Source organism: Quercus lobata, chromosome 1 (genome assembly GCF_001633185.2).
Source record: "Quercus lobata isolate SW786 chromosome 1, ValleyOak3.0 Primary Assembly, whole genome shotgun sequence".
Classification (NCBI taxonomy): Eukaryota; Viridiplantae; Streptophyta; class Magnoliopsida; order Fagales; family Fagaceae; genus Quercus; species Quercus lobata.
In genome coordinates this window covers 13,679,567-13,751,066 of record NC_044904.1, presented here as the reverse complement: position 1 = coordinate 13,751,066, position 71,500 = coordinate 13,679,567, and the positions used below count along the sequence as shown (strand labels likewise).

Genomic DNA, 71,500 nt, shown 5'->3' with positions numbered 1-71,500 from the left:
TTTGTTTCCTTTCTGGTCATTTTTTGTTGGGTCTTGATCAGCAGTAACAGACCCAAAACTTGAAGGTGCAACATCATCATCATCTTCCTCTTCTTCTTCTTCTTCCTCATCATCCTCCTCTTCCTTCTTTTCTTCCTCTTCTACTGTAGATGTCTCAAATTGGTTGGGCAATGCAGAAGTATCTTCTTCCTCCTGCAAGCCCATTTCCACCTTCTTTTCCTCTTCTTTCTCGCTTCTCTTCAACTCCTCATCCATGTCCTCAAGGGCCTCTTCTAGACACAATTCAGCCTCTACCAGTTCAAGTTCTTTTTCAATCAGCTTCATCTTCATCTCACTAGCTTTCTTCTTCTCTTCAGTCCATTTCTCCAGTTTATCAAACAATGGCTTGCATGCATTTTCCACCGCCAGCACAAGACGCATCCATATGTTTTCTTTCTTCACAGCCACCTCTCTTCCAAAAAACTCATCAAAGCCCAAGGGTAGGAATTGGGCCTTCTCTGGGTCAACTTCTTCCCCATCTTTCAGTGGTGGCTGCCAAAATAATCGAATACCATATTTCTCATCCTCGACATAATTGATTATCCTTCCAGTTGGAGTGTGTAGTATGACAGGATCTTCAGTATATATAAGCTTTGATGGATCTTCAGGATCAGGCTCAGGTTCCTTATTGAGGAGAACAAATTCTGGATCCTCCTCTGATCAAACAAATCTAACATTAATCAAGATAAATCATGCAATTTCCATTTAAAAAGGGGGAAAGAAGAAATAAATAAATATTGCTGAAACATTAGACAAAAGCAGCAGCTAAGCCATCACAGAAGAACCAGGAAACTAGACCAAACGAGATAAGTACCAAAAGATGGAACAAAGAGAATAGTGGGTTCACAATCAATATGGTTTTTATGAGATTAAAAATAAAAAAGCACCAAATATCTTTTTTCATCTTAACTTTGTCAAGAAGCCACCGTCCACATGGTACCCTCACACACTCTAGAGGTTGGATATCTAGGGTTCAGCCTACGAGAGAAGTTACAATATCTTCTCTTCAATTCTCCCTCTCTTGGAGAGAAAAAGATAAAAGAAACGAGGTACTCTAAAGTAGGGCAAAAAAATAAAAGTGTCTAGAATGTTCTCTCTCCTACCTTACTAGACATTGCCAGTTTTCTACCTTTACCATACCATGGAGAACTTTTTTTATTTTTTGTATTCTTTTAAATTACAGATTGTCTCAAAAGTTTAAACTATTAGGATATGGTAAATTTAATATTTTAACTGCACAATTCTAACACTTCCCCTCACATTTGGGCCCAAACTCCTCTTAATAAGTAAGGCCCAATATGTGAGATTTTAAATGGGAGATAAAGTGCAGGAGACAAGGTTCAAACTCAGAACCTCTTGCTTTAATACCATGTTAAATTAGCGATTGTACCAAAAGCTTAAGATATTGGGATATGGTAAATTTAATCATTTAAGTGGTTTTAAAAACCAAACCGGGCATCAAACCGTTTTTTAAAAAATTTCCGGTTCAACCCCAATTTTTGACTGGTTGTTGACCGGTTTTGGGGTTTTTAACCAGACCAGACTGGCTCCCGTTCCCGGTTGAACCGGCCAGTGTGGTCCAGTTTTTAAAACTATGCATTTAACTGCACAAGTCTAACATATGGTAATTTTCCATCTAGTCAAGATGAGGATCAAGCATCCTTTCGATGATTTTATGGTAAGTGGTCTATAGCCTATAGGTGCAGAATTCCTTTAAAGAAAGCATATTATAAGGTGGTGCTAGTGACTTGAAAGGTTGCCTTTTTTTTTCACTTAAACAACTATGGGAAAAGTTTCAATTGTCAAATAATCTCCAAAATAGAACAATGGGATTATTTATTGGATTTGTATGTGCAAGAAAGAATAGAGGGAGGAAGTTGATTGAGCACCTCTTACTTCATGTTTAATGACAAGAGATGTTTGGTTATTTGTGTTTTCATTACTTGGTGTTTCCTGACTTATGCCAAATACTGATTCAGTTGCTTGATTGTTAGCAAGGAAGATTTCACTGCCACTGGAGTTCAAAAATCTGGAAGGTTGTTTCTTTGTGTGTATTGTGAAAATTTTGGCAAGAGAAATAGTACAAACTACAAATTTTTAAGGTGCCAAACTTCTTCAGCACATTATTAAATTTTGTTTTTTGAAATCTTTTGTATTACTAGATGATTGCCTAACGCAGCATCCTTTTTCCATTTTTTCTTTGTGGATGGGGGGCTTCCAAGGGCATATCCACATATTTTTCTTGTGCTTAATGTTTTCTGATTCAACTAGAAATCGTATAATATTCTTACATGTTATAATTGAGAGTTTACCTTGACAGTGAAATATCAATAGTCTGTTGAACCCTGTGAATTGCGTGAAAGTAAAATGCTCCAAATTCAGGAGTCCAAGAGTTACTCATATATCATGTTTACACATGCAAATAGTTTCTTTATGTTCAGGGGAGCCACATCACATATTTTATTCTAATAAATAGATATCTGTGTTATGGTCTAATAAGTATTGGGAAGAAAAAAAACAAAAACAAAACAAAACCAAAAACATAGATGGGATTTAGACCCATCATATCTATATCTAAAGAAAATTTTGATACCTTTGGACCACCAGTATTCAAGCTCAGAAGGCATGGGTAGTCTTAGTGGCGCTTTATAGAAGGAGTTTAACCACATTTCCCTCTCCTGATCCACCTCTTGTACATACGTTTTCCAAAAATCAGGGACCTGCCACCAGTATATATTCATTTATCATTTCCTTTCATGATCAAAAAATTAGTTAAATAAAGAATTTGACTTACCTCATAAAACTGGTTAATGAAGCCTGGTGCCATCCACACATCTTCTTCTTCATAGAAATAGGGATGTTGAGGATCGCTATACGGACCTCTCTGTTCCCTAACCACTGTGCGGGCAAAACGAAACGTATGTCAAAAACAAAAGAGAGATGATACAACAAGAAATTGCCAGACTAGATTGCATAAAGCAGAAAATAATAGTTGTAATTCTGAAACATGTGCCTATATGTTTAACATAAACTTAATCCCGCATAGAGTGCAAGGGCCAGAAACAGATGGAGCCAGCCAGGCCAGTAGCAGGACTGAAATTCAACAGAATATACCACATTCAGACCTATGGTCAGTGTGATGTCCAAGTGGTCAATTAGTATGTCTCAGGAGAACAATTACTTTGTCTCCAAACATGGGATAAGTGAGTCTTTATAGGATTGATTAATATCCAATCTTACATGACAAGTGAGTCTATAGGAATGCTTAACAAAAAATCTTACACATGACTTGATCCATCACATATATGCACCCAAATATATGACTAAGATAAAACTAATCTAAAAACACACACACACTCACAAGTAAGACAACATTTAAAAAAATATGGAGATAATAAACCAAGTAACATTTTTCCTGTTCCAAATTTCATAATTAATTTCTTAACCATCCAATTTCAACAAACAAATTGATGGTTACAGCATTGAACATGCCGGTGGTTTATAGACAATAATGTACTTTTCAGTATAAAGAGTGTTAAAAAGACATACTTCCATCAGGCTTGTTAATAAACATCCGAGCCTTAGCAGCAGCTACTTCTGCTATACCCATATGCAACTGCAAAGTACATAATGTAAGAGAAATATCTTCTTTAACAGCCGGGTAGTTATTTTTTAATAATTAAAATACATCTAACAATGTCAAATTATATGATACCGCACAAATATCTTCATCACAACCAGTAGAATCCTGCAATAGCTCCCCAAAGTAGAACCTACCCTGCATGCATTCAAAACACACGTCTGCTAAATTCACTTACTACACAGAAATTTCAGTTTGTACATATTGAGGAGAATTGGAACATATAACTCATGCAGAAATTTTACAAAATTTAAGCACTAGGAGTTGACCCTTCGGTTGATAAGATGTCTTGCATTTTTTCACCTCTTTACTTACAATATGTTCAACACAATTCATTTTGCATCATCACTGGATTAAAGTTGAACCCTCCGAGTTTATAAATTTCGTAAACAAAAGAAGTGAAATTAAGTAAGCTGAACCCTACGTAGATGGTACGCTCGTTGACTTCATAAACACCACATCCATGCATTCTGCCATGCTTCCACTGACCAGCATAGCGATATCTACCCTTCTCCCTGCAATAGGAAGACAATCATTAATAAACCCATAACATGCCTTCAGCTAAAAGTCACACTTGTGTGGCTTCCATGTCAATGAAGTGCTAAATGTATAACAGGAAAACACGGAATATCATACTAATCAATGACCATATCTTCAGAAAAGAGAAATGTTGACCTAAGATTCAATCAAATTCGCACCTACACTCTGAATAATCAATTTTCTTGATCTAGACTCTATCATGCACCTAAGGTTTGGAACCTACATGTTACAAATCACCACCTTTATAAGTCATCATCAAATTGAAGTATATGCTTAAACATAAACAGAACCATTTTTGCACATCAAAGATGTCTTTAAAATTCAGACAAACCACTTTGTTTTATTTGATAATGAATGATCAAGCTAAAATATGAAGGTAGAAAGTAGAAACAAACTTCCTATTATTAAACTAACAAACCTTTTCAGCATGTCTTCCAAATATCAATTAGGAGTTTAGTCTTTGAATGACAACTTCTTTGGAACTTTGCATTTCCTTTACTTCAAACGTTTCCTTCTCATCAAATGTATCCTTTTGTTTCAAGCACTAAGCCCATTTGATGTATATATGTCAAGTTACTATGATAATTAGCTGGTAAATTCTTAAAATTGAACATAAGGAAAGGGTCTCACTAATAGCACCAAATCTCACACACACAAAGAGTCAGGAACATAAATGCAGTAGCTCTCAACTTAAGCAAAAGTCAATAGTCAAAATATCAGTATAGAAATGATTAATGAGTGAGAACATCCAAACAAAGTACATTACATTGGACAAAAACTAAAATATAGAGGAAGGATAGGACTACAAAAGTTAATATTAACAAAGAAACAGACAGCTCAACAGTAAAACTTACGGCTTCCTCCCAAATTGTCTAATCCACTCATCATTTTCAAAAAATGGTACTTCCCACTTGCCATCAGCAAGATGTATGCTGTCTTCAATATCCATCTCCAGCCATTCTCTGTCCTCTGGAGTCATATAATCCCTATTTATTATTTTCCCTTCAGCACGCATCTTTGCTTCAAGCCTAGAAAGATGCAAAATGAGTAACTCGATATAATTATTTTTATAGAACAATTATTCATCTTCTAAACGCTGAGATATGTATGACCTTATTGATACATGAATAGGAGTCATAAACATACTTGGAACCTGGCACAGGTTCTGCATCGGGTATGTCAACTTCAACAACCCCGTGACCTTCCATGTTGTTTTGAAGCCATTCACCTTCATACCTATCAAAAGAAAATGTATCTATGAAATTTATATAACATAAAAATCAGAGTCAAAAGTAAATTGTAAGCTGACAAAATAATAGTCACACCCAATAGAGAGGGGGAAAAGGTAATATTCATATAGAATCACAAGTTTAAACCATAGTTTTAAGTAGCCACGAAGAACTTTGTATAGCCTAATCAGTATAAGTATTACACAGTCAGGTCTCGAGATAAAAAGCCCTTGAATGTTACGAATTTTCAGCATATACATTAATTCGTGAGTGGTTGATAACAATTCATTAGTTCCCCCTCCCCCCCCCCCCCCCAAAAAAAAAAAACCAAAAAATAAAAAAGAACAGTGATTACAGAACATGATACAACTATGTTTTTGTGTCTTCCAACAACTGGATAAATTTGAGCAAACAGTTTCAAATTCAAAAATGCTATCTTGTAATATTGTTTTTATTTGCATTGCTAAATAAAAAAGAAGACTGTTGATATATAGTAAAACCATGCCTCTAGAAATTTGTTGCAAAAATAAGTGATGCGTATGGTGCTTTGAATTTCTTCAAGTCCAGTTCTCCCATTAAATAAAACATATGTACTCTCAGGTTCATCGGGAAATTTAATATGGACATGTCAAGTAGCCATGTAGAACACTCAACGTTGACCTCTTTAATGGCATAATAAATCTTATGAACATCACATTGAGTGCTAATTAATTCTACTACGTACAACATTTCTTTCATATATTATTCCCTATTCTTCTCAAGCTTCATCACATAATTTGATAACCTTTTTTTTGGGTAGATTGTTGCACTGAATTGTCTACTCAGTGTCATGTCAAATACAGAACCAATATAGACACTTGATAGAAAGCATGTTTCAATGTTCAAACTGCTATTATGAAAAGGGTAAAACTTAAATACAATTTCTTAGGTACCATACCTTAGGGTTCCCAATTAAATGCAAGCACATGACTGTATTTACCAGTGCAACATAAACAGAGTTATCATTTTCCATCAACAAAAAATTCAACCATGTGGTTCATTGATCAATGCAATTGAATTTAATCGGCGAACCTAACTTACAGCACTTAAGAAACTATACCTAAGTTTTTCCCTAATGATGTAGCAATGAATATGATTGGTGGGCTTCAGCTGCCTAATAAATGAATGTCTGAATTGTTTTGGGTGATTAGGGACACATCAATTTGTAAGTTCAATGTAGTAAAATTTGTACTATCACTAGCATAACTCTAATTAAAAAAGGAAGAAACAAACCTGACAAGCCCTTGTTCAGCAACATATACACCTTTTCCATGAGCCAAATCATCCCAAACTGTGCCTTCATACCTTCAAAAAAACAAATAGAATTACCATAAACCATAAAAACCAAACAAACATCCAAAACAAGCAAACAATTTACAAGACATATAATAAAAAACATACGAGCTGCCATCAGCAAAAATATAGCTAACCCAAGTGAGAAACTCCTCAATCCTATCCAATTCCTCAATCACAGCCTTTGGGTTGGAAATGTCATGATGATTATCAGGTATAGGTGGGTAAGGCTTCCTATAAGGAATATAAAATGGCGCATAGGGTGGGTCCCTCCCAGCCTCAATCTCATCTCTCACAATGTCCCAGTCTTCCTCATCAGCCCAAACCGGGTCCCACCCGGGCTTCGTGGACTCGAGAGGCGCATCAGCCCATAGCTCCTGCAAGTCCTCTTCTCTCCAGTTCTCTGGGTCTTTTGGGAAATCGAAGAGGTCTTCGTGGTACACGTAGTTGCGGTCCTCTTCTTCTTGCTGCTTCTTCATTCTCTTGCTATCGAGGACCCGAGCGAACCGCTTTATGTTCATCTCCGGGGTGTTGTTTGAGTCGAGTGGCTCGTCACCGGGTCGGGTGTAGGTTAGCGTTTCTCCTTCGTCGGAATCCGAGTAGTCGGAGTAGTCGGAGTCGGAGTCTGAGGAGGGGTTTTCGGCATCTGGGTCTTCCTCATTTTGTCGTTGCTCCTCATCTTGCTCGTATTGTTGTTCTGAGTCAGTGGGGCTGGCTGAGTCTTCGTCTGCCATTGAAGAAGAAGAAGCAGATAAGGTGGGAAGAGGTGAGGTTAGTGTAAGAACTAAGAAGTGAGTTTGTGATAGACTGATAGTTTCAAAGCAAATGGTAGCTGCTACTGTACAAGGATACAACCAGATGGAGCTTTTGTTGTTTTTTGTTTTTTCTGTTTTTTGGGGTTTGTAGTACTTTGAACCCAAAATGAAAATATAAAACAGATCTAAACAGAACTACTGACCTGCAAAGGTATATATGGGCTGATTGGGCCTGCTAAGGCCCTTTAGCCTAAGGGCTGTAACTAAACCAATTCTTAAAAAGTTTATGCTTTCAGATTAGTTCAAAAATAAAACTTCACCTTTATTTGTGATGCTCCATAATTTTAGTTTCAAGCTCACCTTTTCCCTCTCTCACATGAGTTGCACGATTATGGTCATGATTAGTGATAGCAATGGAGCAGAACAGGGTGTTTTCATCTCCATCTCGATAGTTTTGTCTTACCTTGTTCTGGCCCCCGCCTCAGATGGCTAAGTGGGTAAGATAATGTAACTTGTTCTATCTTCGCCCCGTAAAACTTTATTTCGTGTTAATCTATCACACCCTTCTCCACACTTATTACAATTATATATATAACTTATTTTATTAATATAAATATACTTGAAATTACAATTAAATTTATTAATTCAAATCAAATTATTTTTTAGTAAGCACTAAATAATATTATCAAAAATGTTTAATAAAACAATATCACAATAAAACAAAAATTATTAATATTCATGCGTTTAAATACTTAGTAATATAAATTAAGTCTTTAACACTAGTAGAACGGAATGAGGTAGGGTGGGGATGGGTGGGAAAAATCTTGCCCAACCACCTTTTTAAGGTAGGAAAACCAGCACAAAGTGAGCATGGTGGGATAGAGAAAATTGTCATCTCTACTTATGATCTTATATAATATACAAGTTATTTGTGAAACTATAACTAAATAAATGAGTATTATATATTCTACTAGTTGCAATATAATGAGTTTTGTAAGTGACTTGCGGTTTTGTTAGAAATAATAATAATGAAAAAAATATATATTGAAAGTAGTTTAGTGTATCCTTGTTTATCTTTGTCATTGTGCTTTATCAAATATTCAAGACATTCATGAGTATTACTTGAGACAAAGCAACATACAATATAGAGAAAGATCCCAACGTAATCCAAATAAGATCAAAGAAACAGCCCATAGTGAACTAACTTATGACCCAACTCGCGGCCCATAATGGCCAGCTCACAACCCAACCCCCTGGTTTGTACTGTCGCCACTAGCCCAAGTTGAAACCTCTTCACCTCCTGAAAAAATGAATTTGTTTGATTGGATCAGTTTTGGGGTTAGCGAAGAAATAGTAATACACATCATTCATTATTTTTTATTGGGTTTTGGGGTGTCAAGGAAAGCTTCTTTTCGTGTGTGTGTGTTTGTGTTTGTGTTTTTTTTTTTTTTTTTTTTTTTTTTTTTTTTTTTGTGTGTTATTCACAATTATGAAAAAAGATAGAATTGTATATTTTTATTAGTTATTTAGATAGTTTGATTTTAAAGAATTTTTAAAATAAAATAAAAACAAAATTATATCGTTTTTGTATAGTTAAAGGAACCATCTTAATAAATTTGGATGAACTAATTTTAATTTTGGATAAGGTTAAAAGTTGTAATTCGTAATTTAATATTTTTTTGTTGTCATTTTATTCTAGAAATTGTTAAAACTTAAAATTATCATTGTAAAAACAAGGAGTTTTTTTTTTTTTTTTTTGAGAAACTAAAAACAAGGAGTGTTGGAAAATAGCTATGAAAGAACAAGTTTTGATTCAACAATATAACCCTAAAATTAGTAATAACAGAAAATTAAAGAGAGAGTTTATAAAGATCTTACAAACTATAGAATCACGTAAATAACATTGTCCTTAAAGGTTAATTCGTGTCACTCAAAGTAGAACTTGGTGCAAATAGCTGTCTTAGCCGAACAACCCCTCATGATTAGACTATAACAATTTCTTCAAGTTGGATGAACACCCAAGCAAGAAGAATAATGAACAACCTTATTTTGTCTTTCCTTAAACTAGGAATTAAGAGCTTAAATTTTTGTGGAGAAAAGCATAATAGAGGGAGAGAGATGCAAATATGAGAGACAGAAAATCTTAAGAGAAAAGAAAGGGACTTGGGTGTGTCCCTCCAAAATAAAGACTAGTGGGCTGTCTAATGAGCTAGACCTCCAACAATCATTGTGCAGATTTAATGCCCAACGAGCAAATCCAAATGGGCTAGAAAGAGAAAAAAAAAAAATATACAAGGACTTAGGTGTCTCCAATAGAGACTAGTAGGCTGTCTAATGTGCTAAACCTCCAATAGTCACTGTGCAGATTTAATGCCCAACGAGCAAATCCAAATAGGTTGGAAAGAGAATAATGAAAAACCTTATTTTGTCTTTCCTTAAACCAAGAATTAAGAGCTTAAATTTTTGTGGAGAAAAGCATAATAGAGGGAGAGAGATGCAGCTGTGAGAGACTGAAAATCTAAAGAGAAAAGAGAGGACTTGGGTGTATCCCTCCAAAATAAAGACTAGTGGGCTATTTAATGGGTTATACCTCCAACAGTCACTGTGTAGATTTAATGCCTAACGAGCAAATCCAAATGGGATGGAAAGAGAAAAAAAATACACAAAGGCTTCAAAAAGAGACAAAAAAAAAATAGACTAGTGGGCTGGAAAGAGGGAAAAAAAAATACAAGGACTTAAGTGCGTCCCTTTCAAATAAAAACTAGCAAGTTGTCTAATGGGCTAGACCTCCAACAGTCACTGTGTGGATTTAATGCCCAACGGGCGAATTCAAATAGGCTAGAAAGAGAATATTGAACAACCTTATTTTGTCTTTCCTTAAACCAAGAATTAAGAGCTTAAATTTTTGTGGAGAAGAGCATAATAGAGGGAGACAGATGCAGCTATGAGAGACTGAAAATTTGAAGAGAAAAGGGAGGGACTTGGATGTATCCCTCCAAAATAAAGATCAGTGGGTTATCTAATGGGCTAGACCTCCAATAGTCATTGTGCAGTTTTTATGCCCACCTGGTAAATCCAAATGGGTTGGAAAGAGTGAAAAAAAATACACAAAGGCTTGAAAGAGAAAAAAAAAATACTAGTTGGCTGGAAAGAGAAAAAAAAAATACAAGAACTTGGGTGTGTCCCTCTAAAATAAAGACTAGTGGGCTATCTAATGGGCTAGACCTCTAACAGTCATTGTGTAGATTTAATGCCCGGGCAAATCCAAATAGACTGTAAAGAGAAAAATATATATATACAAAGGCTTGAAGCAAAACGGTTAGTGTATGCCCATGTCCAACACTAGCCCACTATCTGAAGATATCATTGGAGTACTGCAAAGAGTTATAAACATAAAATCCAATTCACTCTTAACCAACGTGGAACACAAACAAAAAACTACTAATAACGGCTAGGCAGTAGGTATTAAGTTTCAACTTCCAAATTAATCCAAAAAAAAAAAACTACTCTTTTATTTGTTACTTAAATACATAACAAAAGAGTACCCTCTATCTCCTTAATAATTTGATAGTTACATCAGGGATATAGGATTTGAATTTGCATGTCTCTATTGGAAACTATCATCTTTTAAGATAGTGTAGATAATTATAATGGTATTATCTAATTCAATCTTTACCATTGAGGTTGAGCGATGGAGTTTTCTTTTGCTGACAAAGCAACTCTAAATACTACTACGAAACTACCCCTACGATAACACAAGAGAGCCAACACACAAATTATAAATGTTCATCATCACTGAGCTATGGACCATTCTACCATAGTTTGGGTCATTAGTTGCCCCATGTACATGCCTAGTCATGATATTTGGAGAGACTGAAAGGTGTGTGCGTGTGAGAGATATATATATATATATATATATATATATATAGCAAAAGATTGATTAATGCTTGATTCCCCTATTTATCTGACCTGCACAACAGTCAAAAATGCTACAATGTTTACTGTAAGGACACGATTCATGCGCGGCCCAGTGACATTTTTGGGTTCACGCGGGAGAGATCCCTCACAATACGATTTGTAGAGAGTGGGTTTGAAAAGCTTGGGCTTGGTCACGGGGGGATGGTCCGGTCTGGATTTCAGAAAGATCCCTGTGGAAAATGGACTGGGCCTAAACGTTTAAAGCCCCGCCATGCTGCCACTTCTGAGAATGGGCTCCTCGGACTTGATCCGAGGACCCTTGTGGTCCTTTCCGGCTGTCCAACGGAGGACTTTCTCTGTTCTGTGCATGGATCGTTCCGGCGATCTTCTTCATGAAGTCTCCTTTTTTCCACCCCCCTCCCGCTAGATTCACTTACTTCTCCTTTTATACTAGTGTGCGTTCGATGTCCTTCGTCCACGTGTAGGGTCAGTCTTTACAAATACTGACATTGGTCCCATCAGTCTAATCCCGGAATTGTTGGGGATGACTTGATAAAGCTGTAGAGTACGGTTCTGTCAGGCATTGGGCCTTATCCAGAAGGGTATTTAGGGTAATCGCCCCAAGGTATTTTGGATTTCCTTACGAATTTATCCCTTTATTCTGGGCGGATTATGGGCCTGCCGAGGACTAGACTGTCCTCGGCTGCCTCCCAAAAATTGGTCCGTGCTCTGCGTCATGGAGCTTGGGCCACAGTTCTCCTCGGATTGGGCCCTCGGACTCTCTAAGGGCAAATGGGCCTGGTCCACGAATTGCTGGGCCCCACAATAGCCCCTCAAAACCCTTCTATCCGAATTCCGGATTGGAAAGGAGGGTTTTGGCAAACCCGGGCCCTTAATATGGCCCATTTAGCTTGATCCCGCATTTATGTGAGCGGTTTCCCAGGAAGTTAGGCGGTTTTTGAGGGATTCCTTTTAATCCGCTTGGAATCTGCTCCTGCCGCTTGGATGTCCCAGACGCGCCCTTAATGAATTCCCTTAACGAGGCTCATTTATATCCGGCGGCTCATTTGATAAGGTGGAGAAGTGGAACGGACGCCTCTTTTTTCTTCAGATTCTTTGGGAAGGTTGAATGCATTTAATGCCATCCGTTCTGCTCTTCCTATAAGAAGGCAAGCAGGAGGCCATCACTTTCGTACTAACTCCCTTCTATTCTTCTGAGATCGCAACAAATGATGAAGAAATCATGCCCCTCCTCTAGACACCATATTCTGATAAAGCTTGAAATGGCTCGATCAGGGCAAGAGTGGCGCAAACTTAAGATCTGTCTCGCCTCTCTTTCATCCAAAATCCGAAGCAGGGACTCGTCGTGTCGAACTCTCGGCGTGACTGAGTCGAGAACAACCAAGACCAGCACCACCCGGCTCCTCATGAGCATACCTAATATGGCACCAACGTGTTAGGAGTCAGGGCTGAGGCAGGGGCTAAGTGCTTCTGCTTCTCCCTCTTTTGCTCCTTGGTGCCCTCCTCCGCTTTCCTCTTATAGTCTTCCCAGCACCAGTTCCGTCTTGGTGCCTTCCCTTTTCCCTCTTTTGCTCCTTTTCTTTCTTTTCATCCCTTCTCTCTTCTTCTCCTCCTTCTTTACTCATGTCCTCCATCTTCCTCCTTCATTTCCTCCATCTTCTTCATTGATTTCTTCCTTACTATTTCCTTCTCCTTCAATTCTTCTTCCTTCTCCTTCAATTCTTCTTCCTTGTTCTTCATCCTTTTCCGAAGAAGGTTCTTGTCATGATATGAGCAATGTTGAGGCAGAGACTGAAGAGACCTTGAAGATGAGTTTTAGAAGAAGCCTGACTGTTTACTTCTCTGTACTGCGAGTGTTATCGTTGCTTCAGCAGTTCTCCTTTTGTATAGGCTTGTTTGAGCCCTTTTTCGTACATTGTAATAATCTCTTATATTAATAAAAGTGTTTATTATTTCATTTTGCATATTCCGTTTATGTTTTTGTATATTGGTAAATGCTGCTCGGCTCAATGAGAAAGTATCTAAACCGATGACAACTAAGACCAAAATACTTGATAAAAAGATGTTGCCATAACTCTAATATAAGTGTTTGGCCCAATAAGGCCGACCAGTGAAAAGTAATGATTACCCATGCTGGCCGAGGAGAGAACTGGAGGCTTGATGCCGTGTTTGGGTCCGAGGACCATACAAGGCCTTGATTCTATCCAAAACTCGTGATGTTTATCTCTTGTACTTGGTTTCCCCATAGGTTTGAGTCCGTGGACCATGCAAGACCTTGGTTCTGTCCAAAACTTTTGATTTTCATCTCTTATACTTGGTTTCCCCATAGGTTTGAGTCCGAGGACCATGCAAGACCTTGGTTCTGTCCAAAGCTTGTGAGATTTGTTTTTTTTGTGCTTGGTTTCCCCACAGGCTTGAGTCCGTGGACCATGCAAGACCTTGGTTCTGTCCAAAGCTTTTGATTTTCATCTCTTATACTCGGTTTCCCCATAGGTTTGAGTCCGAGGACCATGCAAGACCTTGGTTCTGTCCAAAGCTTACGAGATTTACTTTTTTGTGTCTGGTTTCCCCACAGGCTTGAGTCCGTGGACCATGCAAGGCCTTGGTTCTGTCCAAAACTTTTGGTTTTCATCTCTTGTACTTGGTTTCCCCATAGGTTTGAGTCCGAGGACCATGCAAGACCTTGGTTCTGTCCAAAACTTACGAGATTTATTTTTTTTGTGTTTGGTTTCCCCATAGGCTTGAGTCCGTGGACCATGCAAGGCCTTGGTTCTGTCCAAAACTTTTGGTTTTCATCTCTTGTACTTGGTTTCCCCATAGGTTTGAGTCCGAGGACCATGCAAGACCTTGGTTCTGTCCAAAACTTACGAGATTTATTTTTTTGTGTTTGGTTTCCCCATAGGCTTGAGTCCGTGGACCATGCAAGGCCTTGGTTCTGTCCAAAACTTTTGGTTTTCATCTCTTGTACTTGGTTTCCCCATAGGTTTGAGTCCGAGGACCATGCAAGACCTTGGTCTTGTCCAAAACTTACGAGATTTATTTTTTTTGTGTTTGGTTTCCCCATAGGCTTGAGTCCGTGGACCATGCAAGGCCTTGGTTCTGTCCAAAACTTTTGGTTTTCATCTCTTGTACTTGGTTTCCCCATAGGTTTGAGTCCGAGGACCATGCAAGACCTTGGTTCTGTCCAAAACTTACGAGATTTATTTTTTTTGTGTTTGGTTTCCCCATAGGCTTGAGTCCGTGGACCATGCAAGGCCTTGGTTCTGTCCAAAACTTTTGATTTCCATCTCCTGTACTTGGTTTCCCCATAGGTTTGAGTCCGAGGACCATGCAAGACCTTGGTTCTGTCCAAAACTTACGAGATTTATTTTTTTGTGTTTGGTTTCCCCACAGGCTTGAGTCCGTGGACCATGCAAGGCCTTGGTTCTGTCCAAAACTTTTGATTTCCATCTCCTGTACTTGGTTTCCCCATAGGTTTGAGTCCGAGGACCATGCAAGACCTTGGTTCTGTCCAAAACTTACGAGATTTATTTTTTGTGTTTGGTTTCCCCACAGGCTTGAGTCCGTGGACCATGCAAGGCCTTGGTTCTGTCCAAAACTTTTGGTTTTCATCTCTTGTACTTGGTTTCCCCATAGGTTTGAGTCCGAGGACCATGCAAGACCTTGGTTCTGTCCAAAACTTACGAGATTTATTTTTGGTATTTGTTTGTTTTTCGGATGTAAGCCCCTAGATCAGGGCGGGGAGAGCCGGCTTGAGGCCAAGAGCCCCTAGGGCTGCCTACGCCATGGGCGCTGCAAGGAGTAGCCCCTAGCAGAAGTTTATGTCGGAACAACAGCTGCACGTCAAAGGAGACGGAGGAAGCTCCGTGAATTTTTGCTTAGTAGAGAGTTGACTCCACCGCCACCTGCGCCAAGCGCGCATGCTTCCCACAGACGGCGCCAATTGTAAGGACACGATTCCTGCGCGGCCCAGTGACATTTTTGGGTTCACGCGGGAGAGATCCCTCACAATACGATTTGTAGAGAGTGGGTTTGAAAAGCTTGGGCTTGGTCACGGGGGGATGGTCCGGTCTGGATTTCAGAAAGATCCCTGTGGAAAATGGACTGGGCCTAAACGTTTAAAGCCCCGCCATGCTGCCACTTCTGAGAATGGGCTCCTCGGACTTGATCCGAGGACCCTTGTGGTCCTTTCCGGCTGTCCAACGGAGGACTTTCTCTGTTCTGTGCATGGATCGTTCCGGCGATCTTCTTCATGAAGTCTCCTTTTTTCCACCCCCCCCGCTAGATTCACTTACTTCTCCTTTTATACTAGTGTGCGTTCGATGTCCTTCGTCCACGTGTAGGGTCAGTCTTTACAAATACTGACATTGGTCCCATCAGTCTAATCCCGGAATTGTTGGGGATGACTTGATAAAGCTGTAGAGTACGGTTCTGTCAGGCATTGGGCCTTATCCAGAAGGGTATTTAGGGTAATCGCCCCAAGGTATTTTGGATTTCCTTACGAATTTATCCCTTTATTCTGGGCGGATTATGGGCCTGCCGAGGACTAGACTGTCCTCGGCTGCCTCCCAAAAATTGGTCCGTGCTCGGCGTCATGGAGCTTGGGCCACAGTTCTCCTCGGATTGGGCCCTCGGACTCTCTAAGGGCAAATGGGCCTGGTCCACGAATTGCTGGGCCCCACATTTACGTACTAGTGAAATTCCACTATTGTTTTCCACCTCTGATAATGATGTTCTGAAAAGAAGATTCTCCATATTTCCTAAGACTTTTAGTCACACCAAGATTACTTTCAGCAAACTTTTACTGTTTATTGTTCACTTTTACCATTCATAATACTGTTCACTCAGAATTTTGCCTATTTAAGGGGGGTTGTCCCTTAAGTTTGGAATAGGTTTTTCTTTCCCATCTTAGAGAACTTCCTCTTAGAACTATTGAGAGCCTTTCTTTGAGAGTGTTCCTTGTTTCACCTAAGCATTTCCTACTACCTTACAATCTTGTAACTAGAACTAGTACAAGCTTTGTAACTGTTAACCTGTTCTCTTGAGATCTTGTAATCACTACTACTACTGTAAGTGTTTTATTCTATTTTTAATAACAAGTATTTTTAGATTTCAGTTCATTATACTATTTGTTGCTACTGCCGTCTATATATATATATATATATATATATAAGTATATGACCCAATCAGAGGTACTTAGCTAGGGAGTACCTGATTGACCATTTTCATCATTTATACCACATACTCTTGCATTATTGCTTAACTGCTTTCACAGTATATCAGTTTGCCAAAATAATTAGTTATGATCTTTTTTTTCTTTTCTTTTTTGCTGAGAAAGAAAATTAGTTATGATCTTCCATGTTAAGAACTGTATAATCAAATTTACTACACGAAATACTACATTACCTCTATAAAATGGTATGTAGTAAAAAAGTTTAATTATGATGTTCATTTATCACGTTGTTAGTATATATCAATCATATTTATTATCAAATTCAATGTTAAGAACTTATAATTAATACATGAGATACTGCATAACCTTTATAAAATGATGTATCATAAACCAAAAAAAAAAATGTATAATGTTCATTTATTACGTTGTTAGCATCTACTAATCACATTCATTACCATATTTAATAAATGACAAAATTTAGGTACAATACCTTAAGTACTGTTCCTTAGATTCTCCACTTAAGATTAAGCCATATGACTACTTAACTAAAAAATACACTTCAATTCCATGAGGAAAAATTCACATGGCATAGTCTTATGAGAGAAACCTTAGGAACAGCACCTAATTAAGTACTGTACCCAAGTCTTTCCCTTTAATAAAAATTACTCCTTAAATATCATTAACATTTTCCTTAATACATTTTTTTTTTAGTAAACAGTAATACTTATTAGAACACACACGAAAATAGTAAGAGCATCCACACCAGCTCGTGGATACTCATCTAAAATACAAAAAGTGCTCCAATTTACACATTTTACCTCAAAATCCTTCCACATCAATTCATGTAAAAATGTCTAAATATACAAGATATCTTGCAAAATGAACAGTAACCGTGCATATATACACGGTTACTGTTCACCGTGTAAACAATTTTTTTATATTATTTTCTCTCCTCTGTCAAACCACTTCTCTTCCCCAACCATTACAACAACCCAGCGCGCCAAAATAACCACCCAACCACCAAACCCAAAGCCACCACCAAACACCGCAATCTAGCACAGAGTATTAACCAAAGTCAACTGAAAATTAACCCAAAATCAACTGAAAATCCAAAATCAACTGAAAATTAACCCAAACACATCCACAGACAAATTAACATAGAGATACACTTGCTCAAAAGTGAAAAAAAAAAAAAAAAAAAAAAAAAAAAAAAAAAAAAAAAAAAGAAGAAGAAAAAAAAGAAAAGAAAAGAAGATACACTTGACTGGAACGATCGGAGCTCGTGGGTATGGGTCTTGCCTGATCGGAGCTAGGAAGATACAATAACTGATCGGTGCTTGTGGATCGGAGCTAGGGAGATCTCGGTCAAATCTGATCTGGTCGGATCTGATCAGTGCTTGTGGATCGGAGCTGTGGATCAGAGCTAGGGAGATTGGTATAGAGATGATTCAGAAAATTGATTCAGAAAGGGAGATCGGTATAGAGATGATCGGAGCTAAGGAGCTGTGGATCGGTATAGACCGAGAGGGAGAGTTGACTCAGATTTGGGTATAGAGATGGGTTATGGGTGTAGAGAGTTGTATAAAAAAAAATGGGTTCAGAGAGAGTCTCTGCATCAGAAAAAATGGGTTCACAGAGAGAGAGAGAGAGAGCTGAGAATGAAAAATGGGTTCACAGAGAGAGAGAGAGAGCTTTATCAGAATAAATGAGAATGAAAAATGGGTTCAGAGAGAGAGAGCTGTATCAGAAAAAATGAGAGAACGCACGTATAATAAAGGGGTTGGTTGAGGAAATAATAAAAAAAAATTGAGAAAATTGATTATTTAAATAAAAGAGGTGATAAAATAGATGAACTGATATGGGTATTTTGTAAAAGTGAATGTGTAAAATAGAAAAAGTAGGTTTTTAGTGTAAAAATGGATGTGTAAAATACATGGACTGATGTGGTTGCTCATAGTATTTTAAACGGATCATTTTCCTTAATACATTTATGATAGTATGACATAATGGAATGGATTTATTACCCAATGCCAATGGTGTTCATGTTTGTCTTGGCACATGTCAATTATTGGTTTAATAAAATTGTCTTTGGCGGGGCCTAATAGGTATGGTGTCTCAGCCATTTGCAGCTAAAGTATTCATCTTTCTCCTTCATCATTTTACTTGGGGTTTGAGAACTGCCAAAAGTCTCTTATATATTCCTAGTTCTTCCCCAACCATTATTAATGATAAATGGTCCACAATTGACAATTCCACATAAAATGTTTATCTAATAATTTGCTTATAATCTTTTGTTTTAAACGGTGCACAAACATATTTGACTCGAAAGGTACTTTGACTTCAAGAGACATCTGCTTGTTCATATAATCAACAATTGAGACCCACTCCGTTCTATCATCAAGTCTCAGGCAAAAAAAGACAAACAAACAAACAAAAAATCTTGAGAGAAATTCTTCAAAGAAGAAAATGTGCTGATGTGGTCCTCTAGGAGAAGAAAATAATTTCTCCCCATACTTGCTATAGTTAGGATGTGTTTAGATATTGTTTATTTTGCTAAAACTGAAAAATTATTGCTGAAAGTACTGTAGATAAAGGTAAAAGTTAGCTGAAATAGTGCAGTAAGTCCCATAAATAGTGCCAAAAAGTGTAGTGGAGTCCATGAATAGTAGCAAAAATAAGCTAAATAGTGAAATAATTTTCATTTTTCATCCTAACCCAAACGTACACTTAATAGATCGACTTAGTTTCAAAAAATACACACATTTTCACATATTTTAGATAATATATTTAATATTAAAATTCTTTTTTTTTCACATTTTCTTATGTTGTGCACTTGTTAAATTTATGGTTAGATGATTAAATTTACTATTCCTAACAACTTAATTTTTTGGAACAATCAATAATTTATTATAGTAAGCATGCAATTCTTATAAATTTGATCCATATCGATACTCTACCTCCCATGCATTTAAAATGTTAAAAAATCCCACTTATTAAGAAGGAATGTACGTAGGTCCACATATAAAAGGGGCGTTAGAATTGATAATTGGCAATTTATCATTGTGAAATTGTCATATCATTCCTAGTTTTAACATAATAAGTGATGATGAAGGTATTATAAATTTATAAGTTTTATTACATAAATTATGTATCAACACCAATCACATTTGAGAAAAAATAATTAATTAATTTAAAAAACAAAACAAACAAACCATTACATTTAGTTTTGGTCATAATATTTACGAAAGTAATCCATACAGTTTCGAACTTATATATTAAATCCTTGATTATGACTAACACTCATAGCATTAACTATGGGGTTCTCTAGAATTGTGTCGAGTGGGCTCGAAGTGATATAAAAAAATCCTTGATGCTGGTGGGTTAGGAAAGAAAACTGCACTAACAATAAGTTTCCAGTTCTTTTTTTTCTTTTTTTAAAGACTTTACGAAAGCTGTATCATAGTTTTCCCTTGAAAAGCCCATTTGGATAATTCTAAAAAATAAAGTATACACTATAATAAGAAGACAAAGAAAAAAGGATTATACTAAATTATATCAATATTAAATCGGTTCAATGATGCTAAGAAGTTGTAAACTTGTAAAGGGACGGTTCAATTTGATGCAACATGAAATAGTATTATAGAATAAGATGGGAACCAAATTGTGTACCCAATACCAATACAAATTGCAACACAAGCACTAAATAATTCCTACAAAAGAGTCTTTCATATATATATATATATATATATATTTTAAATCCTACTTTATTGGTTAGGAAACACCAAAGGAGATGCTGAATTGGTATTACTGAAATATAGTATACTTTGTCCTACAAAAGAGTCACAAACACATGACAGCCTACAACATCTACTTCCTTCCAACACAAATCGTGGCCAGGACAACCTTGTAATCCATAGTTCAAAAAGTGAGAGAATCTCACTCTACGCCCAATGCAATATAATCTTACAAGTCATGTTAATGGATGTTCTTAGAACAATTGTTAATAAACCACTCTAAGAAAAAAAATTTAAACCACTTTTATAGGAAATATAAAAAACTGTCAAATTTTTTTTTTCTTTTACCATAAAAGGTTTCTAAAAATGTATCATAAACCCACCCTTAGAAGTTAGAGCATTAGTTATTAACTTTCCCCTAAATTTATAACCAAAGATATTTCACTCATCTAGTGGTGTGCATGGGTTGAAAAAATTCTTACCCAACTCAACTCATTACAATGGTCAAACTTAATCCAACCTAACCCACGTGAATCGGGTTGAACCCATGGGTTGGACATTTTTTTTTTAATTACTATTATTATTACTAAATTGAACATTAGAACAATATCACTACAAATAAGAGCAAATTTATAACCAAATAATCATGAGCATAACACAAATTATTTAATGAGAACTTAGGATTTGGGCTTTATTTAGGAAGAGGGGCAAAAAATTAAATAATAAACTTGTATAATATATGTTTTTTAACATATATATATATATATATATATTAAAATTTAGGTGGGTTGGGTTGGGTTAACTGGATTTATGAATTTTATGACTCGAACCTAACTCGACCAATTGTTAAAAAAAAATTCATAACCCAACCCAACCCAGTCGATTTTGACAAGTTCGTTGTACACTCCTACCACTAATTCTCTTCTATTATTTATCATTAACAACTTTCCGCATTTTATTTTTATATGTATACTTATTATTTTCACAAACTCCGGGCAAGCAAGCCAATCAAAGTGTCAAAGACTCAAAATTCTTTTCTTCGTGTGTCTGTACAGCTTTCTTCAAGCACAACTGGAAAAGCCACTTTTGTGAGAGTGGTTAGACTACCACATTTTTTTTTTTTTCACAATTTTACCACAATTTTAATGTGATAAATTTTGAGTGGTTGCCTACTACTTTCATATAGACCCACTATGTTTTCTCCATCATTCGCATACACAGTATGTTACATCAAAGTTGTGACAAAAAAAAATTGTGGTTATAGATTTTCTCCTTTTGTTACAATCTTTTTCATAATTTGTTATCTTCCTAAATTGTGAACCTAATTTATTTTACCACCAATCATACCATTATTGATAAGATAATAAAAATGATATTAATAGTGAAATTTTTTTTTCTTTTTTTAATAATTCAATAGTCAAAATAGAGAGAAATTTAAACCATATATTTTTCATTAAAATTGTTATAATTAAATTATCTAAGACTATTTCTCGTCTTAATTGTGGATTCACAAAAAAGTTACGTCCTTATCATTATTATGAAGATTTTACCTAAAGAAATCAGAGTCTGCGAAGCCATAGTCATAGATGCCTTTTTAGCTTTGACCATCCAAAATGCCAACTAGGCAAAGAATTTTATCTTTTTTCTTTCTGTGGTCCTGTTGGCAATTACCTATGCGGCTACGCCTTTTTTTTTTTTCTTTTCTTTTTTCTTTTTTCCTGATTTCACCCATGCCAAATTATAGTATTCTAATAAGTGTGATACTGTGACGTTCATTTGCACGTCTTTTTTGTAACCAGAGAAAACTCACTTTTAGAAAATATAAAACTAAAGAAAAAGCAAAAAGTTCACCGAAAATTGGTTTTAGAAAATATTTTTAAAATATTTTTGTGAAAAAGAAAAAAATTATTAATTTTTTATTGCTTTTATATTTTTTGCAAAACTTTTGAAAATTATTTATCAACAATTACTCTAGAGAACCCGTTAACAGAACCCAAACAAAAAATACGGTTCCCCGTTGGGATCAAATTATTGGCTTCTGGGTTTTCGATGGTAATACTATAGTATACTGGTGGCATTAGATTGAGTAATACAATAAACCAATTATGTCACATGAAGTTAGGGAGAGAAAAATGAAAAATCACATCAAACTTTTTCGTTTTTCTTTTCTTTCAGGACACATCAAACCCTTTTTGTAAGAAACAACAATTAACTATAAAACTAAGTAACAACATGTCACTCACACACCAAAATGCCAATAATTACGGGACTTGATAACATTCTTTTAGTAATGTTATTTAAAAGTTGAAAAATACGTATGAATGAAAAAGTATTGTGAAAATATATGTTGTATTATTTAAATAAAACAGACAAGCTCTAACAGTTTCGCTATCATCAACAATGGCAGTCGAAGCATCAACCATAGGATATATATATATATATATATATTTTTTTTTTTTTTGATAGGAATAGGATATATTAATTAAATATAAATTGCTCATTCTCTTTCTTCTACTCATATAGTTGTACCCTACAGGCTACATCTCCATATTAATTTATTATTTACTACTCTAATAATATACATAGTTAAATGAAAAGGACAAAAAAAGACAAAAAAAAAAAAAAAAAACATGTCCAGGTTAAGTACCTAAACTGCATGAACCTTTAACTGAGAAGCAATGATGTTGGAATAGGAATCTCAGCTTCAGTAACTAGTTCTAGACTTCTAGTTCTAGTAGTAGTAGTAGTAGTACTGCTCTAACATGTGTGTTCTGTTCTATTTAATTATGGTACTTCTTCTACTTTGAACACGTAAAAAACTCACATGTGTGCGGTACTAAAATTAAGTACTTCCCAACATTTCTTTCTCATTAAATTAAAAAAAGTACTTTTCAATATTTTTTATTTTCACCTCGACCTTGGTTTCCTAGAAGAAACCGCGGTGGTTGTCGACGATTTCAGAGGTCGTGGCAACGGTTTCCAAGGTTCGAGCACCGAATCCCTGTACCTTGTAGGCAGCACCTGGTTCCTCCCACGTTTCGACTTCACCACTGGTGACGTGTCCTCCATCCAATCCTCCACAGTACCGCCACTGCTGTTTTTCCTTGAATTCCTTTTCCTTTTCCTTTTCCTCTTCGATTTCTCCAACCCCAAACCCAACTCGCTGCTGAGTTTCTTTCCTCGATGATGATGATGACTCGGTGACTCGTCGTCTTCTTCTTCTTCTTCTTCTTCTTCTTCGAAATTCCCAGAAATCAGCCTTGCCGCTTCGACCAGTAAACCCAGACAATCAGTGCTCTTGTTCTCGTTTTCTTCTCTCTTAAACGCCACAGTTTTGACCACCACCACCTCCTCGTCGTCGTCGTCAATTTCGCTGCTTTCTTCGACTCGTTGCTGGGTTGTGATCTCTGAAACTTCCACAGCTTTCTCCGCCGCGAGTTTCTCTTTTGGATCGCATTCACTTTCCGAGCTCTTCTCCGCCGCCACCGCCACTACGTGATCAACATGTACAGCAGGCGCAGACTCGGCCACCGAATCGGTGCTCTCAGCAGAGACTTTACCCACAACAACGCTACACGCACTGAGGTTGTTTCCATTCTCAGCCAGAGACTCTTCCTCTTCAGACTCCACGAGAGGACCCAATCTCAGGTTCAAATCGATACCGACCCCTCGATTATTGTTGTTCTCACTCCCTTTTGTTTCAAAATCGGGACTTTCTTTTGGGGTTTCTTGAGATGGGATAGAAGAAATTATGCCCAGAATCTTGTTCAAGCACATTTGAGCTTTGGAATATCCATGACGTACTCGAGTAGAGCAAGAATCGCGTACCTGATGATGGGAATGGTTTAGGACTTGATGCGAAGCCATTTTTGTGTTTTTTTGAAGCTTTTCTCAGCTTCCCATTCCAAAGCTCTGCAACCAGGAGCTTTAATTTTCTGCAGATCACGAGGAATCCAAGCTCAAGAGAGAAAGAGAGAGAGAGAGAGAGAGATTTTTGAGAAAATGAAAATATTAAAAAAGAGAAAAATAAAAACGATTAGCAAAGTGAGGATGAGAATGACCAAAGGGAAGGCCAAGCATGCCCGATTAGTATAGTTTTTCTTACATTTATTATTATTCATTTATTATTCTATTCTCAGTTCAGACAGGGTTGTTGAGTACTGATTGGTGCTTTTCTGACGTGGCATAAAACATGCCAAATGGTTGTGCACGTGGCAGATAATTACTAGATATTTTGTATAGTTTTATAGAAAAGTGTAAATTTCTTATCAAAATTACGACGTTATAGAGCCTGATTGGTTGAAAAAAGGTAATATTTTAATAAAATATTATATAAAATAGATAATATAATATTAGATGTTTTGAAAAATTATTGTGTAAAATAAAAATAAAAATAAAAGCAAGTTTTTATGATAAAATAAATAATTTTTTGTACAAAGTGATGCAGACGTTTTCACAATGATAAAAATTAACAAGTTGTAAAATTAGATATATTCTTAATTTATTGTATATATATATATATATATATTTTTGTACAGAGTAATGCGAATGAAAAATGAATATTTTCTCAATGATAGAGTATGATTGGTAATAGAAAAAATTATGGTACATGTATAAGTGATAATTAACCCGCACAATATACAACATTAGGTTACCACATGGAGGTGTGGCTTGATGGTAAGAGTCCTCGTTATGCATTTAGAGAGAGGAACAGTGTCAGCTCAATGGTTGAGCCAAAGAGGCAACTGCCTAAGGCCCCCAATGAAAAAAGACCCCTAAATTTTTATAAATAGAGATGTTTTGTACCAATAGAAGTACTAATTAAGCCCTAAATATTCACCAATAAACAAAAAGTAATTATTTTTTTATCAAAGAAAAACCAGTTAAAGAAAAATATTTTCATCGGATGAGTCAATTCTTTAATCTCTTACACATAAATGTTAAAAGAACTCATTAATCTTACACTAGTAAATAAATTTATACTCAAATTCTATTTAAAAATATCGAGTATATAGCTTTATTAAACTTTTCAATCATAATTTTTTAGTATTTGGTTACTTCATTTATTAAATAGTGTTTATTTTAGTTGTATGGTCATTGAGTAATGCGATGGGTTCATTTTAATTTGTAATTTTTTTCTAAAAAAAATAGATTTTAAATGAAAAAAAAAAAACAAAAGTTAAATAAATATTCTATTAATATTCAAAGTATAAGAATAGACCTCATTTAAAGTTGTCGCCTTAGGCCCAACAGTACCTTGAACTGGCTTTGCAGAGGAACGGTTCAAGCGATAACCCCAACAAGCCCACACCGAAAACTTCCTTTTTCATTCAGGAAAAAAAAAAAAATAAATATATATATGTAAGGACATGATTCGTAACGAACCACAACAGTGTTGGGTTTGCTCATAAAAAGGCCCAAACAATATCATTTGTAGAGCATGGGTTTGAAAGGTTAGGCCTTGGTCACCAGGCGGTGGGTTTTTCGTGATATCCATACATGGTTAAGTCGTCTTCGCCCCTGGAGTCTTTCCCCTGGAGGCGGACTGGGAGGCTCTAGTTTTTGGCCATTTTTCCCAGCCTCTTTTCCGGATTGCTTATTTTTCCTTTTATACTAGCCTGTCTTCCTTATCCAACGTCCACGTGTGGGATTCGATTTTCCAAGATTGATACTTGTCCCATCAGCCCATACCCAGAGTGGTTGGAGGTGGTTGTAAAAGCTGGAGAATATGGCTCTGTCAGGTGCGGAGTATTGAATAACAGTAAGGGCAGCTTTCCCTAATCGTTATATTTCCCAACGTACCCTTTTCTAGTGACATAGATATTTTAGATATTTTCCCAAGCTGTTTCTATGCCGTTTTTGTCCTTTTTTCCTGTGAGATCTCGGACCTGCCGATGACCGAATTGTCCTCGATTGTGTTACAAGGATATTTTGTACTTGTACTACCAATCCTGGGCTACTGCCCTTCTCGGCTCGGGCCTTAGGCCCCCAATGAGTAAATGGGCCAGGGCCACAAACTATTGAGCCCCACAATATATATATATATATATATATATATATATATAACATCAGATTTATGCCACGTCATAGTTATATGGCTTGTTGGCAATTATGTAACCAAGACTTGCCATAAAGCAAAGCAATCCATATGTTAAAAAGCCCCTCGGGCTCAGCTCCAAAACATTTCATTTGTGCAAAAAAATGCGAATATAATGAAATGATCATTTGTCCTTTCCCTCTCCTTGACACTTTCCCTTTCCGACAATAATAGAAACGGAGCACATATATTTGCACAACTAATTTTACAATTTGTTAAATTATAGAAAGTGTCCACCATTTACTACTTGCAATGACAATATTTATATCGAACAATGCAAAAAAAAAAAAAAAATGACACAATTTTACGCATTCAAGCTCCAAAGTCACCCATATCAATCAAATTAAATATGTGTAAATTGCAAAGTTTTTATAGTAACCTCTCTCTCTCTCTTGATTGATAACAAAAATAATATTTGAATCAAATATTGTATAAAATAGATAATTTGATATTAGGTGTTTTGAAAGATTATTATGTAAAATATTAAAAACTAGGTTTTTATGTTAAAATAAATATAAATTTTTGCAGCAAATGCTCTCACAACGACAAAAATCAATAAACTGTAAAATTTGATGTATCCCTAATTTTTTTTTTTGTATACACATATCTTTTCTAATGATATGATCACTGGAGGGGATGTTTATAATGATTCAATTAATGAATTTTCAACATTTTGTCGTCACTAATGTGTCACTAACCTGGTCTTGGTTTTGTCCAAATGGCACCGTCCTGAATGATGGAGCTGAGAATATATATCTAAATCAGACCCTTATCTTAATCTGCACTTTCATGATCATATATATCCTTTTTAATCGGCGGCGTCCAAGCAGAAAAAGTTACAGTTCAAGCTTCAAGGTGTCGATAAGTGTTTGCGAAATTGTCTCGTAATATTAGTATGACTTCTAAATAGTAAATTGTACATTGTATGTGAACAACGTAATTGCCGCTGTAACCCTTTTTCTTTTTTTCGTTTGATTGGTGCAGTTGTCTCTAAAAAATAAAAATGAAAATAATGGTAAAGAAAAAAAAAAGCATACTTGTTAGAATGTGGTAAATGTGAGCCATTAATCATTCATGCCAAAGAGAGAACTCGTGAATACCATGAAAATTAATTCATGATGATGATTTTCCACAGGCCCTGAAAGCTGCCTCTGAGAGAGAGAGAGAGAGAGAGAGAGAGAGAGAGAGAGAGAGAGAGAGAGAGAGAGAGAGAGAGAGAGAGAGAGAGAGAGAGAGAGAGAGAGAGAGAGAGAGAATCACTATGATGTTTCACTGCAAAAGGTCCCATACAATTTTTTTTTTTTTTTTAAGTCTCATACAATTTTTTTTTTTTTTAAGTAGTCATGCCATGTATGTTATATTGTACATGAGATTTATGCAATGACCTAATTGATAATATTGTTGTAACAATGTTATTTAAGTGTTTTAGAAATACGCGTGAATGAAAAAAGTATTGGAGAAATATGTATTGTGTTATTTGTTAAATAATGAAAACTGTTGTTTAAACAACACAACCAAATATCCCCTCAAACAGCATAAAACTAACAACTATATATTGAATTACCCAAAAATGTCAAGAGTTGAGTATTTTAATTCTTTAAATGTTACTTTTTGATATTTTTATTTAATGAAAACATTAATGATTTAAGTTCTTTTTTTTTTTTCATTATTATAGTTATTTAATTATTAAAAATTTTGAATTACAAATTTTTTAATGAATATCTAATGAACATTTGAACTATTTAATTGATTTGATTATTTTTCAATGATTATGTTTAATGATTTAAAATGAGCAATGCAAAAAGTGTTGCTGCGGGGTCTAGGACTTGACAATTGGAGAAAAGATGGCAGACATCTGGACGCCATAAAGGCACAGACAGCACCGCATCGGTGAATGGTGATACATATGAAATTGCCAGTTACTTCAGATGGTGATTAATACATGCACCTAAAAATTAAAAATAGGTGTGAATATAAAATTATGTAAAATTAGGTATAATATATTGATTAAAAATTAAAAATATATATTTAAATAGGTGTACTAAACAGGGCCTCAATAATTAATGGCGCTTAATAATCACCACACGCACAGCTCCAAAGGTTTTCTTCAAAATAAAAAAAATAAAAAAATCAAAGGTTTTCTATTTGGGTCATACTCGCAAGTGTCATTAGGGCATTAGTTAACAATTCAGTTAAATAAAGTTTTTATAGGAAAAAAATTAATATTTTGACAGTTTTTTTTTTTCATTTTGCTATCAAAATTTTCCTAAAATGAATTGTTAATCAATGCCTTAAGGACATTTGTTAACATTTCCCTTTCTATTTTAGTGAAACTCATAATTAAGGGGGCTAATTATAACAAAAAATGTTAAAAAGTACTATAAGTATTAGGCTACCACTAACACGTGTCTTTAGAATATTTGTTAATTTATCAAAGTTTTAATACAAATTTTATGGAAAATATAAAAATTTGTAAAAAAAAAACTTTTTTTTTTCATTTTCTCATAAAAAGTTTCTAAAAATATTTTTATAAACTAAGTTAACTTTTTCCTAAGTTTTATTTCGTAAATTTTATGAACTGATGTGATAATATATGTGATTAAACTATGACGTCCACTCTTGATAATAACTCTTTATCATCAAACTAAGACATCGATAAGTTTTTGGTATAGGCGGGGATTGAACCACATATTTCTTATACAACTATTATAAATTTTACCAATTTAGCTAATTAGAATCCACATCAATTTGTAAGCTCTATATAATAAAGGTTGTAGTACCATTAACATTACTCTTCTTTTGTATCTTTTAATATAAGACCTAAATTGATGATAAAGTTGTATATATATCTATATATTATAGTCCCTTATCAATTTGTAAATTTATTACAGTTAGTGAGTATGAGTTTTGGCATGTTACTTTCGCTTATGTGTAAACTACTTCTTTTTGTCATTAAAAAAATGGTCAAGTGTTTAGAGTCTAATGCTCAATTAATTAGCATCTTTTGGTATTTCCAACAAATATATAAAGGTTTAAAATCTCTCTCCCAATTATTAACTTATCCACAAACAAAGGTCAAATAGCTCCCTTGAGACGATAAGAAATATCATATCACTTTACTCATTATTCTTCTTCGTCTATGCACATATGTTTTGTTCATGCATCTGAAACAAAGTACAAATAATCTCTCTCTCTCTCTCTCTCTCTCTCTCTCTCTCTCTCTCTCTACACATATGTTTTGTTCATGCATCTAAAACAAAGTACAAATCTCTCTCTCTCTCTCTCTCTCTCTCTCCCCCCGCAAGGAAATGTCGTGTAAAAGGTTGTTCTTGATTTTTTATTTTATAGAAACTATTTCTCCTGAATCTTGATGGTCATAAGTGCATTCAACAAGGAGGTAGACATTTTAGTCTAATCATGGAAGGTGTGATTGTCAAGGAATCATTCACATTGAGTTAATCACTTTGAGTGGCATTAGTCAACTTTTAAGGTAACACTTCCACATGAACAACACTCTCATGTTATTCTATAGTTTTATGAGATTGTTTTTTACGTAGTTTTATTTTATAATCTTTAGTATTCTTGTTTTTAATTTTTCAAATTAATTATTGTTTCTCTGGAAAAGAATCTGTATATTATCATAGAATTTCCCCAATGTGAAACTCATAAAAAATGACTCGTGAAAAATGTCTACATATTTTATAAAGAGAGGTTCTATTAGTTTTACTGCATAAAACTTATAAACAGATGTAGTAATAAATGTGATTGACGAGTTTCAATCACCTCATAAATGAATATTGGTTATACCCAAGGGCTATAACTCCTACTAAAAAAAAATTAACATAGCTACATATTTAAAAAATCTAACAGTTGAATTGCATTTTTTTTATATTCTTAACACGCATAGCAAATTTCATACAAATCAGATGTTATTTACTATTTAATACATAAACTTATTTTTGATGCATGATTTTAGATTACAAAAATTTGAAATTTAAACATTTGATTAAGGACATGACTATTGATCTTTGATTTTTTTAAAATTTTGCAAGTATGGAGGATATAAAAAAAAATGATATCCAATAATAAATTTGTTAAAATTCACATCTAATAAAAAAGAATTAAACTACAACCAAGTTTGTAACAAAATTTTATCAATATTGAATTACCTTTGCAAACTCAATGTAGCTAGAAAATCTTATAGTATTCATTGCACTACTCAATTATCATTTTACATGTAATACATATACATAGTGAATTCATATGTTATACTTTAATGATGGATAATTAATAATAATTATGAAAGGACAAACTTAAATACAGTAATTAGGTGTTATTCCTTAGGTTATTCTCTTAAAATTCTGTCATTTTAATTTTTTCACATAGGATGAAAGTGTATTTTTTAGTTAAGTAGATACGTGACTAAATCTTAAAAAGAGAACCTAAAGAACAGTATTTAAGGTACTGTACCTAACTTTTATTCATTATGAAAAATGGTGAAAATAGTATACGAAATGATAATTCAAATAGTTTTGATATGGACATAACTCTATTTCACACAAAATTAAGGTGGACAAAATAACACTTTTCAAATTACGGATAAACAACTTGAATTTATACTAAGTTTACTATAATTACCCGTTTTTATATTCATTTTAAAGGAACCATCAAACATAGGTGTAAGGACACGATTTGGTGACGAACCTAATAGTATTGGGTTCACACGTAAAAGGCCCAGACAATACAATTTTTAGAGCGTGGGTGTAAAGAACTAGGTTAACTATAGTACTTCCCTCCAAGATTTCCCTTAAACCTGTTTCAGGTACAAGGTCGGTCTCACAAATATTTTTCTTCTGTGAATCCTACCACTTTCCTTTCTTACTTTCTTCTCTCCTCTTTTTCTCTGTTTCTTCGTCCTTCTCTTTTTCTCCTTTCTTTCCCGATCCGATCCCCTGTTTCAGGTTCTTCTTTTAGTTTATATACTTCCCTTTGCGCTTCATCCTTGCCGCACACGTGTAGGTTGGGTTCGGAGGATTTCTTTCTGTCCCATCTGGCACCTCCTGGAACTTCCTATGGGCAGCTGTAAGGCTGCCTTCCCACTGTGCAGGTATCACCTCCACATTAATGCGGCCAGAGAGTTGGTTGAGAGGTCATTAATGCGGAGGTATCTGTAGCTTCAGATATTTGTTTGCCTTATCTCTTTCACTTTTAGTCGGCTACTCTACCCTTTGAGATGACCGAATTCGGAGCTCTGATCGTAATGAGCCCACGTCTTGATCGTCCTCGGAAACGATCGTCCTCGGACGAGTTATGCCGAGGACCAGGGTATCCTTGGACGGATATACGATCTCTGATGGGCCGCTGGCCCAACAGTCCTGACCCCATTCTGAACCCTAGGGGCCCATCAATCGAACGGTCCCCACAATAGGAAATTAAAATAATTTAATATAAAATAATTTTTCCTAAGTAAATTATTTTTCATAAAATATTAATGTTGAAAAGTTTTTCTTTTTGGAATCAATAAACTTTTAGGGGGTGTTTGGTAGTTTAGTTTGAACATATTTTTGAGTATTTTAAACAATATTACATATTTTTTTCATTCATATATATATATATATATCAAAAATACCCAAATAACATTACTCAAATTTTTATTAAAAAAAATAAAAGAAAAGAGAGGTTTATGTTTGAATATTCTTCTTAAAAAAAATTTGTGTGATTAACATTTATCTTCCGACATTCATAAGGACACTTGGCTTATATTTGTACGAAACCTCCAGGATTCAGGAATCATCAGAGCACAGATCTTGTCACTTTGTCACCTCATCCATATTCCAATTTTGGTGTGTCAAAATCAGGGCCCACAGTTGCACAGTAGAAAGGTCGAAGTACCCTACGAAATAATAACAAATCCTTTTCTTGGAGCTCCCTTTATAGCCATTGGATTGAACAAAAGTTTTTCTCATAATTTATTTGAAATGAAACTTTTTAAACTTTTTATATAACTTTATTAGAATGATTTTATTATATCTTTTATATTCATAAAATTACAAGAAGATCAAAGATCAATTACTATATTATTAAAGAAATATTAAAATTTAAAATTTTTATGATCTAAAATTGTGTACAAAAAATAATTTTATTAATTGAATAGTAAATAACATCCCGATAAGCAATATAAAATTCAATGATTATCAGCCTGTTAGATAGAGTTGTTAAACAACTTATTTTTAGTTTTTAAACAACATTACACATTTTTTTTACCTACATGTATTTAAAAAAATACAAACAATATTACTCAAACACCTCTACCAAACGGACCCTATATATATATAATTTTTTTTTTTTTTTGAGAATCAAGTTGATGAATTTTTATCAATCAGATGCACAAAGTCTATCAGACATAACATAAGGACTAATGTCCGAAGGAACAGACTTCATCCAGATAGTTAAAGATGAGCCAAACTTAGCTTTCTTGGCTAAAGCATCAGCCACAGAATTTCCTTGTTTAAGTACATGGGAAAAAGTGCAGCTCTCAAGAGCTTCTACGAATGCTAATGTATCATGAATAAGGTGCCCAAAAGCAGATTGAAACATGTCCCCTCTCTTAAGGGAGTTTATGACTGTTTTCAAGTCTCCTTCTAAGGTGGTATGACGAAGACCTACTTCCTGGACAAACAGGGCAGCTAGCTTGGCTGCTAAGCATTCTAGCTGAGTAACAAAAGGTGGCAAGGGGATTTTTTCAGACATTGCCGCCATGATCTCTCCTTCATGGCGCCATCAAAGTTTGTCTTGTACTCCCCCGTGCTAGGAGCAACCCAGTTTGCTCGAGTGGTTCGGCGTTGAGTCACTCTGTTTTGTGGGGCATGAGTATAGAGAGATAAATATCTCTTGGCTTCTGGCACAACCTGATTCAGGGGAAGCACTTCGCTGTTCAGCCTAAGTTTATTGCGCCGATTCTAGAGAAACTAGGCAGTCACAACAAAGAGCTCGAGCTTACTGAGCTGGGCAAGGACCAGTTCTACAAGGTTTTTAAAGGAGCCGATAAAAGCTCTGTGTCTGTCGACCCAATGGACATCAACGGACCATATGTGATGGATAGAGTCGTAGCTCCAGAGTGCATGTAGAATGGATTTCGGATGTAAGGAGCATTGCTGGCAAGTGTCCTTGGTTAGAACTCTCCTTTTTTGTAGGTTCACTTTCGTAGGTAGGGCATTTGAGCATGCTTTCCACAAAAAATGCTTGATCTTCCCTGGCAAGTGAGCCTTCCATATTTTCTTCCAAAATCCATTTGTATTCTCGGTCTACACCACAGTGGGTTGTTCGGCGGATTCATTTTCGCATGGCCATTGATAACCCGATTTCACTTCATAGGACCTGTCCCTACTGTTGGGCCAATAAAGGTAGTCGGGCTATGTTGAGGTGCACAGTGGAATGGTTTTGATTTTTTAGGCTTCAGTGGGCAGAAAGAGTTCATCAATGACATGTACATCCCAACACTTTGTTAGAGGATCAATCAAGGTAGATACGGTAGCATCTCTGTAGGATAGGATTGGTGGAGATTGTATTGTCCCTTTGGCTTTACTAGGCAGCCAGTTTGAGTCATAAATCTTGATCTGTGATCTATCTCCTACTCTCCATTTTGCTCCTTGTTTGATGATATTTCTAGCATGTAGGATGCTTTTCCAAGCAAAGGAGCCAGAGGATGTTTTTGCTTCAAACACCGACCCCGTTGAAAAATATTTTGCTTTGAAAACCTTGTAGAAAAGGGAATTTTTATCATGTACCAGTCTCCAAACTTGCTTTGCTAGCATGGCCTCATTGAACTTGGATAGGTCTTTGAAACCCATTCCACCCTCCATTTTTGGCTTACACAAAGTTTCCCAATTTTTTCAATGGATTTTCCTCCGGTCTCCTCTTTGACCTCACCAAAATTTTATAATCATCATCTCGATCTCCTTACATAAGCCTATGGGTAGACGAAAGCAGCTCATAGCAAAAGTGGGGATTGCTTGTACTACTGCCTTAAGGAGGATTTCTTTGCCTGCTTGGGAGAGTAGTTTTTCCTTCCACCCTTGGATTTTTCCCCACACTCTTTCTTTGATGAAGTTTAGGCTAGCACTTCTATTTCTGCCCACCACAACTGGTAAACCCAAGTATTTTTCGTACTTCTTAATCTCCGGGATACCAAGGAAAGTTTTTATGTCATTTTTTACCTCCAAAGGGACTGACTTGCTGAAGAAAAGGGTGGTTTTTTCCTTGTTGATGTGCTGGCCCGAAGCATGCTCATAGAGATCCAAAATTCCTTGGATTGTTTGAATATCACTTATCTGGGCACGACAAAAGAGGAGACTATCATCACCAAAAAATAAGAGTGAGATTTTTGGACCATACTGGCATAGGGAATATCCTCTTATTTTGTCTTCCACAACTGCTTGCTTAATGAGTGCATTAAGGCCTTCAGAGCATAAAATGAAGAGGTATGGAGATAGTGGGTCGCCCTGCCGGATGCCTTTTGAAGGTATAATGTGCCCCTTTGGCTCGCCATTTACTAAAATTGAGTAGGAGACTGTACTGATGCACTCTGATATTAGCTTAATCCACTTTCTGTCAAAACCCATTTTTTCCATTAGCTTCAGCAAGAAACCCCATTCCACTCTATCAAATGCTTAGCTCATGTCTAGCTTGAGAGTCATTGCGCCTATTTTTCCGGATCTCTTGGTCTTCATGCGGTGGAGAGTCTCAAAAGCAACAAGTATGTTATTTGAAATTGCCTTATTAGATTGGAAAGCACTTTGAGTTTCAGATATAATATTAGGTAAAAACTGTTTTAATCTATTCGCCAAAACCTTGGAAATAAGTTTATACACGATATTACACAAGGCAATAGGATGAAATTCAGTTACCTTCTCTGGGCTTTTCACCTTGGGAATAATGGTTATGAAGGTGTGATTTATACCTGGTGGAATATGACCGGAGTTTAAACAAGAGAGGACTGCATCTGCTACATCACTGCCAATTTCTCCCCAATAGTGTTGGAAAAAAATAGGGGGCATACCGTTTGGTCTCAGGGCCTTTAGAGGGGCCATTTGGGAGAGAGCAATATTGACTTCTTCTCTTGTGAAGGTTCGACCAAGGACAACATTCATGTTATCAGTTACTGTACGTTGGACTAAGTTGCACACCTTATCAATTTCGCTCGGCTTTGAGGAGGTAAACAGGTCGGTGTAGAACTCCACCAATAGTTTTGAGACATTTTCATCCCCGGTACACATAACATTGTTTTGATCGCGAAGCCCATGGATATTATTGCGCCGAAATCTATGTGATGCCCTGCTGTGAAAATAACTTGTGTTTTTGTCACCTGATGCAATCCAATGGGATTTTGAACGTTGAAGCCATAATTTTTCTTCAGCTACTAAAAGTGCATTAATCTCATGTTTTAGCTGCTGAACAATATCAAAGTTTGCTCCTTGAAGAGCAAGGTTTTCGGCCTGTTTCAGTAGCTTCTTTTTCTCGCCTATCTGCCTTGTAATGTTCCCAAAATGTTGCTTACTCCACTAGCGCAAATTGTTTTGACAGTTGCGAATTTTTCCAGCAATGTTAACCATGGGAGAGGACCCACAGTTGTACCTCCATGCCGAGCTAACTGTTTCATGGCAGCCTTCGTGATCCAACCAAACCTGTTCGAACCTCCAAGGTCTCTGCTTTTGATTATTGATTCCCATTGGGTGAATGATGATCGGCTTGTGGTCTGAAGTACCACTTTCAAGCGTGCAGGCCTTTGTAGCAGGGAATAAACTCAGCCAATCATGTGATCCAACAGCCCTGTCAAGCCTCTCCCAAATCGTTGTCCCATTCGGATAAGATTTATACCAGGTAAATTTGTTCCCTACAAACCCCAGATCGACGAAACCACACTCATCAGGGACATCTCGAAACTCCTGCATCTGCTGATTCGGTCTTGGCCTACCACCTACTTTTTCATGAGACTTTGCAATCTTGTTGAAATCTCCTGCACATAGCCAAGGTAGGTTGGATTGTCGTTGCAGCCTTCTCAAAATTCTCCATGACTCAGGGTGGTTTTGTGTCTCCGGATAGCCATAGAAACCTGTAAATCTCCAACTGCCCTCCTTCCCTTTATTGATGATGGCATCAATGTAGTTTTGCGAAGCATCTTCCACCACTAAGTCTATATCCTTTTTCCAGAACAAAGCTAATCCTCCCCCTCTTGTGACTCGTGAAACTCCAAATGAATCTCCAAACTTCATTCTTTCTTTCAAACTGTTTAGCCTAGCTTTGTCTAGCCATGTTTCGGCTAAGAACATGAGGATCTTGCGCTTGGACTAGATCTCCAAGCTCTCGAATTGCTTGGAAGTTCCCAAGCCCCCGACAATTCCAGCAGAGAAGACTCATGGCTCCCGGCTGGGCTGGGAGGCAGCCATCGCCGTTCTTGACTCAATTGATTTGTCATTTGTCACTACTCTTTTTTTGCTAGGCAAACCACAACAGTCCTCTGAAGTGAAGGGGCGTTTCAAGGAGATAGCTTCATGCAACACCAGGTCGCCTTCATTGGTACCTTCATAGGTTGGACGTGTAATTCTTTTCCAGGTCCTATGAGTTAGGAGGCTAAGGTTTTGGTCTACGCAAGAAGGTGTCAGGGTACCAGTGGGTTTGGTATAGAAGGCATGCTATGGCACCTGACCTTTTGGTTGTTTGGGGGGGGGGGGAGGGCGTGGATTTCATTAAGCTCATCCAAGTCAACCGTTGAAACTGTTGCCCTAGAATCATGGCTATTTAATCCACATTTATGGGTTGCTTCACTGTCAGGATCAACTTCGAATTTCTTCTCGTTCGTGTCTCTTAACGTGCTATAAGTGTTATCTCCTTTTATGGCATGGGCCGTTATGCCATTTAATTCTAATGATTGCCCCTTTAGACCCTCATTAATTATGTCCATAGATTCCGTTTGTTTCCCTTTCTGTACTGTGCTCGTCGGAGGAGTTGTCACCGTCGTTTCTTCCTCACCTGCTGTTGAGTCACGGTTAGACCTTGACAGCCCCTTTTCCTTCTTCCTTGACTCATAGTAACCTGGAACTTTGATTACTGCTTTCCTCGGCATGGCCAATGGTAAAGCTTTAATCCATGGATCATATTCTTTATCATCTGTGGACAGAGTGCCATCGCTCTCAATCCATTTGTCGCAGTTTCTGTCTGTGTGGTCAAGACAACCACACTAGTAGCAAAGGATTGGTAATCTCTCATACTTGAAACTTACCCACCCTGTCTCTCCCTTTCCCATTGAAATCTTACGTCCATGACATAATGGAATGTTCATATCCACAATAACTCTTACCCGGAAATATGTTCCTCCTTCCATTTCTGAGATATCCGTATCCTTACACACCTCTCCAATCACAGTGCATAGTTCTTCAGCCACCCCCCCTGTTTAGGAAGTGAAGAGGAAGGTCGTGGATTTGGACCCACAATAGAACTTTGTTGAAGCTAAGTTCACTAACAAGTGTAGCGGTATCATGCCAGTAGAGGGCGACTAGATGTTTATCGAAGCTCCATGGTTGGAGCAATAAAATCTTCTCAGTCTCCTCCTCGTTGTCAAAGACAAATAGAAGAATGTGATCTCCTACAGAGCGTACTTGGAAGCCGTTTTTCGAGCACCATAGAGGGCTGAAGGTTCTAATGATGGTCTCGGTGTTCAGTGCACGCTTTGTGAAGAATTTTGCTGCTAGAATAACTTCCCCAGTCGATCTCTCCTCTGATAGGGGAAGTTTGCTGTCTTCTCTATCGTTCAATGTTAGTTTGCTCAAATGTTTTGTTAATCCTTCCATTGCCATGAAAGCAGACACTCATGTTTCCCTACACCCCAAGAAAGAAAAACCCCCACAAACCCTACGAATAACAGTGTTATCCTAGGGACAAAACAGCCTTACAAGAAGGGACAACCTGAATTCTACAGTCAAAGAGAAGTTTGGAGCTCCAAAACTTTTCTTAGCACTGAGAAACTTTTTTCCTATATTTTTAAAGTTCACATCCAAAACTAGTTTGAAAATAAACCTTATTTCATTCTATTATGAAATCACACAAGCCAATTGTACTGGTTCACATTCGTTTAACCCATTGCCTACGTTAATTTTGATAATTGAATTGTTGTATATAATCAAATGTCTTAACAAAATATAAACAATTATACTACTGATATCAATATTGAAGATTGGTTAAGTTGAATATTTTGTACAAGTATAATACGTGAATGTTAAACAAAATTTTTATTAAAAAATACGGCACAATAGTCGTACTTTATTAACTATGCTTTTTAGTCGTAAAACTTGTGGGGCAACACTCTTTTCTTTTGGGTTCAAATGATTTTTTGACATCCTTGTTAAAATAATTTTTTTTTTAAACGTCTTTCAATAAAATATTTAACGCCCTTCAACTCACAAAATGAGTGGTCTACCGAAGTTTCAGCCAAAAAAAAGAGTGATCTAGCCAACTGATAATGTGCCACTCAATTATAATAAATAAGTGATACGATAAATTTCTTATATATATATATATATATATATATATATATATTGATAAGATAAGTTAATGAATGTCCAAGATATTGGTTTAAGACATATTTTTATAAACACCTAAAAGAAGATATATTTTTATAAACATTTTATGGGAAAAAAAAATCATTTTTTAAGACTTTTTATATTTCCCATAAAAATTGTGTCAAAACTTTCTTAAAATGATTTATTAACAATTTTTCTAAGAACACTTGTTAACATGACTCATTTACAATTTGTTGAGACATGTTGTAATTAATACAACATTATTTTCACGTGAGACTATATCAATTTCTTTTTTATTATATATCAATCACATGTGAAACCTAACAATTATGAAAAATATTATGCGGTTAGATTTATTAAATAAAAAAACATTTAGGATAAGTACATCATGGAATTATGTGGCATAAAATTAAAACAAAACCAAATTTTAAGGGTCAAAGGTGTAATTTAGTCATATATAGAGATTCTTATTGACTCTTTTGGTTGCTAATTGGTATTAGTTCCCTATTGTTCGTAGAAATTGTTCATAAGGTAGGTTGGTTTTTACTTTTTGGTTGTTTTATTTTACTTAGATTCTCACTATTTATAAATGAAGATTGTAGTTAAAAAACATATGTCCTTTCAAAAAAAAAAAACATATGTATTTTTTTTTTTTTTTAAATTTAATACAAACAAGGGTATCCAGACTTGGGCTAGGAAGACTCCCATGGGGTTGGCCCCAAGATAGAGGCAAGAAGTTTCGAACTTAGGATCTCATAAATATTATGCATCATTAGGAACCACTTATTGAACTTTTTGAAGTTTATATATATATATAAAAATTGCAAGACTTAGGTACAGAATTTAGGTATTATTCCTTAGGTTCCCTTCTTAAAATCAATGATGGAGCAATCCTTGGACATGGGGGGAGGGGGGGGGGGAGTGGCCCCCCTAAATTTTTTTAGTATATATATGTATTAATTTTAGCAATTTGTTTCAATAAATTTGCACTTTGTTCCCCTCAACAACATTATTAATCTTTTTAAGGGCTATAAAATTTTTTATTGATTTAAAATATGAAATAAATTTAACAAGCTCAACAACAAAATTTATCAATAGTAAACTTAAGCCCAAACAACACCCCAAAACAAACCCACGCAAGACACAAACAAAAAATAAAATAAAATAAAAAATTCCTAAGCCGATTCTAACTAGTCTAAGTGAATGCCTACACACATCTGTTAACACGCAAGACACAAAAAAGAAGGAAAAAAAGAAGAGAGAGAGGGTTTAAGCGGCAAAAGAGCAAGACACTCAAAAAAAAAAAAACCTAACTTTATAAATGAATGCTTATTTAGAGTTTCAATTTTTTTTTTTTTTAATACTTTTGTGCCCTTAACTCCAAGTCTTGGCTCTAGGGATGTTCACCAAACCGCAAAAACCACACCAAAACTGCCCGCAAAATGGCATAACCGCATCACACCACACCACAAGTAACAGTGCACCGCATGGGGCAGTGCGGTTTGCAGTTTTATAATAAGAAAATCTCACAAACCGCACTACATCATACCCTCTCTATATATTAATATATTATTTATTTTTAATATTAAATATATTATTAATAGTTTAATAACCCTCGTTAAAAAAAAAGTTTGATAATCTTAGCAAATGTTGACTAAGAAAACTAGCCCAAAATAAAGAAAAAACTAGTTTAATAGTTTAAAACTTGGCCCAAAACAAAGGGAAAAATTAATTTTGGGCTGGGTAGGAAAAACCCAAAATTTTAAAAATATACCGACTTCAAGCTAATCAAACCGCATCTTATACACTGTACCGCACATGTGATTGCAAAAATGAGGTGCAGTGTAGTTATGGTTTTGACTAAATTCTAAACCGTATCGCACCACACTGCACCGCACATGTGACCGCAAAAATAAGGAGCAGTGCAGTTATGATTTTAGTTAAATCATACTTCAAAGTATGGTGCTAAAAATGGCCTAAAATCGCACCGCACTGCACTACGAACACCCTCACCTGGCTCCATCTTTGCTTAAGATTCAGCCATGTGGTTATATTTAACTAAAAATATACTTCTATCTCATGAGAAAAAAGTCATATAGCTGAATTTTAAGAGTGAAACCTAAAAACAATACTTAAGTACTATACATAAATTTTGTCTTAAAAAGAAAAAAAAGAAAAAGAAAAAACATACGTTAAAAGTGAATGAAAATGCCACATACATATGGCGTGGGAGAAATAAATGGATTTGATTGTTATAAAAGCAAGGTCCATTTTTAAAATTTAAAAGCACAAGGTTTTTTTTTTTTTGGTAATGAAAAAAGTAGATGGCAATATGCCGTTTTTAGAAATAGGATACTTCAAAACGGAAGAGTTAATAGATTTTAGTATTATTTAAACTTTAGAAAGTCAAATAACTCATTTGTAACATTAGAGACTTTTTTTTTTTTGGAGGAAAATTAGAGACTAAAAACGCTTAACATGTAAATTTTAAAAACCAAAAGTGTATTTTGACATAAAAAAAAAATTCTTTCATTTTAATCTATTATTTTATAAACACTTGAACTTTACTCATTAATTTATTAATTTATTTTGAGATAGAGCTTTTCCATATCTCATGGTCAATTCCATGTCTCTATACCCTTCTTTTTATAGAACTGCACAACATTGGAAGCCCAAACGTGCGTCAATAGAAAATGTCCCGCCAGTTGAGTTTGTCACTTGGGAACCCAAACCCACAAAGCCGAAAAGACACAGACTTTGGCGCTACAAAGGAGACAACTACTGGACTTGCCGACATTCTTGAGGTAATTTATTGTATGTACTATTTCCTTATTTTGTGTTGAAAATCCTATGCTAATTCCATTCCCTGTTTTGACTCTTGCTTCTTGTCTGGTTCCATGGTTATCTTTCAGTTGTAGTTCTTGAGAAAATTTCATTGCCCATTTACTTAGAACTTGTTATTTTTACTCTAATACTTGCAAAAACTCATATGGGTAGCTAACCAATTCACCAATTCATTGGAATTTTGGTCTGTAATGAAATATTCAGCAACATATAATAGTTTCTCACACTGTCACACACACTTTTTATACAAATGTGAACGATGGTTTTGAGTTAAAAGGCTAGTACATTGAATGAACAGTCACAATTGGGAAGCTGAGCCTTGTGATTTCATGAACTGCAAATAATTTGAGCTGGGGCTATAGCAATTTTCTCTGCTGAGGCTAATCGGGTTGTTTTTTGGGGGGTTGTTGTTTTGGGTTTGGATTAATATGACTCATAGATTAAGCAATTTTTGGGAACACGAGGCATGTTGAGGGAGATGCATAAGGTTTGCTGTGGGGGGTTTGAATCATGTTTTATTTATTACTTTATGGTATCACCAATGCCTTGTAAGCATTTTTAAAACTTGTAAGAAAACCAGTTGGGCCTGGGTTTTCTGGCTTTAGTCTAAAGTGGATATCTTCTCTTCTCATTGATGTTGAGGGGATTTTTACATTGACGAGTCTTGTGCATTCAGAGTGATTTCTAGGGAATTAAACTTGGTGTATCATGTACAAATTGGCGAGAATTGGTTGTCATCGTGAATTGTTAAATCTCAAATACTATGAACTGCATGTAGGTTAGACTTTAGAGTCTTGAATTTATTAATCTAGGTTGTATTTGACACTGAAACTACTCTAATAAAGTATATAGGCATGTTTGGAGTGTTGCTGGATGCCCCTTTTGAATGCTCTATACCCTTTTTATACTTGATGACTCTTCAGTTACTGTTAATTATACGTTGCATCATCCTCGACTTTAGGAGTAATTTTCCTTGGTGATGTGTTGAGCTATCCTTGCTTTATGGAGTAGTTACTTAGTAAATATCCTCATGTCAATTCTATATGTTTGGCCTTCTTTCTGTTTCAAAGTTGTTACTTTAGAAGGTTATCTTTCTAACTTTTTCAATTTCTAGCCATTGTATAGCCATTAGATCTTGACACATGCCTTCGATTCCTTGACTTTTAAATATTTGGTTAGACATTAGATTATTTGGCTTTCAGGTTGAGGGCACTAGTAATCATTGTGACCCTTATAAATCATACTCTGATTGACCAATTTAAAATGTTAATATATTATTAAGAGTGTATGATTATGACAATATAAAAGAAAATTATGTAGTATGATGTGCTATTATGCTGTTTTAGTACAATATATTCGACCCTCAAGTTTAACACTCATGAGATTGCCTAATGTGCTATTATGTAAAGGCAAGAATTTCGCCTCCATCTCTCACTTTAGGATTTAAATCATATCAAATTATATAATAGTTATCAAATGCTGAAGTTTAATTGTAACTATTGTGGATTGTTTCACTTCTGTGAAATATTATTCTCATTTCCTTGAGATTGATTGCGGATAATATTGCAGCAAGGCAATCAAAAATCTTAAGTCATTTTAATTAAAATATTTAATTTACTTATGTATGAATGGGATTGAGTTTGTTTAGCTATCAATTTTGTTGTTATTAGGAATCAGTTGTATTAAGCTCTAATTAAGCTTAGTTATTAATTGTTAGTAAATTTAATGTTGAATGTTTATAGAGTTGCTCTGATATTTTGTTCTCTTTGCAGCTCTGGGAAGGTGCCTTACTTGCTCATATGTATGAAGGATTCTTATATTTTTACCTTGTTTATTCAGTGGGGGCTAGGCTTTACTGGAGATGGTATTAAATATTTTCATCCTGTCTGTTTCTTCTTTACTATTTATCTTGTTATTCAATGGAAAAGAAACTGTGCTTTTTAAAATCCTCAATATTAGAAGTCATATCTTTAATTTGAGAGCTTAATACCTCTTTCTGCATGACTGGAAAATAATATATTGTCAGGTTTAAATTTTATATCTAGCCTTCTTAAAGTGTTTCCAACTGCTCAACTTAATTTGATTTTTTTTTTTTGGATAGATAACGAAAAATTTTATTAAGAAAAAAATAGCCAACCCGAGTACATTGGAGATGTACTGTGGGGGCAAAAATCAAGAACCAAAATTACAATGATCAACTTAATTTGATTTGTATTCCACCACAATTTGCCTCCCTGAATTTACAACATATTAGATAATATCCTCTACCTGCAAGTCAAAAATTTGCTTAAAATTGAGATAGCATAACAGATGACATGGGGTTTTACATTTGTTTTCTGCCTGACTACTTGGGACTTGGGGTTGATTATTTCTTTTAAATCAAATCTATACAGAACTGCCATGTACTTTCAAAGGGTTGATTTTGTCTGTTTTCTGACAAACACCACATATACTTTTGACATCTATGATGACATGAACTCTGGAAATTAACTTCACTATGTTGATAAAACATCTAGTTCAATAATTTGTTTAGTATGACTGCATAATTATTTATATTTTCTGCTGTATGTTTGTTGTGTCTATTGTTCTTTCTTGCTGTGTGCTTACATAGAGCAATCTGACAGTGCTAGACAGGTTGAACTTTCAGTATGCATTACATGTTCTCATAAACATATTTTAAACACAGAAAGGGATGATTATGTACAACCTTATTCAAATATCTGAGAGTTCGTTGCTTCCTATCAAGAGATCATTTTTTGGACTTAAAGCATGTAGGCTTGATTCTCATTTCAGTGCCCAAAGATTAGCAAAAGTTTGTTATTCTGATGATTATGGAATCTGTTTGATTCATGTTCCTTTACCATGGTAGTAATGCCATCAAATGTATTAGAAGTTCAGATCATGCTGATTTATTTATCCAATTTTCCTGCTACATGTTCCAAAAATATTATTGACAAATGAATTACTAAATTTAGTTTCAAGATTGAAGGATAATCTTTAAATTTGTTCAATTACTTTTGAAAAATCTGATTTTAAACCCTAACTAACCAATTAATGGATTAAGTGTTGCTTAAGCCTAGAGTTTGCAATCAAATACATAGTGCTTCCACATTGAAAATCAACCACATGTATGTAAAAGCAATAAAGGCACCCAAGACATTAATGACAAAGTGGAAAACGATTGAAGAACACTCTAGGGTAACCTACTCATGTGAAATATCACTATAGAAGAATGGGTTACAATAGTCTATACTTACAAAACCTTTGTAAGTACTCACTCTATATGAAACCTCAACAAACAAATCGTTTACCTTCCACTATCTAGAGCTCAAGAATTCTTCTACAAAACTTTCTTCATGAATGAATTCGTCTGGGACCATCCGAACTTCGGTAACTCTTCGTAGAGATATATCAATGAACCCATTGGTAAAGGGTATGGCAACTCTATGGTTTGAACGAGAAACTCTGGAAGGAACTTATGAGGTAAACACTCAAGGGAGAGGGTTTTTTGAAGTTTTGGCTCAAGAAAATTAAGCTCTCACAAGGATAGCAATATGAGAGCCTCTCTCCTAAAAAAATGTGCATTAATGGTTGGTATTATATAGAAAAAAAGATTAAAACATGGAATCAACAAGCTCAAGCTTACTTTCTAATAAAATGTGGGCTTGGGCTCAAAAGCACAAGCAAGGGATTAGCAGTGTTAAGCAAAGGTAAGCAGTTAGGGCCTAACACACTGTGCTGTAAGCTAATCTGTTCACTTTAACAGTGATGCGAAGAGAGAAAGACTTCCTAACTTGTGATCAGCTGGCATCCTGCTCTTGAGGGGGTGGAGTCCTGGGAAGTCCCCTGTGGACGACTCCCATACAATTCTTTTTACTTTTTGCTGCAAGCAATTTTCATGTTTTGAGTTCGCTCGAGCAAGTATTCTAAAACTTAATTTCTCCAAGCTACTTCTTGGTTAGGCTGTCATCAAAGGATGTTAGAAAGCTCAAAAAAACTAGAGTTTTGAAGGCTCATGTTTGTCAAGTGTATTGATTAATTTAATTCTTTGTCTAGTTCAAATGTCAATTTATCCAACATCCTTCTACATTTACGTAGTGTCTTTCTCCATGTGTAATCCTTTGACAATGTCTTTCACTTTAGAAAGGAACTTTAAACAGTTCTAGTCTCTTCCTTCCAATTGATATGAGGTTGCATCAGTGGAATAGCTCATTCTTGGGGGTGCATAATGTGGCAGGGGAATTGGTGAGTGAAATGCATAACCAAATCAAATGCTTTGTTGTTAGTAAGGTTACTTGCTTATCTCGTAGGTTGTCTTTGACTAGTCTCCTTCCACAAAATGAACTTGCCAGTGGCTCCATATGTGTGTGTATAATAGTCCTTATGCTGTTTGTATATCTGAACTGCACATTGTGCAATTTAACGTTTTTTGTACAAGTTGGTGAAACTTACTACATGTAACTAGGAATTTCGAAAATGTGTCAGGTTCTACATAAACATGGCTTCCTGTAGAATATTATTGCTGTTAGAATTATTGCTGTTAGAATGCTTGCTATCAGTGCGTGACATTATTGATCATTTTGACAAAATTCAATACGTTAACAAATAGCATCTGAGATGGTATTTTCAAAGGATCCTATTATAATCTGGAGTACCTCATATTTGGAGATTATATGTAAAATTGTAAAAAAGAAATAATAGGTCTATTCAATGTCTAAGCAGCATCTGAACATGCACTATTGTATTATCTTATATCATTATTTTGGGTCTTTTGTGGACTTAACAGAGATTGAAACTTATGTAACCTGTGCCATGGTTTCCGTTGTAGAATATTTTGATCTTCAAAACATTTAGTTATGCACCTAAGTTCCACATGTATGGAATCTCATATATTTTTATGATACTTCTTTTTTGGATTTTTCTGTTCTTATCATTACACTGAGACATTGTATTTTCAATTTAGAATATTTTGGTCTTTGTAGAATGCAAGACAAATGAAATTTTGACTGATGAGATGGTATTTATAATAAATTATATTTAAGTGGGATTTCCTATTTCTTGTTGCTGATTAGTGATAATTAGGCACCCAATAGCCGCTTGAGCTTGAGGCTTGAGGCTTGAGGCTTGAAAGCCAGACAATATTTCAGGATGCATCATTTCAGGAGGGAGAAAAGAGCACATGGAAGCTGAATAAAAAGAGGGGTCTGGGTCATGCTGATTTGGTAAGTAGTTCCTTGATAAGTATGTATTCTTTTCAAGTAAATATTTGCTTCAAAATCCTTTTGAACTACAAGAGGGTAACAAAGACACTATCCACCTCTTCATCAAGTATAAATTATTCATGTCTAAGATAAAGGTTATATAGGTTCTATTTCTAACATATTATCTAAACCCACCTAAAACTGATGAAGGAAGCAATTTTTTTTTTTTTTTAAAAACTTGTTCATATTTAATTTTTTGGATTCAATTGTATTTTTATTGGTAAATTATATTTTATTTTAGGTATCAGTATTTAATTAGTTATATTAGTATTTTTATTTAATTTCCTAGAGTCAAGAGTATGTTTGTATTTCAATAATGAGGATTTCTTAAGTTAACTAGAATTAGGTTTTGGTAGTCAATTAGAATTAAGATTTCCTATGTTTGTTAGAATTAGGGTTTAGTTGTAGCAATCTATATGAGCACAATATTGTACTCCTATGGAGACAAGTTGACAGTTTGATTGGTAATAAAATTTCTCTTAGAATTCTTCCTGTGGCCATAGGTGCTGACTCCTAGAGGTTTTCTCTTGTTTGGTGCTACTTCAATCAAGCTTAGTTGTAGACTACTAGGTTATCTATCCATTAGTTTTCTGCTTTTCAATTTTGTTGTATCGTTTTGGTTTGTCCTGCGTCAATAACACAAAACATCATATCTAAATTATGAACAGAAAATCTGTAACTGCACCCTACATTTGATTTTTCCTCAAGCAAACAGGCAATCTCTCTCTTGGAGTCTTAAACAGTTTCAGTCTTAGCCCTGTTGTTGAAGTAAAAGGAAAAATGTAACAAAGAATAAAATGCCACAAAAATGCTCACAAGTATTTTCATTTAAGAAGAAGTAGAAAGCTTTGAACAGAGTTTCACATGATATTAAATCTTTCCTCCATTTTTTAAGTACAAGGGAAAATGAAAAAAGAATAAAATGCCACAAAAAAGCTCACAAAGTATTTTCATTTAAGAATGGGTAACAAGCTTTAGAATATAAAATGATAATTATTCTTTCCTCCCAAGTGAGGTTCATTAGGGTGAATCAATGAAGTTCAGATCCTTCTGATCATTGAAACTGAATTAATCTCCATAAAGCAATGGCCATTCCTCCATCCATTCTATTTAATGTTGTTGTTGTTGTTGTTGTTGTTTTTTTTTTTTTTTTTTTTTTTTTTTTTTTTTTTTTTTTTTTTTTTTTTTTCCAAGTATTTTGCTGAAACACATCAGGAAACTATTCAGAAAAAATCGCACCTGCATTTATAATGTCTTCATTTGTTGCTGCGTCTACAGATTTAAAGAAAGGGAAACCTACCTTCTAGAAAGTTTGTATGGACTTCCTATGAATCATCATATTTAAAGATAATGTAACGAGTTCATCTCATATATGTTTCTTTCTCTAAAATGTTGCTCTCAATTTCTTTCCTGTTTCCAATAATTGGGCATCATTCTACGTTGCAATTTCTTTCTTTTAACATTTTGGGCTTATAAACTTCTTTTGAATTTTAAACTTGTTATCTCCTTGAACATCTTTTTATTAGCATTATTCTTTCTTAGACTTGTAAACTTATTTTGAATTTTAAACTCTTTGGCTACTTAAACATCGTATTATCAACTTTATTCTGTCTTACGTTTTCTTCCTTACAGTGTTCTATGATTAAATTATCCTGCCTTCCTCTGTTCTCATGGCCCGTGCAAAGAGAATGATTGAGCGCCCATCAGTTTCTTATGAGGTGGAACTCGCTGAGAGGGAATCATCACCGGAGCAATCAATTGAAGCTGAAGCTAATGATACTGCACGTCTTCTTGCTGATCAATTGAGCAAAGAGAGTGAGAAAAAGAAGGATCTTCTTCTATCAACTTTTATCCCTATCACCTTCACTAAAGAAGTTGGTGAATCTTCATTGAGCTCAGGTGACCCTTCTAAACATTATACATTAGGTCCAGCTTTCGTAGGTCCTGCACCTAACAAATTCCTGCAATATTTTCCTTCTTGTAAGAATGGATCACCATTGTATCAAACAACATATTTTGACTGGGGCGTCTGGAACAACATAATCTCGATTGCTTCATGGTATCATTGTGATCAGACCTGGTCTGCCTGGGTTTCTAGGATGCATGCCATTTTGAAAGACAAGTGGGTTGATTTGGGTATTTGTGAGGCAATTTGCAGTTCTCAATTTGAAATGCCCCTTAATCAGCCCCTAATTGCGGCTTTGTTGTTATTTTGGTCTCCCGTGACCAATACTTTTCACTTTCCAGAGGGGTTTATGACCATCACTATTGCTGACGTGGTTAGTATGCTGGGATTATCAGCAATTGGGGATGTTCCTTACCCAGGCTATTCTCCTCCAGGTGTTGAGTCATATCATTGCCCTACTAAAGGAAGTGACTTAGGATATCAAGCGTTTTTGAAGAGAGAGGTGAGATATGATGACGAGATCACTTTCCAAGAGGAGTGTTCTTTCTATCTCTATTGGATTTGCAAATTTCTCGTTTGCAATCCATCAAAACGTATTCTTCAACAATTTGTGCCACTAGCTGTTGCGCTTGCTAAAAGGAAGAAATTAGCCTTGGCCCCATATTTTGTGGCCAATCTATATCGAGCTCTTTATTCTCTAACTGGAGAAAACCTTTCAAAGTCGATTGGTGGTCCTCTTTGGTTCTTCCAGATTTGGGCTTATGCATATTTCCCTATCTTAGCTCCAATTATTACAGATTATGGGAAATCTAAACCTATTAATTATGCCCAAATGTGGATGGAGGCTAGGTATGAGAAAGGAATAACCCCAACATTCAAGAGGTGCTTTGAAGTTTTCTTTGATATCCATAGGTCAAGATTGGACTTCGATTTCATGCCATTCTTTGAGAGGAAATTTGGCTCGAAGGAATTTCTGATAATGTCCTCGACCATGGAAGAGCCCGATGATATGATTCAACAGGTCTGGGGCAGCTGTCTTTTTTCTCGAGAGTTGATCACATATGGAGTTAAAAAGGCTGGCACTGAAATCTATGCCCCATCTCTGGTTGCTCGACAATTTGGGCTGGTGCAATCAATCCCAGCTCCCCCCACATGGACAATCAACGACCCTTGGAATACTCGAATCCAAGTGCCAGGGAATATCTTGGAGACTTTAGCTGCTGATTGTGAGGGAGCAGTGACCAGGTTTAAATTCAGACATTTTCAACAACTGCCAAAAGCCACAGATACCTTCAACACTTGGTGGGCTACATATATGGCCTCAAAAAATGATCCTGGGATTATGAAGCAAGCAGTAAGAAATCATTGCCCTGCATTTGCTCTCGAGGAAAGACTTGGAGGTATGATTTATTTATATATTTTTAAATTTTTTGTTGAACTGATATTTTTTTTCATGAGACTAATAATTGCCTTAATATATTGTAGATGTCATCTCAACCTCTTACCAAGAGCCTTCAGAAGGTGACAACTTGAAGGTCTTCACTGTCCTCTCTCCTGTGCCTCTTCAACAAGTGTCTCCTCGACGGTCCCTAAGGCGAAAACAGGTAGATGCCAAGAGAAAGCTTCAAGTTGAGGAAGAAGTTGATGCTGAGAGGAGAACTAAAAAGAATAATGTCACAGAGATTGAGGCTGATCTCTTAAAGCTTGTAGAAATGCAGGCGGAGGTGGACAAACAAATTGCTGCTCTTAAAAAAGTAAAAAATGAATTTGAAGAAGAGCATAGGAGTTTGATCAAAAAGAAATTTGAGGAGGATGAGAGCAAATTTGAAAAGAAAAGGAAGGTTGATGAAGAGCGTCCTAAAAAGAAAGGGAAGAGACAGAAGGATAAAGAAGATGCGGGAGATATGGACGAAGAGGGGAGGAAGAAAAAGGAATTGATTAGCAAAATGGAAGAAGAAGAAAAAGAACGGAAAAATAAATTTTCTGAATCATTTGAGAAAAAGCAAAGAGAAGAAGAAGAGAGTAAAATAAAAGAAGCAGAAGATAAGAGGAAGAAAATTGAGAAGGAACAAAGGCAGGAAGGAAAAGAAAGAAGGAAGGAGGAAGAAACAAATACAAAGGAAAAAGAAGAGCACATGAGGAAGGTAGCAGAGGAAAATGAAGAGGAGGAAAGAAAAAGAAAAGAAAAGGGCGAAAAGAAAAAAGGAGAGGGGAGAAAGAAGAAAAAAGAGGAAGAAAGAAAAAGGCAAGAAGAAGAGAAGAAGCAGATTAAAGCAAAGAAAAGAAGGAAAGAAGGGGGAATTGATGCCACTCTTGGCAGAGAACCCTTGGCCCTCGATCAGCCAGACGTTGGGCTATCCACCCCGTTAGACTCACTGGTAAGCAATTATGGCTTTTCTTTGTTTCTTTTATGTTTGTGCTTTTGGTCTGTTATCTTAGCATTCAATTATATTATTGGCAGGGCTCTTACTCAAAAGAACCTCTACCATTCTCGACTGAGGCTGGAACACTCAATTATCTACTCAAGCAGGCCAAATTGACTTGTCTCACACTTGATGAGCCTTCAAATTCATCTTCTTCGGCCTCTGGTGCAACTTCTGAACCTTCTCAAGAGAGGCTAGAAGAGGCTTTGGTAGATTTGAATAGCTGTTTCAGACTTGGTATTGAGAAAGTGTTGCTCAACACTGAAGTTCTTAATAAGTTTAAGTCTTCATCAAAGATTCTTCTTCAGCATCGCTTTTTTCTCTCCGAAATTAGACACAGCGTGCTTAGACTTTTCTGCAATAACTTGGCTAATACCTCAAAGCATTTGAAGTTGAAGCAAAAAAAGGAGAAAGAATGTATTGAGTTGAGGAACCAACAGAGGAGGTTGATCGAGACCCGAGAAACCTATAAGCTTCAACTAAATGTCCTTGTGGAGCAAATCAGCGAGAAGGTTAAAAGAAGGGAACAAATGGAGCAGGAGCTTATGGTTCTGAATGCAGAAATCACTGAAGCTCAATCTAAGCTCCATCATCTTCAAACTCAAAAGGCCACAGTTTGTGAAGAGTTAAGCGAGCTACCAAAGACTGAAGAAACACTTGAGAGGCAACTTCGAGACATTTCAAAGTACGAGGAATATGTAGAAGATGGCTGGAGGGTGCTTCTTTCTATTTTTGATTTCTCTCCATAAGTACTTATGCTTTAAGCGAGTTTTTTGGTTCTTTTAATTGTAATTTAAAATTAGAGCAGTTTATGCTCATTTTCTTGAAGCTAGGTGTGCAGGACTTTTTAAGTATTTTCCATTTATTGATCTTATATGCTCACTGCTGTCATTCTACATCAATCGATAGTTATTCCTATTAAGTAATTTTCTAACCAAGTATGACCCTTCCCGTTTAGCATACCATTTGCCACATCTTAAGTCTTTTACTCCAATGTGTAAAATGACTCTCCTCTAAGTTTCCAACAGCAAAAGACTTAAATTTTACCCCCCCTTTTTTTAATAGGCCTTGGCCTTTTTTTGGAAGTATAATCAAATTCAAGAAATTTGCTTGCGACTCATCAATATCATCAAACTAAGAACCATGGCTGTATTGATAATCTAATTATATAGTTTTGCTCTGATATTTTATTCTCTTTGCAGCTCTGGGAAGGTGCCTTCTTACTTGCTCCTGTCTATGAATGATTCTTATACTTGTTTATTCAAAGGGGGCCAGGAATTGCTGGAGATGGAATTAAATATTTTCATCCTGTCTGTTCCTCTTTATGTTTTATGTTATTATTCATTGGAAAAAACACTGCTTTTAAAATCCTCAATACTATTAGTCATTTCTTGAGTTCAAGAGCTTAATTCCTTCGTATGCATGACTGGTACAAAATATCTTGTCATGAGTAAGTTTTATATCTGAACTACTTAAGGTGTCTCCAACTGCTCTACTCCATTTACCTTTTCCCCCACAATTTTCCCCCTTGAATTTTGATTATCATTATTAGATGATATTCTCAACCTGTGCTTCAATCATAAGAATAATTGAAAGTCAAAAACTTTGCCTTTCTGATATTGAGATAACAAAACAAATGACATGGGATTTTACAGTTAGTTATTTTCTGCTTCATTACTTGGGAGTTGGGCTTGATTATTTCTCTTAACTTAAATCAACTCAAGACAGCCACGTCCTTTTCCAATTGTTATTTTGTCTGTTTTCTGGCTATCACCTGATTCACTTGTGATGATTATGTTCGACATGAACTCTGGAAATCAACTTTTTTATGCTGATAATAACTTGTTTAGTGTGACTGCATCATTGTGTATATTTTCTGCCATGTGTTTGTTGTTTCTAACTTTCTATGTTGTTTTTTGCTGTGTGCTTACAGGGCTAGACCGTTGTAAGTACAGAAAGGGATAGTTACCCACTATTTTATTTAGATATCTTAAGACTTCCTTGCTTCCTTGCGGGTCTGATTCTCATTTGCAGTGCCCCCACTGTGTAGCAATGACTTGCCAAGTTTGTTATTCTAATGATTATGCAATCTGTTTCATTCATGTCCCTTAACCATGGCAGTAATGTCATCAAATGTATGAGAATTTCATTTCATGCTGCATTATTTACCCTGCTTGTAATTTACTTCTTCTCATGTGCTGAAAAGATTATCGACAGATACGACTCCTTGAGTTTTATCAGACACATGTATTCATGATTGTATGGTGGCCTTTTAATTTGTTCAATTACTGTGTCTGGCTGAATATAGTCTGTGGTGGCCCATGCCTCAATAACTGTTGGTAAAAGTTCTTTTAAAAAATTCAAGGTTAAGAACTTATGCTAGAAATTAGTTTGAAAATGCCACCTTTTGTGCCCAAAGTACACATTCCATAAAAGTGTTCCCTTGTGTCTTTTGACGTGACATTTCATATAATGGACTTGTCCAAGCACTTAAGGCTTAGCATGAAATCTATGATAGATATTGATACAGGACATGAATCTGGTAAGATGTTGAGATGCCAGCATGACTGACTCATAAAAATTCTGGACGCAAAACATTGGCATGTTAGTAAATGCGTCTTTGTGAAAAATGTTTAATTTCATTCTCAGAATGCGTTTCAAAACTCTCTTTTTTGTTTTTTGTTTTTTGTTTTTTTTTTTTTTTTTGTGTTTTTGTGTTTTTTTTTTTTTTTGAAAAGTTGTCATCTCATTACACTTATTTTGAAAAAAGATGGCCTAAATTTGGGATGGTTTATAAGCATGAATTTTGGATATATTGAATTGTGGCTTACATGCCTTAAGCTAATGGTAATATGCTATTCTTCCCCTCTCACTGCCCTGCTTTTCCAAAACTAGCTACCTATAAATATAATAAAAAAGCTCAAAATTAAACACACTAGTTGATGGAATGGAAGGTGGGATTCTATATTCTATAGCCCAAGTGCCTGCTTCTGAAGAGATAGAAGTAGGATCCTAGTGTGTCTTCCTTTGGTTGGCCTGTCATCAAAGGATGTTAGCACACTCGAGAACTAGAGGTTTGAAGGCTTGGGTTGGTCAAGCATATAAATTGATTTAATTCTTTGCCTGGTTTAAATATCAATTTATCCAACAATCTTCTACATGCAAGTGGTATCTTTCTCCATTACAATCCTTTGAAACTGTCTTGTACTTTGGAAAGAAGCTTTAAATGGTTCTAGTCTGATACTGACAATTGATATGTGGTCATTTAACGAATGGTTATATCAAAAAATCAAAGTATACCGCCAGCCGTCTAAGTATGGGTTGAATAGCTCATTTTGGAGGGTACAGAAGGGCAGGGGCATTGGTGAGTCAAAAGGCACCACCAAATCAAATGCCTCTTTTTAAGTGTTAGGACCAAGCGCTTACTCACTATACCAAAAGCTATGGTTGATGGTAAGAGCACAACTTTATTCTCTTAAAAGGGTGACAACCCAGAACTAAAGGGCCAAATGAGACTTGACTCAACCCGGCCTCTGCCTCTGGTAGGATGCTGAACTTGGCCCAATAGCCCTCTGCCAAACAGTAAGGTTACTTGCTTATCTCATTGGTTGTCTTTGGCTTCTGCATAACGCATTTGCTAATGGCTCCATATGCATCTGTATCATAGTTTCTCTGCTGCTTATATCTCTTAACTCTAAATCATGTAATTTTATTTCAAGTACAAGTTGGTGGAACTTACTACATGTAACTAGGAATTTTACAAAGGTGTTAGGTCTGACATAGACTTGGCTTCTATAGAATATTTTTGCTAGTTAGAATTAGTATACTTGCTATAGATGTGTGGCAGTATTGAATCTATTGATCATTTTGAAAAAATTTAATATATTAACAATTTGCCTTGATTTGAAGCGAAACATAGAATGAGCTTAGATATGTCATCTATTTCTTGGTCTAAGTTGAGCATGAAGTACACCATTTTCTGGAGTACTTGGGAAATGCTTGTGGAATAGTGGTAAATATGGGTCATAAAAGGATCATATAATTCCCTGGTGTACACCATTTTGGTAGATCTCTTTGTAAATTGGTAAAATAAGAAGATAGGGCTATGCAATGCCTAGCTGGCATCTGCACATGCACTACTGTATTATTTTATATAATTCTTGTATTTTGGATTTTTGTGGACTTATCCGAAACTCATGTAGTAATCTGTGGCATGGTTTCTGTTCTAAAAATATTTGAACTCAAAAGGTGGAGATATGCATCTAGTTCCACTTATATGAAAGTCTCAAATATTTCAATGATACTCATTTGAATTTTGTGTTTCTTATCAGACACTGAGATATTGTATTATTTATCAGTTTCAGAAAAATACTGTCTTCGAAGAATGCAGGTCTAATGAAATTTTGAATGGTGAGGTATCATTAATTATAACGAATTGTATTTACGTGGAATTTCCTATTTCTTGTTGATGATGAGTGATAATAGATACCCAATATCCATTTGATGTTTCAAAAGCCAAGCACCATTCCAGCACAGAGAGAAAAGAGCAAAAGATAGCTGAATAGAAAGTGGGGTCTGAGTCATATGCAGATTTGGTAAGTTGTTCCTTGATAAGAATGTATCCTTCTCAAGTGTGTCTCGGCTTTAAATCGTCTTCAAACTACAGCAGGGAACAAAAGACACCCTTCACGTCCTCGTCAAATGTAAATAATTCATGGCTAAGATAAAGGACATTCAGGCTCTATGCTAAGTTGCTAACGTATTGACATATAACACAAAACATCTTATCAAAATTATGAAAGCAAAAATCTGTAACTGGACCCCGCATTGATCTTTCCTCAAGCAAAACAAAGTAACCAACAATATCTATCAATGAGAAAAATGCCAGTGTCACAACAAAATACACAACCTTCGCCACTAGTGGTGGAAGGTTGTGTATTTTGTTGTGATCATAACATTTTTCATGCAGTAAATATGCTCACTAGTATATTCATTTTGAGAAGAGAGAGCAAGCTTTGGATAGAATATAAAATTAATGATATTAAAATCTTTCCTCCCATGTTAAAGAGGTTCTTTAGGAAGAATTAATCAAGTTCAGATCCTTCTTTGAGGAAAAAGCTTTACATGACTATATCTATATGTACTCCACTGATAGAATGTAAATGGTTAGGCCCATTTGGAGTTTTGGCCTCGGTAAATCTGATATTTATAAGGGAATCTTACTCAGTGCTACTGACGAAAGAAAACTCAGTAACCATGTAAATTTTGATGCTTTTTGGGTCCAATGACTGACTCGAAATTTATGATTGCAGGTTGGGAGGTACTGCTGATTCAAAGTGGACCATGATTTCGTGGCTCTGATGAAGAGATTCATGGTTTAATAAGTCATCTTTACCTTTATATCTTAATTTTGTCTTTGATACGTCTCTTTTGAAGGACCAGAGAGATACAGGCATTGTATATACTGACTGAAGATGTATTTTATTAAAATCTATTGCCATTAGCTAAGAGGGAAAATCTTATCTAGATATTGGATCCCTTATCCAATTCTTATGCATACAAATTAAAGTTTTTCATCTATCACTGAAATGTAGTTATCTATTCTTCTTTTCTAGTTGAAAGTCTGATCAGAGCTAGGAATGATATACTTTCATACTAGAGCACTGTTTGGTTCTCAAAACCGAGTGAATGTTTAGAATTGTACAGCTTTATGGGGTGGAAGTGTGTTAAAAGTGTTATAGCATTTTTCTCTATTTCTGCTTGGTAACTAAACAAAGCATAACTGCTTGTTAAGGTGTGTTTTTATTTTGTGAAGGATATCATTATCAGTTAGTAATTTATCTGTTGAACCTTTTATTTAGATCACACTTTAATTATTTCGAAGTTCAATATGGTTTATGCATAACCTCCCATAAGTTTAGATACCCCTTTTCCTTTAAACCCTTTGGTTGGCTTAGGAGTACAGAAGAGTGCAGAAATGATCATGTAAAGAAATGATATTTAAAGAGAAATTGATGTTTTCCTGTAAAACAACTAAACAAGTGAAAAAGACAAGGATAATAAATAAAAAAAGAAAGAAAGAAAAGAAAAGATATAATTCTGTGTTAAAATATTTCTTTGGACATAATTTTTAGGCTGAGAGCATTTCCATAGAGTTTTTATCCGTTTTAATATCCCTTGTTCGTTTCTCTTTTCCATCAAATAAGTGATGAGAATATATTATATCTCTATTCTTTTGATCATATCTTTTAGCGTAACTTTTGTTACAATTTGATGAGTGTTCGATTGTGAGTATTGAACAAAAGTGAAGGGTCCATGTGAGAGAGTTGGTCAATTTTGAGCAGTGATAATCACTTTCATAAGAACTCATCACTATTTTCCACCTCTCATTATTGAACATCTCAAAATTATGGTAAAAATTGTCATGTACTTTTCATTATATCTTCATTCCCAAGTTATGCTTATAGGGAGTGTTACTTTTTGTGTATGTATATCTGTTAAAAAGAACTACTGAACCACAAGAGCCCCATATGGAACTTAGAATTCTAAAACAGTAAAGTGATTTACCCCTTATTAATTACGATTTGTGCATTTAAGGAGTTCTGAAACTCTGTTATAATTGAAACTTCCATCTAGGGAAAGTAATTGCAGCTGAAATTTACTGTGCTTGACTTTCCAACTGTGTATTTAATTGCTTTAATGTCTAATCCCAAATTCACCAACCAATTTTTGAAAGTTTCTGCACGGTTTTTCTCATATAATTTATTTTGGAAGTTGGATTTTGGAACTATCTGGTAGCGGTTACATCTCTTGAGGAATCTTATGCTTTTCCTTACTCTTTAAGTAAGGAGGAGGCAAATACACTCATTCCAACAATATATATATACACAACCCATCCATCATAGGCTAGTTTAATTTTTAAGACTATAAACTCGTGATGACAAAGACAAACAGCTACATACATAGAAATAGTCATATCTTTTTTTTTTTTTTTTTTTTGATAACCTAGAAATGGTCATATCTAAATTATAGGTGAGAGTTACATCGTATCATAAAGAAAAGATAATTCAACCTTAAACACATACTAGTAACTCTCCTGAGTGTTATAGTTAAAAAACATTATGAAATAGTATTAAGAGACAGGATCTCTAAATAAATACATATGGAACTTATTTTTTGGAAGCTCCAACTTTCAAGGCTTATGGTGCTGGGTGTAGATGTAGTCCAAGTGAACCTCAGAAAGCACCCTTCTCTCTAAGCATTCTTCATCTCCCTCGTTACAATTCTCCATCCCCATGAGCTGCTGCAAAGTACATAACCAATGTGTGAGACATATATAGATTCAAACATGCAATAGAAGAAGGAGAAGAAGGAGGAGGAGGAGCATACATTCATGGATTCACTGCCTTCCAAGTCTGCAAAGGAATCCCCAGAAGCGATTTCATTGAGTTTTACTTCCACTTGTCCTGCAAAAGGGGGCCAAACTTCAGTTATTCAATGTATAGTTAACCTAAAGAAGAACAAGAAGAAAAGAAAGCAGCAACTGTGGGTAACCTTGTTTGTTTGCTATGGAACGGGAAGATATTTTTGAGCAGGAAAGAAGCAATAGTAGAAGGGCAAGGATAAGAGCACTAGAGTGAAAGCCTCGCTTCATGGTTGAAACTTGAGAGAGAGAGAGAGAGAGCAGAGAGCAGAGTACACTAAGTGTGAAGCTGATGTTGGATATAAATACATGCAATGCAACAATGGAACTCTGCAAGTCACATGGAAGGTCTTCTTCCTAAAGAAGGCAGTTTATAATAACATTAATGTGGACCCAACCCACCTTCCTCTTATTGTACTATACTCGATGGTGTTGTGACAACACCACTACTTGACATATGAATGTGAGAGAGAAAGAGAGATAGATTATGAGAGCTTTAGTCATTGTCTGCCATGGTGGTCCAAAGTAAAGACCAAAGTCCAAAAATCAATGTAATAGTGGTTGACAGTGTACATAAGTCAACCTTTTGGGCATGCTGACAGCTGTTACCCATCATAACTTGTTTTTTTACCTTTCAGATTCTTTTTTACACGTGCTAAAAGAAACCATGCTTATAACTTGACCAGTGTTTAAGTGGTCTTATTTGTGTTAGAGCATTTTTATCAAAGATGTTATAAGTGCTAAAATGCTATTTTTAGCATTTGAAACCACAAAACTCAGCTCCATCAAAGATGTTAAATCCTAAAAAATTTGACATCTTGCTACAGTGCATTCTCATTTTTTAGAGCACAGTGTTATCATTTTTTAATATTTTTAATTCTCTCTCTTCAGACAATCACTCTCACTCTCACTCTCTCATTCTCGTTCTCGTTCTCTCTCATCTCTCTTTCTCAGACTCTCCCTCTCATGGGTCTGTTGGGGTTGTTGATGACTGAAAGTGGGTCGTGGGTCTGACGGTGGTGGGTCCGACTGCAAGTGGAGGTTTGCTTGATGGGTCTTGGTGGGTTCGGTGGTGGTGGGTTGCTTGATGGGTCTCGGTGGTGCCCTGGTTGGTTGTGTCATGGGTTGAGGTTGGTGGTGGGTTTGTGGTGGTTGACTGGTTGGGGTTGGTTGAGAATGTGGGTCAAGGTTGGTTGAGGCCGTGGGTTTGTGCCATGGGTTGAGGTTAATTGTGCCGATGGGTTAAGGTCGTTGGTTGTGGGTTTGTGGTGGTTGGGTTGCTGGGGTGATGGTCATTAGAGAGGTTGTGATGGGTTGCGGTTTTGTGGTGGGTTCAGATCGGGGTGAGTTTGATTTGATTTTGGGTCTTGATTTGGTTTTGGGATTTTGGGTCTTGATTTGATTTATAGTGCGAAGGAGGAAGGGGAGAGGAAAGTCAAGTCGCCACTGTGGAAGAAGATGACAATGGGGATGAACTTTTTTTTATTTTTTTTTATTTTTTTTTTATTTTGGTGGTTGGGGGTTGAGGTTTTGGTTGGTGGTGGTGGTTGTGGCTGTGGGTGGTGGTGGTAGTGAAAGAGATGTTAATGAGAATTAAAAAAAAAAAAAAAATTTTAAGGAAGTGGGAAAAAATATAAAATCTTTGATGTTGAGTGTATTGTAAAGTGAGATGTTAAAATTGATAAAATAGGTTTTTGAGTTGGCCAATGCTAAATTTTTTGAAATCTTTGATGAGGATGCTCTTATAAGGTAATATAGGGGACAGTGACCACTTTACTACAACTTTTTTACAATTTTTTTTAAGAAATAATATTTCTACAATATTTTTACAACAAATTTTAAGTGGTAGGTTGTTACTGGTTGTTGTTGTTAGGGCAAAAAAGTAATCTTAGTGTTAGTTTTAAATTTGAACCAATAACAACTAACCACTTGTGATTTGTTGTAAAAATGTTGTAAACATAGCATCTCTCATTTTTTTTAATTGATACATAATAAAAATAGTTTCAACAGCGAATCTTTGTAAAAATGTTATTGTTCTAATCACCACTTACTACTTCATTGATTTGTGAGAAACATTTGTAAACAAAATTGAGTCTCTAACATTGTTCTTTTCAGTGATATGATCAGACCATCTGTTATCTCTTATTTATGTGTATTGTACTATTGAAACAAATTATCTCTTTGTGTCACTCACAATGACAGCCAACTATATGAATAAGCATGCCTCTTAAATGATGAGGTTTTGTCATGTTTGTTCTGGTGATAGTTAGGCAAGATTATGAAACTTTTTGCACCTGTCTATGGGCGCAAGCCTTGTATGTTGTATCTGGGTAAGGATTATATATGTACATGCAACTTAATTATCATTCAGTTTGATTATTATTATTGATAGGGAAACAATGGTGGAATGCTACTCCATTATGGAGTTCATCGATGCGCTCATCTGTACTCAACTGAATAGATCGGGATGGCTGTTTTTATATTGAAGTGGAGATTATGCTTCTCTTTTAGGGGATTTGAATCTTTGAGTTCTTGCTATAAGAATAAAGTAATATGAAAAATGCCATTGTTGAGTTTGGATTCTGTAAGACATTTATATTAATGTGGTCTAATTCCCTTAAGAATTGAATTAGAATATCGAGAAATTGTGTCTGCTAGTCCCAGACAAAATGTGATTGGGAAACATGATTATAATCTTTACTCATGACATGTCTTTGGACCATTTTTATGGGACTGGCAATTGGAACTCAATATTATTTTATAATATCTTATTCTTTTTGACAGGATGATAACATATATATACTGTGTCTGCGAGGATCCTTAATCCCATTTAAATGAACAGCCAAGATGATTTTCGAGGATGCACCTCGAACCTTGGGGAAGAGCACCAACTGACCTTGGGGACGAGCAATAACCATGATAAGCGAATAAAGTTAGAATATCACAGAAGGAAGAAAGTAGACTTGACATAAATTACGAGGAGGATGAAAGGAGAAGGGTATAGAAGCTATCCCCTCCGCATTAAATGCAAGATAACTACTCCTCTGGCCACAATAATGAGGAAATGACCATGAACAATGGTGACATAGTTCAAATTGCAAGGCAGAAACTTACTAGTATGTTCTGAATGAGATAGAAGACTTGGGAATACAATCTCAGCCCTCCAGGTGTAGGACTAGGATAATCTATGTGTAAATATAAAAGGAAAATGAAGATCCTTATGTAGGGGATCGAGAAAAAAAGAGAGAGGAAAGCTTGGTAACCAAGAATAGAAATACTTATTAAAAAGAGAACGTAATACACATATATAAAACAAACACTCCTCGGACCTGACCGAGGATCCTTTTTTCTTCATAATTTTGTGATCCTAGTCATTTCATTGGCATCTTTACTCATTGTGATTAACTTTAGCTCATTAAGTAGTCAATATCCAACATATTCTCTAACAAATCTATTGTAGTGGGCTCATTGGGCTACTGTCTGGGTCGTTCTTAGGCCATGGGTCAGCTTGTGGCCCTACATATACATATATAAACAACCATCTTTTGCTCTTTCGTGATTAGAATTAAAATAAATAAAAATTTAAAAGTGAATGTTGCACCTTTTTCCTACTATGGTATCCGGAAAAAAAAAAAAAAAAAAAAAACACTGTAGTGAGTTTGCGATTTTTTTTTTTTCTTTCACAATCGGTATTTACACAGCATGCATTTGGTGGATTTTAAACTCACGATTTCACCCTTCATTTATCATTATACTCTGTCATTGTTTTGGATTTATGTTTGTACTATAAATTCCCCTTTGCTCTCTTTGGTATTTGAGTTTAAAAATAATAATTACACCACCAAGAAGTGGTCATAGGCCAAAAATTTAGGTACATTGTTTTAGATATTATATTTTGAGTATTCTTATTGAATTCAACCATAAAATTGTACTAATCAATACAAAACTAAAATGGTGGTGTTATTTTCAAAGACAATAAATTTCAACTTTGATTCATCAATTAATGCAACTTGAATTTAATGGGAGAACTTATAAGATACAGCTTCTAAAAATTTGTAACTAAGTTTTACCTTGTTTGTATTCCGAATTATACTTTGTAATCAATTTTCCAAGCGACACAAGAGTCAAGACAGTGTTGATTTTGCGTGTATCATACTGTTCGTATGTTTTGTTGTGTTTACTACTTCTATATAAAGAGTCTACTCCTACAACAAAGTTCTTGAATTCCACATATTCAAGTGGTCAAATCAAATGGACCTCAATTTCTTCTCATTGCTATTCACAGCCTACAACATTATATCCATCTTTTTTTTTTTTTACAAGATAGAAATTATATTCTAACCTAATTTAAATATATTTGTGTGTGAATGCTCATTTTTGAAAACTTGAACCCCCGATCCTTACCTTTTACACTCCACAAGCACTTATATTTGTGGAGTGATCATCGCACTAAGGGTGTGCGGTGATTTTTTATTTTTTTATGCTTGAGCATACCTGCAATATTAATTGCTTTTACATATATCAGGAATTTTCCTTTTCAGGCATGAACTTTTTGGGGGTTGGAGAAACAAGCCATGTGTCACCAAGAAAAATGTGGGCACCATTTCAACAAAATAAAGTCGTTTTCCAAATAATTAGATTAAGATTTGCAAATGCATTTAACACCATTGAGATTTGAGATCCAGGGCCATGTTTGTTTATGTTATCTTTCTTGTTTATCTTTTTCCCTATCATCCTTGCCCTACAATTTCTTAGAAAACCATGTTTTTGTCGTGTTGCATATGCACTACATGATGAGCACACTATCTTATTTGGTTCTCGCATTGTGTTTTTAATCGATGGCACTTTCGCAGGAAAATTTTATCCTATTCTTAGAGCAACCACTATCTTATTTGGTTCTTGCATTGTGTTTTTAATCGATGACACTTTCGTAGGAAAATTTTATCCTATTCTTAGAGCAACCACATCAATGGTTGCAAAAATGTGTAAAATGCAAAAAAGTGCTCAATTTTGCACATTTTAACCCAAAAAACGCACACATCAATGTTTGTAAAAATGTGCAAATATACACCATGACTTTGCACGGTTACTGTTCATGTGTAAATGATTTTTTTATTCTTTTTTTCTTTCTCCTTTATCAAACTACTTCTCTTCCCCAACATTTACAACAACCAGCACGGCAAAATAAGAAGAAGGAAGAAGAAAATAACCACCCAATCACTAGACCCAACGCCACCACCAAACACCACAACCTAGCATAGAAAATTAACCCAAAATCAACGGAAAAGCAATTAGAAAATCCAACTCAAAATCAAGATAAATCCACTGGAAAACCCAACCCAAAATGCCCAATCTGCTGCCACTGTTGCCGCCTAATCTGCTGTCGTCGGGTCTTCCATTACTGCTGCCGAATCTTCCATTGCTGTCGTCGGTTGGGAGTGGGAGGCGGAGGGTCGTTAGTTGGGGGTGGGAGGTGAAGGGTTGGTGGTGGAGAAGAGAGGGAGGGGCGAAGGAAAGAGGGAGGGCGAAAGCGAGAGGGAGGCCAAATCGGCGGAGGGTTGAGGCGGCAGGAGCAGCAAGTTGGATCGGCGGCGGCAGTGGGCTGGGTGAGGCGGTTGTGAGGGAGAGAGTGAGGGAAAGAGAGGAACAGGTGAGAGAGCTGAAAAAGTAAAATAGATTCTGAGGGAAAGAGAGAATGGGTATTAATAAATAATAATATTTAAAAAATATATTATTTAATTAGAATAGATTTGTAAAATAGATAAACTGATATGGGTGTTTTGGAAATGTGGTAGTGTAAAATAGAAAAAGTAGGGGTTGCTCTTATGTGCTTTCTTGTTGTTTAATCTAACTATTTCTTCTTTATTCTTGCTAATTTTATAGTCAAGATTTCTATTTTTCACAAATTTTTATAATGTAGAATGGATGACAAGAATTCTTGATCCATTGTTAACTTTATTTTTTAAATATAACTGGCTCTAGTGATAAAATGGGTGGGATGGATTGGGATTGGATACTCCATTAACAAGATTCAAATCTTTTGCCATTTTTTTTAAAGAAATATTTTTTACAAGCTGAACAATTATTGGACAGAAAATGTTAGAGATTCAAACTCTATTGCATAAAAATTTACAAACGACTGATATGGTGAGTGGTTATTAGTAAATAAAAAAATAATATTAGTGGTGGACTCAGATAAAAACTAGTAAGAAATTGGTCACAATAATAGTTTGTAAAAATGTTGTAAAATAGTTTGTGACTATATATTATTCTTATTAATTGGAGCAATAGAAGAATTTTTTATTAGAATTAATTTGTAAAGACGCGTTTTGGATTCTTGACCCAAGGTATGATTGGATCCAAGCCCAATAAGCTCAATACAATGAAGTTGTAGAGAGTGGGTTAGAAAACTAAATTCTAATGAATGAGATAACAGTTAGAATGAGTTTTAAAAGATAATCAAACAGGAATGGATTGGAGTTATCTAAGTAAATTTGTCCTCGGCACAATTCGAGGAGGTATGTTCTAGTATATATTGATTGAAAATGGTTACAAATATGGTCCAAGTTGCTATAGTGCTTTCTCTTACAAATTTCCGATCCCTTTTTCTTATTGTTTCTTTCTTCTTTTATACTCTTTTTCTATTTTCATCTCCACCTTCCACGTGCAGGCCAGATGGTTAGTCTTGAGACTTGTCTCATTAGCACATTCCTAAAGTCTTTAGGTAGTAGCTGTAAAGCTGAAAGCCACTATTCAGGTATTACCTCCACATTAATGCGACTAGAGAGGTAGCTGTAGAGCAATTAATGTAGTGGTAGAAACTTTCTCCTTAGATATTTTGAGACCCCCCTCTGTCCTTTGTTTTTACAATGCTTATTCGTGCTAGTAGAACTTCTTGGAATGTCTCATTGGACGGCAGACCACCTCTATGGACCTCGGTTTGGGTTGGTCGAGGAGGCACTCATCCTTGGCCTATCCTCTCTAGGGCCATTGTGATCAAAACTAACTTCTTTATTCACTAATACGGGCTCCCTGAACAATGTTTACCCTTCTTCAGACGACTCCTTATCCTCGACTTAGGCCTGAAGGCCCAATATATTCATAAATAATGAGCTCCTGGGCCAATACCCCTACATAATTTATTGGCAATCAATTTTCCTTTCTTTTTTCAGTTTTCATTAATTTCATATTTGTACTAATTTTACATATTATATTACTTTGCTTCTCAATGAGTATAATAATTTCATTTGATCCAACGATAATGACTCCAAGAATGTGTACTGTTTGTTTTGTCAAAAAGTATATCAGCAACAGTGACTTTCAAATTTTATATGGTAATAAAACGCAGTCAGTTATGTAATGGCTAAATTAGTGGAATTTTGATGGAACAAACCCCTTGGGAATAGAGTAATTAATGTGAATTGGTGTTCTTGCACGAATCCCTGTTGTTGGCACCACAGAATAAAAAGATAAGTACTGTTAACTTTTCAGTCTGCAGTTTTTAAATTTTTCTAGATTCCTTGGTCGAGCATGCGTACATGGGAACAGTCTATATATTTGTCTATTTGCGCATATACAGAAGAAGTTTATCCCATGATCCTTGCTTTTACTACTTCAACTACTACTACTACTATTACTCTTGTTGTTGGTGTTGTCATCATTTTTGGTGTTGCCATGATTTTTTTCTTTTGTCTAGACAACCCTAACCTTATCTCCTATGCATATATATCATATTTCAATTTGATTAAAATTTCCTGAAGGGACACCCCAGTGTAACTTTCAACACTATCTGCTACTGCTAAATTACCACCCAAATCAGGAGCCAATGAGGAGAACGATTAGTTGGAGAGAGCTGACCGTTTTCCATTCGAAATAGTAGGATGCATTGCAATAATTCCTTGAATCTAATACGAACATCATATACATATAGGAGTAGCTTTCACCAGTGTTATCATATAGGATTTGCATGCCTAGCTAGCATGGTGATTTGCAATAATTGAATGTGAGACTCACATTTTAGGGAAAGAACCACATGCATCCGATACATGTATCCTCACATTCATCCGATATATTGTTACTAGACCAACTTTAACTTCTTTGAACATATAGGTAGAATCTGTCTTAGTTCAATGGTGTTCACTATTTATGTTGGACTGAGATAAAAATGATGTTTTAATCCTAATAAATTATATCAACAATTATAAAAAAAAAAAAAATATATTGTGTTTATTTAGCGATAGTGTTTTTGTTTTGACATGAATTGATATGGACGGGAACCTATAGCATGCAAAGATAACAAATTCACAATGCGAACATAGGAAACAAGGAAAAGTGTTATATGACAAGGCGCAGCTGAATACTCGCCAAAAAGGAGAAAGAAAAACAAAGCCATGGCAGCTGAGTGGAGCTCTTCTTTTCTTTGATTGAAGAGAAAATTGCAAAAGCTCTCCTACTTCTCCTACAGAGACTTGCTTTAAACCTTTGTCAGAATCACCAAAATACTAGAGGGAATATGCCCCAAAGTCCAATGCAAATGACTTCTCCACCACCAAAGATTTTGCATGAAAAACAAATATAAGTGCCCACTTTCCCATGAATCTTGGTGCTTTTCCTGGCCTCTTTCATTCCCTCTCTCTCTCTCCAAATATATAATGGCCTTTCTTTTGTGTTCCACTTTGTGTGCACTGTCCAAGTAAAGTGACACCCTTTTTTTTTCTTTCTTCATTTCATGGACATGCATGCGGATCATGACATGTTTATTGGATGGCTTGGAAATGTACATCAACCAGGAAATTTCTGCGTAGTTGTTCATGGTTTAATATGATAAACATCACGACTGTCTGAGGTTATGACTTATGACCATGCATTCTTCACCCATGGTTCAGTTTCTACGTGTCAAATTGCACCCCACAGATTCATTTGCTTTAATTTTGACATGTAAATAAACTAATGCATTTGCATTTGGTGCTAACTTGCGGATATGAGCCTAACTTTACTAGAAGAGAAAAAGGTAGAAACTTTCAGTTATAAAGACATATGGTAGATAAATTATATATGCAGGTGGGTTGCCCATTAACCTCCCACTTAGCACTTACAACCTTGACCATATTAAGCCCTCTACTCTCTCATGACCATATTAAGACATAAAGTGATTGCTACTCATCTTTTCTTTTTTTTTTTGAATTAATTAGTTAGTTGGTTTTGTTTTTTGGGGTGAGATGCTTCAGTAACAGGAACAAAATGTCATTCACACTCTGATAAACCTAGACTGTAAGTTCTAAATGGAAACAAAATAGATATAATTATAACTTTAAAGAACAATCCTACACACAATATTTTTCATAATAAACTTTACACCTTGTTAGTTTTTAGAGCCCTGAACACACAATATTAAACCATATTTTATGGCCAAGTTCTTAATTAGGTCAATTATATATGCAAGCCTTAGGTTTAACAGTATATCAATCATATCATGTAGTAGCAAATCTAAATAACATAAGATATAATGATCTAGGAAAACTAATGAAACAATTCAGTTTCAAGGTAAAAAAAATCTGAGGGGAATAATCCCAAGAAGAACAATCCACTATATGAAATAGAAGTTTACAATCAAGACTATGAATTTGTAGTAAATTTAACTATGATTATCAAACCTAGCTCTGAAACCCTCAGACTTCTTTGATGTGGATCTACTCCAACATGGACCTCCAGTTCACGCTTTAGATCTTTAATATAGACCTCTAGTCTACGACTCTAAGACTACCCTTGAAAGTTTAGATCCAATATCTTTGATGATTGATATGCAGCAACTTCAAATTTACTGGTTTTAATAGTATTTAGATTGGTTTTTCAGTAGTGATTTTGAAAGGAGAAGACACAAAATCTTTTAGATCTCAAAAGAGAAGCTCCAAAATCCCTTCAAAATGTGTCTTAGGGTTTTCTTTATATACTTAGTGAAGTAGATTTGAAACCCTAATCATTTGATAGGTCAATGGGCTGTTGGGCTGAAATTAAAATTATGCAGAAACGCAGTTCGATCGATCGAACCATTTTCTTGATTGGTCGAGCTTGACATATTTCAAAATCCTGAACCTGCAACTTTCTTGTTCTTGTATTTTGACTTACAACACCTTGAGTATTATCTTATCATACCTATAGACTTAGTAATCTATATCTAAACAAGTTTATACTCACGGTTTACTAATTGTTCTAAATTTTTAGAACCTAACACGTCTTTTGTGTTGCCAAATTATTATGGTTTTTCATCTGAACCCATCACTAACTCTATTTTATTGTTGACCATTTACAATATTTCACCTCCACAATTGTGAAAAGATTTGTGAAAAAGATAGTCGTTATAGATTTTTTTTTGGAAAAACGAGTTCAAATTTATTCGAGTATTTGACTATTTTCTCGAGTTTGTACAATTCTCCCATCCCACATAATGGTTATAGACTTTTTAAACTTCCATTCATATGTATGGCAACCGCACCATTTCATTAATTAATGCATTATTGCTATATATTTCCTAAAACAACCAATAATAACATGGCAAACGTTTAATTTGGTAGATCGAAGTGGGCTATTCGAGTTAGCCAAGAAGCCCATCATTGTACCCCCAACACACCTGATTTATGAAGTACCGCACTACCTAGTGGCTTTCAAGTGAATTTTGTTTTGTACTTCCCTTCCCGCTCTAGCTAGGTTTCTAATCAAACAAACCATGATTACTCTTTAGTCACCATGCTAGATATCCAAGGACACTTTGTGTAGTCAAGTCTAAGGACAATAGATGCTGATTCCTCACGAAACCCAGCATATATGCTTTGGTAATATATAAAAATTTTACTGCTTTGTGGATGCTATAATCTTGCTCGTTCATCACCACTTTTTGGTTTCAATAAGTCTACTGCACAATATTCTTTACAATGTTGTTGCAATTGGTGCATTAGTAGTGGATTCGGTGAGACTGAACTGACTGATGTTGTTTCGTTCAATGAAAATGTTTTGTTATATTGTATGATAATAGAAATTTATGAACGTGTGCTCTTAAGACATATATTAGTAATTTATTTTAGACAACTTTTTATAAAAAAATGAAAAAATAATTCGCTGTTTTGACAATTTTTTCAAATTCTCATAAAAAACTTTATCAAAATGGATGGTTAATGTGTGCCCTCACACATTAACCAGGCCCATGATGATATTACTCTTTAGCTTTTTCATGTAATTTGTTTATTATTATTTTAGGTTGAGAAGTATAGTTTCTGTGGGATTCTTTGTGGTGTACGTATATATTGTCCAGAAAGTCCAGACACCTTGTTCTTGCCACAACTCTAATGCGATTGACCATAAATAGATAAGAAAAAATAGTTGATTATGCGAAAGTGATTTTTCACTATTTAAAATTGATTATTTTAGTGAATTGTGACAAAAATTATGGTAAATTGTGTGATTTTAGAATAATTCATATTTTGGCATCGATTCATCAGGCCAACCATTAGACCAGGGAATTCTCTATGTGAAGTAGTAGGGATGTGCACTAGGATCCATTTTGACGTGAGAGGGAAAACTTAAAAAGGAAAAAAGTTAATAGGTTAAAAAAATTAACTTTCAATGTCAAGCATTGAAAATGTTATTGGATGGGTCTATAATGGCACCCGATCTCAATCCGGAACACCAACGGCTCTACTTGTATGTGAGGGTGGTCGACCACCCTCACTTGTCAAAAAAAAAATTTATATATGCAAAAAAAAAAAATTATATAAAAATTTATTTTAAATTAATATGTTCTGGGATTACCTTGACTTGAAAATATTGTATATATATACTTCAAAAATATATATTATTTACTAAATTAACCTATTTTGATCACTCTAATAAAAATGTTGAACACTTTTACTTGAGACTCATAAAAATGTGAGTTCAATAAATATAAGAATAATGCTACATCCACAACATTTTCACAATAAATTTTATGTGGTAAGTTATTACTAATTTTAATTTGGGTTCAATATTGACATGTTTTATCTCCCGATAACAGGCTAACAACTTGTTGCACAAGATTTGTTATAAAATTGTTGTGGTCACTTTATTATTCTCATATCAGTATTTTCAATTTGTACTTTATCTTTTATTAGTCCATTTTTTTTTTCTTATTCTCTTTGTTAATACAAAAAATTGTAATATTTCATATATTTGCGTGTTTTTTTTGTGATGTTAAAATATTTAAATTTTCTTTTTATTAAATTTTGTATAATTTAAATTTCTTAGTGACCACCCTAAAAATAATTCCTAAAGTCGCATTGATACGGAACCACTTCTTTGAAGCCAATAAGTCTACTGCACAATGTTCTTTACAAAGCTGTTGTAATTGGTGCATTTTAGTAGTGGATTCGGTGAGACCGATGTTCTTTCATTCAATGAAAATGTTTTGTCACGATCTCAGCAAAAAAAAAAAAAAATGTTTTGTCATGATAATATTAGTCTTTAGCCTTTTCAAGTTATTTGTTTATTATTTTTTTGGCTGAGAAGTAGGGGCAATTTGGTAAGTTAGTTCAAACAACAGGTTTCATTGTTTAAACACTGAA

General features: G+C 35.3%; 6 protein-coding genes across 8 annotated transcripts in view; 1 reads left to right on the top strand and 5 right to left on the bottom strand.

Moving 5' to 3' along the window:
• Positions 1-7,693, bottom strand: part of LOC115979996 (protein TIC 100) — an 8,989-nt gene extending 1,296 nt beyond the window's left edge. The window contains exons 1-10 of the mRNA XM_031102163.1: positions 6,889-7,693; positions 6,721-6,792; positions 5,366-5,455; positions 5,074-5,247; positions 4,104-4,194; positions 3,755-3,817; positions 3,589-3,655; positions 2,834-2,937; positions 2,633-2,759; positions 1-695 (exon numbers count right to left, since the gene is read on the bottom strand). The exon at positions 1-695 is cut by the window's left edge and continues 63 nt beyond it. Of these exons, the coding sequence (XP_030958023.1) occupies positions 1-695; positions 2,633-2,759; positions 2,834-2,937; positions 3,589-3,655; positions 3,755-3,817; positions 4,104-4,194; positions 5,074-5,247; positions 5,366-5,455; positions 6,721-6,792; positions 6,889-7,514 (2,109 nt within the window). The 5' untranslated portion in view covers positions 7,515-7,693. The remainder of the gene's footprint in view (positions 696-2,632; positions 2,760-2,833; positions 2,938-3,588; positions 3,656-3,754; positions 3,818-4,103; positions 4,195-5,073; positions 5,248-5,365; positions 5,456-6,720; positions 6,793-6,888) is intronic.
• Positions 7,694-22,911: 15,218 nt separating this feature from the next.
• Positions 22,912-27,225, bottom strand: LOC115980014 (FK506-binding protein 4-like). The gene is made up of 2 exons (XM_031102228.1): positions 27,177-27,225; positions 22,912-24,316 (listed from the first exon to the last, which is right to left on the bottom strand). Exon 2 carries the CDS (start codon positions 24,246-24,248, stop codon positions 23,289-23,291), a length of 960 nt encoding a protein of 319 aa, XP_030958088.1. The 5' UTR covers positions 24,249-24,316; positions 27,177-27,225; the 3' UTR covers positions 22,912-23,288.
• A 5,628-nt stretch (positions 27,226-32,853) lies between these two features.
• Positions 32,854-33,237, bottom strand: LOC115995393. The gene has a single exon (XM_031119949.1). It carries the CDS (start codon positions 33,235-33,237, stop codon positions 32,854-32,856), a length of 384 nt encoding a protein of 127 aa, XP_030975809.1.
• A 1,910-nt stretch (positions 33,238-35,147) lies between these two features.
• LOC115995373 lies at positions 35,148-37,858 on the bottom strand. The gene is made up of 4 exons (XM_031119927.1): positions 37,792-37,858; positions 37,244-37,692; positions 36,162-36,824; positions 35,148-36,002 (listed from the first exon to the last, which is right to left on the bottom strand). Exons 1-4 carry the CDS (start codon positions 37,856-37,858, stop codon positions 35,148-35,150), a joined length of 2,034 nt encoding a protein of 677 aa, XP_030975787.1.
• Positions 37,859-41,653: 3,795 nt separating this feature from the next.
• Positions 41,654-52,389, top strand: LOC115979982 (trichohyalin-like). Of its 3 annotated transcripts, none has more exons than XM_031102139.1 (6): positions 41,654-41,857; positions 43,670-43,761; positions 46,980-47,119; positions 48,791-50,464; positions 50,550-51,442; positions 51,526-52,389. In XM_031102139.1, the coding sequence occupies exons 4-6, from the start codon at positions 48,829-48,831 to the stop codon at positions 52,234-52,236; spliced, it is 3,240 nt and encodes a 1,079-aa protein (XP_030957999.1). In that variant the 5' UTR covers positions 41,654-41,857; positions 43,670-43,761; positions 46,980-47,119; positions 48,791-48,828; the 3' UTR covers positions 52,237-52,389. The 3 variants fall into 3 exon arrangements, with proteins under 3 accessions (XP_030957999.1, XP_030958007.1, XP_030958012.1); XM_031102147.1 differs by having other exon boundaries at positions 46,970-47,119; XM_031102152.1 differs by lacking the exons at positions 41,654-41,857; positions 43,670-43,761; positions 46,980-47,119 and having other exon boundaries at positions 48,968-49,057; positions 49,144-50,464.
• Positions 52,390-58,466: 6,077 nt separating this feature from the next.
• On the bottom strand, positions 58,467-59,258 carry LOC115979949 (putative phytosulfokines 6). Its single transcript, XM_031102104.1, has 3 exons — positions 59,042-59,258; positions 58,877-58,953; positions 58,467-58,790 (listed from the first exon to the last, which is right to left on the bottom strand). The coding sequence occupies exons 1-3, from the start codon at positions 59,139-59,141 to the stop codon at positions 58,680-58,682; spliced, it is 288 nt and encodes a 95-aa protein (XP_030957964.1). The 5' UTR covers positions 59,142-59,258; the 3' UTR covers positions 58,467-58,679.
• Between the last annotated feature and the right edge of the window lie 12,242 nt (positions 59,259-71,500).

Bases quoted from the DNA above. Each gene is read 5' to 3' on its own strand.
- LOC115980014 (XM_031102228.1), bottom strand. From the start codon at position 24,248: ATGGCTTCGCATCAAGTCCTAAACCATTCCCATCATCAGGTACGCGAT.
- LOC115995393 (XM_031119949.1), bottom strand. From the start codon at position 33,237: ATGGCGGCAATGTCTGAAAAAATCCCCTTGCCACCTTTTGTTACTCAG.
- LOC115995373 (XM_031119927.1), bottom strand. From the start codon at position 37,858: ATGGAAGGAGGAACATATTTCCGGGTAAGAGTTATTGTGGATATGAAC. The intron at 37,693-37,791 runs GTAAGATTTCAA...TTGACCACACAG, and splicing joins CATTCCATTATGTCATGGAC to ACAGAAACTGCGACAAATGG. The intron at 36,825-37,243 runs GTTGACTTGGAT...TTGGAGATCTAG, and splicing joins CTAGGGCAACAGTTTCAACG to TCCAAGCGCAAGATCCTCAT.
- LOC115979982 (XM_031102139.1), top strand. From the start codon at position 48,829: ATGGCCCGTGCAAAGAGAATGATTGAGCGCCCATCAGTTTCTTATGAG. The intron at 50,465-50,549 runs GTATGATTTATT...AATATATTGTAG, and splicing joins TCTCGAGGAAAGACTTGGAG to ATGTCATCTCAACCTCTTAC. The intron at 51,443-51,525 runs GTAAGCAATTAT...TATTATTGGCAG, and splicing joins CCACCCCGTTAGACTCACTG to GGCTCTTACTCAAAAGAACC.
- LOC115979949 (XM_031102104.1), bottom strand. From the start codon at position 59,141: ATGAAGCGAGGCTTTCACTCTAGTGCTCTTATCCTTGCCCTTCTACTA. The intron at 58,954-59,041 runs GTTACCCACAGT...CCCCTTTTGCAG, and splicing joins TTCCATAGCAAACAAACAAG to GACAAGTGGAAGTAAAACTC. The intron at 58,791-58,876 runs GTATGCTCCTCC...TGTACTTTGCAG, and splicing joins AAGGCAGTGAATCCATGAAT to CAGCTCATGGGGATGGAGAA.